Source organism: Scardinius erythrophthalmus (assembly GCF_964197995.2).
Source record: "Scardinius erythrophthalmus genome assembly, chromosome: 3".
In the NCBI taxonomy this organism is placed as follows: Eukaryota; Metazoa; Chordata; class Actinopteri; order Cypriniformes; family Leuciscidae; genus Scardinius; species Scardinius erythrophthalmus.
Window position 1 is genome coordinate 5,447,507 of NC_138223.1, and position 72,089 is coordinate 5,519,595.

The following is a 72,089-nucleotide window of genomic DNA, read 5'->3' on the forward strand; positions in this document are numbered from 1 at the left end:
AAAAGTTTTACAGTATTGCTTAGAGTGAACAAAATATCCATGAAACACACAAGAGCATTCTGAACAAAAAAACAACAGCAAAAAAAAACATAAAATTACTGTATCTGATCTCTGCGATCTTCAGGGTTAGGCCACATGTTTTCATCAAGATCACATCTGATATCATCCAAGGCGATGCACCTGGGATAAAACTGCTTGGTATGTCGGATCCACCCTTGGAGCCAGCATCCATGACTTCAAGGAGGGACATCTGCTCATGTGGCTGATGGTTATAAACCTTCCACCTCCACATTACATTTTGTCCAGGTCAACGCCTTTTGGCCAGATTGAATCCTGCCTCATCTATGTATATGAATTCATGAGGGGCCTGTTGGCCTCCAATTCCATAATTCTCAAAACAAAGTCTATGTAAATCATGTCATTTACTGTATACTATACTGTACTGTGTAGGTTACCTACTTGCAAAGTGCAAAGCTTATAGAACTGGACATTGAATTGAATATACTACACTATACCTGGACATATTGTCGTTGTAGCTCCTTGACTCTCTCACTGATATATTGTTTTTGAACTGATATCATTGCAGAAGCAGAGGATTTTATAAACTTTCATATTGTGAAATATTACTGTAGTACAATTTGAAATAACTGATTTCTGTTTAAAAATATGTATGTCATGTAATAAATTGTGTAAAATGTTATTTATTCCTGTGATGAAAAGCTGAATTTTCAGCATCATTACTCCAGAAAGAAAAGCTTGTTTCTTCATGACATTGTTCAAAAGCAACACATTTTGCTAGCAATCAAAATCACATTTTGCTAAAATCATGAAATTTACAAAAATGGTAAAAGTTTCATGTAAATGGTAAATAAATAAATGCAGTCCATACTGTATCTAAGGTTTGGAATATTGTTTTTACTATTGTGGGATGTTGTGTGTTAACATTTGTAAATACTACAAAAACAATCCATCATTTTGTTGGGAGGTATAGCTTGTCTGTTAAGACAATGTAAGCATTGTGGAAATGTGTTCACTGACTGCATATTGTGTGAAAACGACAAGAAATGTGTGAATGGTATGGCCACAAAAGACCGATGCTGTGCTAATTGTGTTTAGAGTTTTGAAAATGTGACAACTGATTGGACAAACGCTTGTTAGCGACTGAAAAAAACTGTAAATGATGTACAATATTGGGTGACACAACAAATCCATGATGCTATATTCAAAAAGACAAAATCAATTAGCATGCATTGAAAGACCACCTGGTGTTGTCTTTACTCGTGATGTCAATATTGATCATGGGAATGTTGCGTAAATGGTCACAACGTAGCAGAATCAAGAGACGTTGTGCAATGCAAACCAGATATAACTGAAAGAAGAAATGCAATTAGAAAATCCGATAAAGATGCCAGTATGCCGGACACATATCAGAGGTTTGTTCTGAAGATTAAAGTGTGTTGTAGTGGAGTGGAATTATGGGTAGCTGCATGTGGGTCAGTCAGGTTTATTGGTTCGCCATGATTCATTCTTTGGGGTAGCAGCTGTTGTTGATGATACTGCCATGCCGTGGGGAAAGAACAATTTGTGTCCCGGGTACAGAAAGGACACCAGTCGTCTGATCAATGGACGATTGGCCAGACTCTTCAATTCTCATAGCAGATGTCAAATTGTTGCTGCGCTTTTGGTCCGGCCTGCGTGACATCAAAAGGCCACATTGTGAGATTTACCACTTTTTTATGGCTTTATTACTCCTTTGATTAGTATAATGGTTTTGTAAATAAAAGTTGCATATACAGTAGTTGGAAAGTGTATCAACTTTAGGAAGCTGTGGAGTTACAGATGTCTGTCTGTCTGTCTGTCTATCTATCTGTATCTGTCTGTCGTTCGTTCAGTTGTTCTGTCTGTTGTTCGTTCTGTCTGTCTGTCTGTCGTTCTCTCTGATGTTCTGTCAGTCTTTTTGTCTGTCTGTTCTTCTGTCTGTTTGTCCTTCTGTCTGTCGTTTTGTCTGTCTGTCTGTCTGTCTGTCTGTCTGTCTGTCTGTCTGTCTGTCTGTCATCCTACAATGTTCCTCTGAACTTTTGGTTTGCGGTGGATTTGAATCTCCACTTACAAGTTTGCTTTAGTTAAGTTAACTAGTCTAATTTTCTCCAAAGTTGGCTTTAGATAATCTGAACAAACATTGGTGCAGTTTTTTTTTAATGTTTTTCTTTTTTTCAAATTAACAGTACAGTGAATTCAACTATTTGGGACACTGCCACCTTTTGATTTATGACATATTTTCTAGTTGTTTTTCATTACTAGATATGGATTTAATGACTTTGCCGGGAAATCACTATTTTATATTTCCCTGATATTTCCAGGGGGTTTTTGTTGCAATGGGAACCTCATACTGGTCCAAAAATCCCAAAATTTGCAGTTTATGCTTCTAACGTTTGAAAAAGTTGTGGCTTTGGGTGAAATCAGTGGTTTTCTCACATTGTGAGATTCACCATAAATGTGCGGTGTAATCACTTTTGATTAGCCTATAATTATGTGACTACATGGCCCCCTAATATAATTTTCTTATGGAAAATAATTGTTCTCTTAAATTAATATTACTGGTCAGCTTTGCCTATAGCATAACACTAACTCAGGGCCTTTTCAGATAATTGAGTAGAGAGTTTATGCAGTTGTATTAAAACCTAATGTAATTTGCATGCCATGTTAAACTCAAACTTTTTTTTTTTTTTTTACTTCCGCTGTCTTCTATTTTGATGTGGAGTTGGCTAGTAGTTGTATTTACAGGCTATTAAATATTTTTAGGCTATTTAAAACAAACTGAAGCTCTTGTATTGAAGTACTGTGACATCAGTATCCCAAAAAAATAAAAATCTTGAACTGTATGAAATTGCCCGGTCTGAATAGGTCAGATCAGCCTAAGGTTGAGTGCAGCTGCATCATTCCGGGCAGGAACAATGACGGCTGTGAAAAGTGCTTTTTGGTGTCTGTGAGATAAAGATTCTGATGCTCTTGAAAGCCAAACAAGCGTCTGTCCAAGAACAACTGATCTTAAAAAAAAAAAAAAAAGAATCTGCTAAGAGTAAGCAAGTTTTGTGCAACTTTTTTTTCTCCAGTGAAGAATTCCCTTCTTGAGAGAAAATTGTCTCGTTTTCTTGTCTGTACTAGCTGAAGATTTATCTTGTGAGCTCTGTAATACCAGCACAGTCCCACTCTCCCTTTTCTTTGAAGTACAAAGGACGGTAAAATCACCGACGTGTGAGTGAGAGAGAGACACAAAGAGAAAGAAGACATTTAAAGAGTGAACAAACCCTTTATCTAGGTAAGATGTTTCCTTCTCTTTGGTCAGCATGTTCTTACTCTAAACGTGTCAGGAATTGAAGTACGAGTCGAGTACAAGCCCTTTTTTCATAAGAACCTCTTGCCATTATTTCTCAGGGTGATGTCTGTAAAAGAACATTTGCATGAGTCATCCATGGGTGCATTCAAACAGAGATTACTTTGCTGGGATGAGAGTGTTGTGATGTGATTTTATGCATGTTGGCAACAGTCACTGTGATTTTGCCAAAAAAGTAATGTCCCTGACTACACAACATATATTTTTGACTGTGTAGTCCTAACCCCCTAAACCTACCCATTAATTTTCTAAGGCCCTGTTTACACTTGGTATTAAAGGTCCCGTTCTTCGTGATCCCATGTTTCAAACTTTAGTTAGTGTGTAATGTTGTTGTTAGAGTATAAATAATATCTGTAAAATTATAAAGCTCAAAGTTCAATGCCAAGCAAGATATTTTATTTAACAGAAGTCGCCTACATCGAACGGCCCGTTTGGACTACATCCCTCTACTTCCTTCTTTAATGACGTCAGTAGAACAGTTTTTTGACTAACCTCCGCCAACAGGAATGCTCCCTCAACTCTACCGAAATTCGTTTATGTACTTGCGCACTACATATAACTTACTGTGTTTACTCAGCTCTTACGATGATTTTCTGAAGTAAAACTGACGCTTCATCTTTTGTGTGATGTACAATAAACTTTATTAAACTCATCAGTATATGTTTGATCATCATTCAGACAGCAGACTTGTAGGCTATTAAATAATGGATACATACAAGCAGATGACAAATACGTTATAATAACAGTAATTAAACTACTAAACTATACCTGTTTCATCTCTATACAGCACTCTGACTCTGTAGGCATTATTGTCCGACTCGAAATGAACACCGTTACTGAGAGTTTTTATATATTATTATCATCATTCCGTGAGATGAAATTGTCCTGAGAGACTGAGTGCGAGCTCATGAAGCTCCGCCCCCTGGGCCATGCAGCAGCAGCTCATTTGCATTTAAAGGGCACACACTAAAACAGCGCGTTTTTCTGAGCCCCAAAAAATGACAATTTAAACATGCTGTAAAAAATGATCTGTTGGGTATTTTGAGCTGAAACTTCACATACACACTCTGGGGACATCAGAGACTTATTTTACATCTTGTGAAAAGGGGCATAATACGGGACCTTTAAGAGGCATTTTTGGTCAATCCGATTACAAGTAGACAATGCTAAATTCAGGTGTAAACGGGGTATAAAAGGTTTTTAGCTTGTCCACTTTCAACCACTTCCAAAGGTAGTCGAAACCGCATTCGACCATATTGCTTTCACAGTGTAAACATTCATGTGGTCGAATGTGTTCGAACAGCCATTAAAGACCGCCTACTGTTTAAACATCATGGGAAGGGCGCTAGCCAGACGGGATTTAAACTTTGTCAGCAGAAGACCCAAGTTTGGTTTGAAGAAGAAAAACATCCCAAGCACAATGTTCTCTCCCCATTCCTGATTTCTAACACACTCTCACAGTGTTCGGCTGGTCTTGTGGCTGTCAGAGCAGAAACTAAAGCTGCTGCTCTCTGTGTGTTTTTCCGTAATCTCATTTTGAGTTTGTATGTAAATTGTACAAGCTTATTTTGTCTATTAGTTCGAAAGACCTGAAAAAAACATACATTCACCCGCCCATAGACCCTGAGACCCCTCGAAGAAATCAGGACAGAAGTGGTTGAAAGTGGACAAAAGAGACAGATTAAACACCAGGTGTAAACGGGAATCTGTCTGCCTCGTCTACTTGTGATCCGATAGACCAAAACACTCCTAAACACAAGGGTAAAGCAGAAGAATCAATACATGAAAGGCATCAAAGATTTTCCAAGAAAAGATGTTGAAATCTGTTAGTTTTAATAAAAATCGTCCCCTCGGACTCAAAAGAGCCTGTAGATCTCAGTCTCCTTCTCTCCTTTCTTTTTCGTCCCTGGATTGACTCCAAAGGTTTCTCATTGACAGCAGTGAGGTTATTGGCTGCTTCAACATAGAAACGCCAAGGGGTTCCTTTGGCTTCTGCAGTGAGATGCTTCGATATACGATGCCTTGGGAGTGAAAACACTGATCTCATCTCATCCATGCGGTCTGCTCACTTAGTGCTTCCCTTCGTGTCGTTTCCAGCATTCACTTGCCCGCACCGCATGACACAAACAACCAATCATTTTTAGTGATCTGACTCGGACACCTCCAGGTCGCCTCGTTCACATGCTTACAAGCGTCACACATTCCTCCCTTTTAGTCTTCGTGCAGAATCAATTGTTCTCGATTAGCGTCCGCTGGAGTGGATAATGAATTAAATCAAATTGGATTCTGCATATCTTGTTGATTCAAGAGGAGCATTCGATCTCAGCGTGAGACGATTAAGAATGCCACATAGCAACAGAAGAAACAATCTCTTTGCCCAAATCCAGGGCAAAGTTATCACGGAAAAAGCTTCCTTCGAAGTTATTCGGCAAAGATAAATATCGTCTTGAAGATTGTGGTGAATTAAAAGAGCTGACGGCTTGCACACTGTAGTGCCATATGGCAAAGCGTCGCTTGAGTGAACTCGCCCCGTCTAGTCTCGAGAGAACAGTCGAGTGCAGTCTGTCTAGCCGTGGGCCTCCGGAATATGAGAGAGAGAATATGTGGGTGATCCAGCAAATTGATTCATTAGCAAAGAAAATCAACCCATAAAACAAACAGTACATATGTGTACATCTCCTGACCCAATTCAGATGTTTTCTTTCCATGTGGCACAGATCGGTTATGACCCACGAACGTGTAAGGAGGGAAAATAGGCACATGGATTCCAATAGTCACAGATCTGTTTCGGCCTCATTCATAAGTGGAAATAAATCTGATATTCATCAAATGCGTGCATTTACGTCTGCCATGTAAGCGGACATATCGGATATTCCCGTCAATGCTTTGTTGAAAAAGCAATGGTAGCGAATGATGTCAACTCCGGTGGACACTAACCCCGATCACATGACTCAATGGTGCAATGGAGGACGAAGGCTCCACCCAATGTTTTGCTGACCTTTAAAGATGGTGCAAAAAATAAAATCTTGAATTATCATTTCATCCGTGTCCAATGCAAATTGTGCTGTTTTTACTTCCTTTTGAGTCTAAGCTTCTCTAAGTCAGTAAGTCTACCTTGGTTTGCTTCACCAATTGGATAGTGTAAATGCAGATATCGGATATGGGTCACTTTTAAAAAAAGGTTATATTGGATATGGTCAACAAATCGGAATTGGGCATCAAGACCTAGTGTAAATGCAGCCATTGTGAAGACGCTCATGTGGTCTAATGCGTTCGAACAACCACAAAAGACCCTCTGCTTAATGACCTAATACATAGGCATTATGGGAAGAGTGCTAGTCAGATGGGATTCAAACTTTGTTGGCTGGAAACCCAAGTTTTGTTTGAAGACAAAAAAATGTACAATGTTCTCTCACCATTCCTGATTTCTAACACACTCACCGTGCCACACCACATCTGGTACATGTGGATTTAACGCTTACCTTACTCGTCTACTTGTGATCCCAGGTGTAAACCGGGCCTATGTGTAAGAAGTAGCTAGATTCATGTGGGTGACATATGTGGCATAATATTTTTGACATTCCAAATCTGTATTTTTATTTATTAAATGCTTTACAGATGAAAGGCTTCTGTATTCATTTCAAATTGTGTGTGTTTTTTTTCCCCCTGTATTGCTTTGAGGATACAAAAGCATGTTTACCTCTCAATGAATACATTCTAGCCATAAATACTTAATAGAAATGATTTCTTTTTCACTGTAGCACTCTTTGTAATCATGTGTAAGCAAGTGTATGGGCTGCCGGACCAAATCGGCAAGAATGTGACTGAGAAGGATTTGTGATGCCTTTTTGGCTCTGAAAACCCAGGCTTAGGAAGGATTTTCAAGGTCTTCATGGACAAGTAACAAAGCGGAAGGTCCACCCAGTCCTAAACATGTTTAACAGAATAAACAGCTATGGCACATTTAGCTGTTCTGAATTTCTAGTTTTGTAATGTCTTTGTCATATTGTGCAATATTCATTGCTGCACATTAATAATAATCATTTTACACAAACATTTGAGGTCGTTAAGATTTGTAAACATTGTTCAAGTCTCTTCTGCTCTCCAAGGCTGCATTTATTTGTTTAAAAATACAGTGAATATATATATATAAATGTCATTTATTCCTGTGATGCCAAACTGAATTTTCAGCATAATTAAGTCTTCAGTGTCACATGATCCTTCCAAAATCATAATAATATGCTGATTTGATGCTCAAGAAACATTTCCTATTATAATCAATATTTAAAACAGTTGTGCTGCTTAATATTTTTGTAGAAGCATTGATACATTAAAGAAATCTGAATTCTTTGATGAATAGGCATATATTTCAAAATAACAGCATTTAAATGGAAATCTTTTGCCACATTATTGTCACTTGAATGTGTCCTTGCTGAATTAAAGTATTATTTTCTTCATGGTCTTCATTTTTGTGGACTTTTGTGGACAGCTAAGAACACAGATGGGTTTATTTTGTTTGTTTTTTTTTTTTGTTTTTTTTTCATATATCAGCATGATTTTCCTCTACCGATAATTTCTTCCCAATCATTCCCTAATTATATAAACACATTTAGAAACCTTCCACCTCAAAAATTGCCTATTATTAGCATTCATCCCTCTTAAAAGGGTCCAGGTGACTTTCCATATTGTAATGTAAATGGAAGAATGTCATGCTAATCTTGTCCCGCGGTGAGTCTATGGTAGCATCTGTTCACAACAAGGAAGGTGTATGATGATGCATGAAATGGACAACCACATGTTGCTATAGCATAGGCCAGTGCTTATAACCAAGACTGATACCCTCATATCTGTATGGAGAGAAAATTGCTGGGAAACTGAAGGTAGAAGACTTTGTTGACAAATGAAGAAAAATGACACCCTGAGCAACATCAAAATAAGTGTTTTGTTCTTTGTAATCCTCGTCTGGGCCAGCACCAGTCTTTTCATTGATTGTCATCAGCGTAGAGGGGGGTTTTGAGGCAGGCTATCATTTTTGTTATTGTTAATTAGTTTTTCTCAGTTTCTGTGTTGTCAAAAGAAAATTGTCTGGATGGCATCACTCAATTTAATCAATGGTACACAGTTTAGTCCCTAGGTACCAGACAAAAAGTTTTTCAGTTGTTAAAAAACACTGAAACGTAATGTTTTGTGTGCAACGTTGTTAGCAAATTTCCACCATTACAAAAATCAGACTTTCTTTAACACAGTGATATGATTTGAAATTGTACATCATAGAAAGGAGATTGCTCATCGATGAGCAAACAATGAGATTAGCATTTTCTGAAGATTAAACGCGTCCTGTCTCTAAAGGTACGTTTACACAACAGCAATGTACTAAAACTGGAAAAGTTTTTTGCTTTGCATTTTTGAAAAGTTTCGTGTACAGACGACAGCGTTCCTCTCAGGCCAGTAGTTGGCCATGTCACTTTGTAAAGAAACACTACATGCATACAGACTGAACATATAATATGCATTTGCATGGGATCATCATTTTCACAAATTGTAGTTTAGAGAGACGATAACGGTATCGTTTTTAAAAACTTGCATTTTGAAACCCGTTTCCAAAAGTTTGTGTTTTAAGGCCTCCAAAACATTGTTGTCATGTAAATAAATGGCCAAAACGCATAAAAAGTGTACCCGTTTTAGTTGAAAATGCTGTGTAAACGCCCACAAAAGAAAACCAGCTGAGTGCCGTTTGGTTGCACTGCATAAAGAATCACTTTTATCACTGCATGGTGAACTAGATGAACAGGATGAGAATCTTTACCTGCATAGACATTAACTATCTACCGGCAATAAATCTTAACTTAGCATCTGTGTTTATGTTGCATGCGTGGAAGAGGCATAGACGGGCTGGAGGCGACAACAAAAGAAGACTTCCCATCAGATTCAAAATGGAAGATCGGCGGGCTAAGTAGAGAATGGGGATTGGAAATGTAATGGTCTTGTCGTTTGACTTTGCCCCCCGGCCAATATAGAGCCATCTATCCATCTCTCTTCAGAGGACGAATGATCTACGGGTGAAAGCAGCTGCTGCGGTTTCATCAGTGTGACACAATAAACAGTATTGTAGTAGTGCTAGATCAAGTGAACACAGCAGTTGAGCAAGACTTATGAGTGTTGGGTAATTTAGAATCAATGGAAGAAACTGTTGTGCTGAGTCACATGAGCATCGTCTCGACCAGTGCCCTCACAGCGGTGCTCTTATTTGAGACTGATTCCTCCCGTGAAGGATTCAAATGTTTCAGCTGTAGATTTATCCAGTGCCTGTGACCAAACTCACATATATCATTCCATGCCACTTTGTGAGCAAGGACATAAAAAAAATTGTTATGGGGAAAACAAAATGGAATGTTCATTTTATGAATGTTCACAATAATTTGAAGTAACCACATCTGTCAAGTTTAAAAGTAGTCTAAATATAAAAATCATTTTGAGTCTCCTTAAGCTTCATTAGATGTGTTACATGTATACCATTATATTTGTTAATATTTTGAATGAGCATTCATAGATTGTTTTATTCATTTTAATTTTAGTTTTAGAAATTTTCATTTTATATTCATTTTTTATATTTCTATTTAGCTTTAACTTTTTTTTTATTTTAGCTTTAGCAGTTTTAGTCATTTAGCACTTTATTTCAGCTCATTTTATTTCAACATTTCTATTTTTTTATTGACACACACACACACACACACATTTTATTTCACTTTTATTTCAATTAAAGAAATGTATTTTAATAGTTTTAGTTTTAGTAAACAGTAACAAAACTGATTTGTATGAGGAACAGACAACAAATGAAGTCAGTAATCTCGTTTTTCGATGAAAATCTCACTTTCCGTAGCAGCTCTGAAATCTCAGTCTCCATTGCACGTATTTAAGCGTTCCACGTTTGGCATCAACGAACGCCACCATTGTTTAATCTGGCATGAATGCAGAACTTTGTCATCAGTGATTATTATATGGGTCTCTGGAGTACTCGATTTTACATTTACATTTACATTTAGTCATTCAGCAGATGCTCTTGTCCAAAGCGACTTACAAATTAGGACTAAATTAAGCGAGTCATCGTGAAGAGGCAAAAAACAAAATACAAAGTTCAGGCATTGTTCAGAGTAGCATAAGCCCGATAAGCGATGATATAGAGGAAAAGGAAAGGTGTTTTTTATTTAATTTATTTAATTAATTAATTTATTTTTTATTTTATTTATTTTTTTGTTAAGTGCTCACAGAAGAGAAGGGTTTTCAGTTGTCTTTTGAATGTTGTCAGGGATTCTGCATTCCGGATGAGGGTGGGGAGAGCATTCCACCAGCATGGAACCGTGAATGAGAATGTTCTGGAAAGTGATTTTGTGGCTCTCTGTGATGGAACCACAAGACGTCGTTCGTTGACCGATCGTAGGCTTCTGATAGGGATGTAGACTATCATGTAGTTCTCCATCAGCCATACCAAAAGCTGTATATCAGTCCGCTTATCCAGGTAACTTTCTTGTATCTCATATCATCTCTCTCTCTCTCTCTCTCTCTCTCTAAATGCAACTCAGGCATCGTCTCAGATATCAAATGTAGTGCAATTATAGCCTAAATATTATAGGCTACTATAGAAATATAGCATAGTATCTAAAAAATACTAAAATAACAGTGTTGTAAAGGCCTATTTTTTCTTTTAAAAAGTTTAAATAATACACTGGAATTTGATTTTTTTATTCGTTTATTTTAGTTTGTATAACTCTCCACAGTTGGAAGATTGGCATTTAGATGAACTATTCCTTTAGCAAAGCAATCCACAGAGTTCAAGTCAATTCCTTTTAGTATGGTTTCCACTTTGTATGCGGAATAAGAGTATCATTGACAGTTCAAATGAATAATTCATCCTTTATTTGCCGCCGCAGCAATATGCTAAATGCTTGCAGTTTTTTTTCTTCATAATCTTTTGCTACTTTTTTGTCAACTCCTACTCAGCCATCATTCAGAAACAGGAAATAAAAAGGGAGGAAAGCGATGTGCCAGAAACTCGCCAATGGAACATCTGGGTGTCTGTGAATGCTGGTATACGCTTTCTCTTGTCCCTCGAGCCGGAAAATGAAAGACGGCATGCAGGGGGGTTGACAGGTAAAGTGATTGCCCCCTGCTGAGAGGTTGGCAGCATCACTCTCTGCACTTCTCCCCGTTCTCGTTCTTTTCCTTGAGCCTCGCTCTTCTCCAGAGTGGCCCCTCGCTGGGCCCCAAAACATGCAGAATGAGAGATACAAACAAACACAAAGAAGAACCAGTGGGAGGGGCTTATTTCTGTTGGCAGAATGGCTCTGTGAGCGCTTTAAATGACCATTCAACAGGTCATTACTGTAAAGAAAACGATCTTGGACACCACAGATGATGTTGTTTATGATGTGCTTGGCAGATGCAGCAATGGCATTTAATATTTTCTCACTCTGTTTTTCTTCTTCTCCAGCTGGTGGGCAGAGAAAGGAAAAGCACTTAAATGTTGGATTCATCCCAGGATGTTTGACACTTTTTATAAATGCACTGACACAGTCAGACCTCTCTTTATGTGACACCTCTATCATTTTGAATGGCAAATCTAAATATGGAGGGTTGCAGTATTCAATGGCTGACAGAGAACATTCTCTTTGGCTTGCTAAAAGCTCAATGCATCTGACAGCTGGAGAGGAAAGAGAAAAAGCTTCACTGGTACTTCAAACATAGGTGGAAAATAATGGCCTCCAAAATATTTTGGATTATCCACTCAGTTCGAATCCAAAATAGGGCCTAAAACTGCTCTGGCTTGATTAAAGGTGCCTATGAAAAGTAAGAGCCATACTTAAAAATATATGAGCCATGAGTTATATGGAATTGTATTTTCAAAGGCCTTTTCTACTGTATTAAAGACATCAATCTTATTTAAGTTTCATGAAAGGGAGGGACAACCGAGGGCTGACTTGCTACGCCACTGATGTTCAACAATTTTTTTGTATATCAGGTACAAGAAAAAAATCACCTGATGGCTTACTGGCCCTCAAAATATGACATCATGGTAGGCTAGATGTTCTTTTCAAAATGTTCTCCTCTGGGGGATTTATACAGAATCCACCTACAGACAGATGATGATTCAAACAGGTGAAACATGAATCACCACTAACGCCTATTAAAGTATACCAGCCAACAACAAAAAAAAAAAAGCGGGTTACTCTTTAAACAACAAACAATAAACCAATATAAACTCTTTAAGATCCGCAAAGAGATCTCCAGCCGCAAATGGGGCCACATTGCTGCAATTACGACTGTACATCAAGACAGCTTATGAACCCTAGGTAATGACTCAGGCACTTATCTGCTGTCTCCTAGTCTCCTAATACATTGTTTATTGGCATACCACACAGCCCTAATTAAACACAAGAGCTCCTCTGGTGAGTTAAGGGAGAAAAAAAAGTGAGAGAAGCATCAGAGCTTCGAACGGTAATTAACTTAAAAACAGAGGCTTTATAAGAGACTGGTTTAATGAAGTGTCGTTCCTTTAAAGAAACAAAACTGTTTGCTAACATTCAGGGTTCATGTTATGCTATGGCACTTTTAATTGGTACTGACATGTGTGATAGGGAAACAAAGGTTGTAAGAAAAGGAACTGACCCAAGAGTGACATTAAAGCTGAGAGAGTAAGAGCAATTATTTGATTCATGTTTCTTTTTGTTACTTTGAGGTGAAAGCAAGCCAAACTGAGCTGTCAAATGTCAGCATTTGCTTCCCTTGTATGAAAATTGTTGGTAATGATGTTGGTGAAATAACCAGGCCTGACACAAACAGAACACTTTGCTTTTGCGAAAAGTCAGAATGCAGTCATGAATGTGTATATGGATCTCACTGATGATAATAATAAGGAATGTTTTTTGAGCAGCAAGTCAGCAAATTACAATGGATCATGTGACAGTGGACACTGGAGCCTTGTCATCATAAGAATGCATTTCATTTCTATTTTAAATTGCAATAATATTTCACAATATTACTGTTTGATTGGATTTTTGATCAAATAAATGTAGTCTTGGTGAACATAAGAGATTTCTTTCAAATATAGATTCCAAAACCTATTCTGTGCTTACAGAGTCAGCTGCCTTTTAAGGTGAGGGGGATGTGGAATGCTGAACAGTGGAGTGTAATGGAGTTTGACATTAGACATAACACACTAGCATAGGAAAATAGTGCATTTGAATTAGATTGATCTATATGGTTGCCAGTACTTGTTGGTATCAAAGGAAATATATTTATATTCATAATTTCTTTTGCTTCGGCCTACGATGCTTTAGAATGCTTTTCAGAAAGGCAGCTTTGATAGGTTTCTGAACAAAGTGCCATCGTGCAGCAGTCACTGTCAGTGAGAAATGGATGGCGAACAATTTGTTGCACAAGGAAATCCCCCTTGAGCGGCAGGACAATATGAGACGCATGTTAACACAGAGGTCTCATTAGAAGGATTCTCAAACACGCTGGACATCCATCATACAGAAGAGCAGGAAGGACAGACAATTCACTCATTTCCAGAACAGAAGCTTGGTAAATAAAGTGCAAGACTTGGCTATTGATTCCTATGTCTTTCTTTTATCATACAGCAGTGTTGGTCCTCTGGGTGCCAGAAGTTTGATGGTTGTTGTAAAGCCATAATTGGTCAGTATGTGGCATTTGTCCTATTATTCTTTCAGCACGGGTTCAATAATTTTTAAACACGCGGTGTGGCACAAATGTGTTTCATTCCAGTCAAATGTTGATCGATAAGTCAGTGTTGTCTAAGAAAGCACCATTACTGTGCATATGTATGCCTTTGGGGTGTGTGTAACACTGATTGGAAATCCTGGATGGATGGTGGTCATCTCAGAGTGTCTAGATGAGGTTCCCACTGTTTGGGGAAGTAACATTTATAAAAGACATCTGTAATATCTCCATTATTTCGCCTAGACAGGAATGAAATGAAATGGTGCCCACTGCATTTTGGATTTTTCTCCTAGGAAAAGGCCAACCTCATTGGACATACATACATGCTTGCAAAACTCTAAACATGTACCTATACATACACTCTTAAAAGAAAATGTTTTTAGAACCTTAAAGAATGATTTCGGGGGCTTCATATACAGATCCTTTTAGTGGTTCCAATCACGGGATCATTTTGTTTAACAAAATAGCTGATAAACAAAACTCTTTATTACTAGAAAATGGATATAACCCATTTTAAACATAAAAGTATGATGCAATCATTTAATATTTCTCCTTGTAGAAAACCTTTTTGCCATAAAGAGTTCTTTAAAGGTGCAATGCGCAACATTTCATGTTAAAAATACCCGTTTTTCTAACCCATACATGCTTAAACAATTGCCTGATGAGCTAAATGAGCCCTTCTCTGATCACTGCGATTGCCTCTATAATCCTGTACAGTAAAATAAATAAGAGGGATTCGGGACGGAATTTGAGACTGGGCGTGACGTCATGCGCGTTCACGCTCACCTGGTAATGTCTGGCAGGTTTGTGTATTCGCCGCCATTCTCCGTATCAGCGAAGACAACTCGAGCGACAAAACTTTAGTCAACTCTCGACAAAAGTAGAAGATGGATTCAAAGAGACCGTGTGGTCCATGACCGTGCACACCTCTGGTTGCAGTTTCGCTTGTCGCCAGAGGGGGGCATAGTTCTGCAAAAACTCAGAGACTTGCGCATGCACCTTTAAAGGGCACCTATTATGCAAAATTCTTTTTTACATGGTGTTTGAACATAAATGTGTGTTGGCAGTGTGTGAGCAAAACCACCCTAGAATGATAAAAATCCACCCAGTGTTTTTTTTACAATCTCAATAAATCATAAGCACTGTCTCAGAATGAGCTGTTCTCAGATTCGGCGCAATGTGACGTAGAATTGCACAGGCCCCTCCCACAACTGTTGAGTGACACTTCAGTTTGAGCCTAGACCCGCCCTGAGTGAGCTGGACACAGAGTCCGCCGTTGTTCGACGCTTGAGCAGCTGTAGACAAGAATGTTTCCTAAGCGATTGAGGTGTGTGGTTGATGGACTAGGAATGAACATAGCAGTCTTCATTTACTCCCGTTGCTGTACTGTTTGTGATCCAGCTTACACTCTCCGGAGCAACAGGGCCTAACGTGACTGGGCACGGAAGAAATGAAAGTGCAAGCGCGCTCTTTATGACAGCTCTTCGAGGCGTTTTACGGATATAAGGTTTACCAGTTTATTTAGCACCCACTGAAAAGGTGTGTATATTTGTTTACTGTTAGTTGTAACGAGTGTTTTGTGTACTTCGCTGTGTATGTTGTTGATAATGAAAGGGAGAGAGAGAGAGAGAGAGAGAGAGAGAGAGAGAGAGTTTATGGATAAGACTTTAATGCGCACTTCTTATACTATGTTTATTCAGCTCTTACAGAGATTCTCTGGAGTAAAACTAACGCTCATCTTTTGTGTGATGTACAATAAACTTCACTGAACTCGTCAGTATATTTTGGTCATCATTCGGACGGGTTTTGCTACAGCAGGCTTGTATTAGTGGATAAAAGCTTATGACAAATAAGTTATAATCATAATTAAACTAAACTATACCTATGTCCATACAGCATATATTCTCTGGCTCTGTGGGCATTATTGTCTGACTCCGAGTCGAAATGAACAAGCAACTGAGAGTTTCTGTTCTGATATTATCAGATGAGATTGTCCTGACTGAAGCGCGAGGTCGTGAGGCTCCGCCCCCTGTGCGTGCAGCAGCAGTTAATTTGCATTTAAAGGGCACACACTAAAACAGCGCATTTTTTTGAGCCCCAAAAAAATACAATTTAAACATGCTGTAAAAAATGATCTTTTGGGTATTTTGAGCTAAAACTTCACATACATACCCTGGGGACATCAGAGACTTATTTTACATCTTGTGAAAAGAGTCATAGGTGCCCTTTGTCAAGAAAACTAGCGTTCTACATAGAACCCCATTGAATCTTATTTTATTTATTTTTTTCTAAGAGTGCACAGTTTTCAGCTGAAAGGAACACTAGAGGTAGCAAAACATCAGAAACTTTTGCATGATTCCTTGCACAATACTATGACCTCAAAACACTTTTACCATAAGGGCATAATTTGTAAACTTAAACATTTTGATGTTTGCATGATGCATATGTATGGCTTTTCTGACATTGTAAACTGGCTTGGTATCTGAACTGGTACAGCATTGCGATGCAAAGCGCTCGTCCCTTGAAACACGAATAAAGATAAAAGAGTTCAAAGGCTGGTAAATGCAAGCTAAACCAGCTTGGTTACTTATTTTGTTTACGTTTTATTTCACTTTTTCTGCTATCAGTTCAGTTTAGGGAAGGGAAGTGGTACATTATTTTCAGAAGTGATAAAGAATTAACTTTTTAGTGCCACTCAATGGATATTTCAATTGATGAAGTGCAATGATACTCACAACAACCAACATAATAAAATGTTGGCAGATGCACGTCCATCTGTTTTTGGATAAATTTTAACCTGATTTTGGCGCCACTCACAGGACACTCACTTTGAAACTTTTTCAAAACATGCAAGAAGCAACGTAATATCATTTTGCAGAAATGTCTCAGGCTCGTGGCTTGAAGAGTTTTAGAATGAGAAGAGATCGCAAAAGTGACAAATTGATCTCAATTTCAACTCTAACATTCTCACTGAATTCTTTCTAGCCCAAATGATCTGAACTGCTATTCACGTTCATTTCAGATTTGTGTAATTTGGAATTAGAAGAAACACCTAAGCGAAGGTTTTTAAACAAGGCTTTAATTCTCCTGAGCTATGGAACGGCCGTTTAACATAAGTGTGGCTGTATGACAAAAAAAAGACAATCACATAGACGCTTCAACATCTCCAGGCTGACATCCACTTCATCATCAGGTCACAAATGAACAGTTCACTTCTTACTAATCATTATGCAAAGTGAGAAACCTTAAAGGTCTATTGGGCCAGTGTTAGCCCCATTGGGCAGCATTTCGAATGAACACTCTTTAAGGTCGAGCTCCACTCTCGAGAGTGAAGTAATGCACACAAACAAGGAGAGGAAAGGTTGGTTCATTTGTTTAATAGATGTTAGTTCTTTACTGAAGCACAAGCGAGAATAATTTTCCTGCCATGTAGTGGATTTGTTGAGTCTCTTTCATATAATTTGAGCTTGTGAGCCATTTCTTTCACTGCTAACGTGATGTAGCTAAAGTGAGTTCATTTCGAAAATAAAAATGAAAAGCATCTGCTAAATGAGTGCTTACTTACTAGAGGACATCTGGCATATGATTTGGGGGAACCAGTCTCGTAAGAGAAATGCTGAAGAGCTCAACAGTAGGGTTCCCAAAGTAGAAATCTCTTAGTGAAATTGATTCTGTGCTACAAACCACAACAAGCCATAAGTACTATGTGAAGTATTAGACACAATCACATAACATGATACACCAATCAGCACAGCCGGTGTTGCCAGGGAAATTTTGAGACGGGTACTGCAGGAAGCAAGGCTGGGATAAGGTCGACATCCATCACACCTTTCATTCCAAACTTGAGTATTTTTATTGAGTTTTCTTTGGCAGCTGGCTCTTTTTTTTAATCCTTGATTGTTTGTTTGTTTGTTGTTTCCAGAATCCCTGTTGGCTTTTTTAAAGGTTCTATATGAACTGTCTCATTTTACTTGTCTGTTGAACCATACAGTAACACATTCAGTCGCAAGGTCCGCTCGAGACAAGATTGGTTGTCCAAACTATGTTGTTTGGTCAGTTTATATTTCTTACATGGTTACACTGAGAATCGTTTATTGTTGGAAATGTTTATTCCCTCTAGTTCATTTTAGAAGTCAAACACAGCTATATATACTGGATGTGCACGTAAATTTGTTCTGAGACACAAAGCCTTCAATTCTAAGCATTGCTTTACAATTCAAATGCGCTGTTTTCTTTTTGGCTGCTTCCTCCCTGCTGTGTTGATCTTGTGGGTGTCTTTCTATGTGTTTGACCTTTCTTTTGCTTGGACCCTTCATGAAATCACATACATTTTGCTGTGTGAAGCAGTAGAGGTTCAAAAGTAGACTATTTTTGAGAGGCTCCAAAGTAACAGGATTTAATCAGATGTAATGGATCACTTCCAATATGCCATTTCTCTCAAGCTGTACTAGCCTATAACTAGCTGAGAAATGTCTCTCTTGTTTAATTACATTTCTTGTCGTTTTGCAAAATAATGTTTGATTAAAGGTAGGGTAGGCGATTTTCTGAGCGGCTAGCAATAGCTAAGCTAACTTTGTTAGCTAGCTTTGAAAACATAAGATCCCACCCTCCATTCAGAGTGTCCCCAAAGCCATGCCTCCTTCAAAACACATGAACGCGTACAGCAGAGTTTGAAAAGCGTCACGAGACGAGAGATGGCGTTTAACCACCTCATGTCTCAAAGCACATAACATTACAATAATAATGAACATAAACAACTTAAAGAGCACTGACCTGTACCATCTAACTGCTGCAGTTTCATTTCAGCATTGATTGTGTTGCCATTGAAATGCATAAATTCAAATTTCTTTCAAATAACAGTAGTTATAGAGTGAACGCAGCATAATCTGGTTGTTTTGGTTCAGGTGTAACTGTAAAAAGTGGCTGCTATTTCGTTTGCAGTGCTCGGTGACTGACGTCTGTCTAACTCTGCATGAAACGCACTGATGGCGTGTGATGTCTGCACAAGCATGTGCGCAGGTATGGAAATACATATGTTGACAGCTTTACTATATTTTTACGGTAATATATTAATTATTTATTACCGGTATTAAGCAGCACAACCGAATAATAGATGTCTTGAGCACCAAATCAGTATATTAGAATGATGTCTGAAGGATCACTGTAAACTGAAATTACATTTAAAAAAAATACTTATATTACTGTATTTTACTGTTAATTAAACTTATTGAGTAAATGCAGCCTTGATGTTTGGCCTGAAAATTACAACCCGACCCAACCCGGCCCGTGGCTTTTAAAGCCCGGACCCGATGTCACCCGACACATCAACATGAATTATCTGCCGGAACCCGGCCCGTGGCCCGACGCGCATATTATCATTTCATCAGCACCTTGCATTTTGAGCATTGCACATAACCTGTAGAATTTCCATCAGAATCCAGCACCACTCCAAACACTTTCCAGACCTCTGATTTTCCCACTCCTGTAGTAGCGACGGTGAATTCACATGCGGCAAGTTTACTTTTCACCAACTCCATCTTCTTCTCCAGGCTAAAGGCGTGCACGCAGCGGCGTCAGGTCTGCCCTCGCCCCTCTCCATGATGCACGTTGCACGCAGCAGCCAGACTTTCTTTACAGTGAACGGCAGCGATGATAATAAATGTTTTTTTTTTTTTTTTCACTGAGCGGAAAAGATTAAGCCCGAGGTCCGACCCGAGTCATTTGCTTATATTTTCGACCCGAACCCGGCCCCGTCAGGTTTGTCGGGCCGACCCGACCCGTTGAGAACTCGACCTTGATGAACATAGGAAACTTCTTTCAAAAACCCTCGAATGGTAGTCCATTTCATGTTACTAGGTTTGGATATTGTTGGTTCTATGCTGGTCATGGTTATATTTTCGATTTTTTTTTTTTTTTTGCTTAATTTTGTACTCTAAACAGGTTTCTACTTGATGTCCAATGTAAAATTGGAATCCTATAAAACCAGCTGAGACCCAGTGATCTAAAACACTTCAGAGTCGTCCATCGGTGTATGTTTTCCAGATGGTCGCCCACCTAGCATGACTCCCAGTCATAGTAGAGGAAGTAGTGTGGCTTCTTATGAGAAAAAGGATTTGCTGCAAAAACTAGAAGAGATGAGGGAGATCAGGGAGGTGATGCTGAAAGAGAGAGTGATGTGTTGGCAAAGCTCTCTGCAACCCCCCCGTCTGGACGTGTGTGAGTGTGCGCATGCGCCGGCGACCTTCCTACACACTCTTACAAGTCTCTTCCTATCTTTTTATCTCTCTCTCTCTCTCTCTCTCGTTCTGTCTGAGGCAGGGATGTGCTCTACCAATCTGTCTCTCGCATTCACATTTCCTCCCTCTCCATCACAGACTCTTCCCTTCTATCAGCGGTGTCTATCTATCTCCACATCATGCAACAATGACAATCCCGTACTAATTAGCTCTCTGCTAGCGTTTGTCATGTTTAGGTGAGCGAACATGAGTGACGGCAAAGTCAGCAAAGTTGTGTGGCGCCGAGTCGAGATGGAAGCCCCCGGCCGCCAGCTTGTCCATTCTTCCCCACAGCCGAGAATGTAAAAGGAATCTCAAACCCGTGGAATTTTTCTTCTTCCCGTTATTAACGGGTGGCTTGTGTGATGAATGTCGGTGGGGAGAAACTGACAGTTCACCTGTAGCCCGCACTCGGCCGGCATTAGGCATTAAAGCACAGGACTGCACACACAAAAAAAAATACACAGGCACGCTCTTCTGATGAATAATGATTGACTGCCTCTGAAAGATCTGCGTCAGTTGTAGCTGCAGCTTTCTGAACTGTGCCGCAGGCAATTACTTTGTTTTATATAAAAAATAAAAAAAGAGGAGGAGGATAAGGAGGTAGAGAGGAGAGAGAGCTCGGAAAAGATCACAGTGCCATCTAGTGGACGCTGCCAGAGGAAGAGGTTGTTGTTTACAGAAAAGGTAATTAAATTACCCCATTAACTCAGCTTGAGTTTTTCAGGGGGAAAAAAAGCTGTGTGTGGGAGGTAACTGAAGCAAAGTTAGCTATAAAACACGTCTATATTCGTATACTGCAAGCAGGCAGGTAACTACTTTATTTCACAATTTATCAGGGCAGAAGTTGTTCCACTGAGACGCACAATCTTTCAAAGGTTAATGATGGAGACCCTTGACTATATATCCAAAAGGCCAGAGTCAAAACGCACCTTATCTTTAACCTCTTCAAAGCAAGCTCCTATCATGCAATAAATGCATCAATCCTCATGTCATTTTCCAGTTTGTTCTATATTAGCATTGTAGAAAATGTCACGACATTGCAGATTTTATGTGGAAATCAATCAGGGATCCCTTTATGGATTCCCCTACGGCTGTTTTTTAAATCGTTCATCCTAGTGTTGGCTGGAATGACGAGGGCTAAAAATATCCCGCTTTAAGTTTAGTGGCCAACAAAGCAAGGTAGGAAATCTACTTTGCACCACGATCAATAGGTACGGGTTTCCTGTCAAGTGCGTCGGCAACCTCTTTAGTCATTCAGGCCTTTTCAAGCGGCTCCCGAGTTCACACTGGAATCTTTGTGTCCCGCCAATTTCTAATTTCACAATGTTTTGGTTGGAGGATTAGCCATGGAGCACTACTTCTTTGGAGTCGGACAAAGGGGGCTCAGGGAGGAAAAAAAAACGCGGAAATCTGTTTCCATAAGGGAAAGGTTTTGAAAAATGCAATTTATTCCCTTTTGCTTTGAGGTCTGATTTATTTCATATCACGGTCTAAGCCGCAAACCATAGAACTTACCTGACCGGTTGAGAGAAGGTGAATTGGAAAAGCTTATCTCCGAGGTGCACTTACTCAAGGGTTGGGGTGTTTTTAAGGCAGATTATGGCATTTGCCAAATATGAATACGAGATGAGTAGTTGTGCAGGAGTCAGCACATATAAGTCAGGGGTTTCATATTAGCAAATGTGCAGCTGGGAGCTGAAGAAAACAGGTATTATGCTCATGGACTCCCAGCATGTTCACAGGCCTCCCACCACGCAGGAGCATTAAGCATCAAGCATCCCTACGCAAATATACTATTGAGGTGCCATGATACAATGAAGGTATCGGATGTTAATCCTGTGGTCATATACAGCACAGCGCTGAATGATTGTTGTATTCATATGGGGGAATCTCACAAAAACCTGTCACATTTCACCCCAAACTTCATGGTAAAGAAAGTAATTAAACATTTTACATTTTTGAAATACTTTTACTTAGCAAGGGCACATTAAATTGATCAAAAGTGACAGTAAAAACCTTTACGTTAAATATGTTTTTTCAAATTATATTTATTCAACGTTATATTTTATACATATTAATTTGCTCTTCTGTTATAAATATTTTATCAATGTATTTTTTTGTCATTCAACATTTTTTAAATACTTAAAAAATAGCAAGGGTGCATTAAATTGCTCAAAAGTAACAGTAAAGACTTTCACATTTTTACAAAAGAAAAATCCACTTCAAATTAATAAAAGAATCCTGAAAAAAAAAATGTATCACAGTTTCCAAATAAAATGATATATATATATATATATATATATATATATATATATATATATATATATATATATATATATATATATATATATATATATTAGGGCTGTCAAATTTAGCGCGTTAATAACGCGTTAACGCAAAATCATATTAACGGCACTAATTTTTTTAACGGACGATTAACGCAGCGCGTATTTTCTGTTTGACCCGTGACCCAAAACCTAGTTGGAGAAATGCAGATACACAGTGTTGGCAACTTAGCCACATTGCAGACCCCTTTAGCGATTTTTTTTCCCTTCAACAAAGCGCCCAAACCTTATTTAGTTTCTGAGAATATACCGGTACCGCCGGTACTGCTCTCCCAGCACGCGCGCGCGCCTCTCTCTCTCTCGCTCTCTCTCTCTCTCTCTCTCTCTGCGTCTCACGCGGAGGAGCAGCGCTTTAATTCAGTTAAACACAGATATTATGTTGCTTCTCTAATTTTACAATTATAGCCGAAATCAGAGCACGGATATTGTCTTTAGCTTATGTGTATTTGATTTCACCAGACGACGGCTCGATTATCAGAATTTTTGTGCAGATTAACGTCTTGGAAGGGAGAGCTGGTTATGTTTATTTGGTCGCGTTTCAGTCACCATTTCAAATTCATTCCGTTGTTTGACAACAGAAACAGTAAAATATACGTTTTATTGAGAATGTATTGAGAATTTAGCTTCATCAAAATGGGAACAGAGAGAGACAAACTACAATGTAATAATAAATGCTAAATGTACATTTTTGCATTTTCAGAAGAGCTGCCCTGTCATGCAAAAATCTAAACATGTTTGTGTTAGTAAATTGCTCAGTGCAAAGAAAGAGAAGTAATGGGAACCTGGTATTTCTTTTTTCTTTCTACATGTGTCTAATAGACATGAACAAGTTCTTTGAAAAACATCTATGACCTTTGAAACATGTCTCGTCTTCATGCTATATTGACTATGGTTTCAATAATAAACATACATTTGCATAAAGCATCTATATTTATCAATGCCCACGTTGATTAGAGTATTACAAACTTGAAAAGTATTAATTTAAGGTATATTTAGAACAAATAAAAAATGTGCGATTAAATGTGATTAATCGCGAGTTAACTCATGACAACCATGCGATTAATCGCGATTAAAAATTTTAATCGATTGACAGCCCTAATATATATATATATATATATATTATCTTTAACCTCTTCAAAGCAAGCTCCTATCATGCAATAGATGCATCAATCCTCATGTCATTTTCCAGTTTTTATATTTATATATAATTTGATAATAAGAAGAAATGTTTCATGAGCAGAGCACATCTTGAAATGTGGCTCGGAAATGTTTTTTTTGTGAAATTCATCCTCATATTTTAGTGTTTAAGGCATTATAGAGGAAACTATTGAATTGCCATGGTACATATCTAGAAAACATTGCAGTATAAGATACTTTTCTGTAAGTGAATGCAAACAGGGCAAGCCAACTGCTGCATTTAATTCCCAAATGCACAAGGTTTCCCGTCTTAGCTGTTATTTCCAACCTGTGAGCAGCCTTCTGGCAACTAGTGACTTCCACACCAGACATAGATCAGCACTCATTCTGATGCTGTTTTCATACTGTTCATACAAAAGAGCTGCTAGGTTGTTAGAGATAAGTAAATGATTTGAATTTAGGATTTGCATAATTATTTATTAAAATACAAACGTTAATGTGTTGCATGAAGAAGGTGGCAATACTTTGATGAATAGACATCGCATTAGCATTGACACCAGACAGTCGCTATCAGTGTTCATCTATTTCCTTCACAGTCACGTCCTGGGGGGGTGTGAAAGATTTGTCATCTTTATAAAGCATCAGATATGAAAATCTAGGCAGACATAATCTAATAAAAGTCGTGCCACTTTGAAAGCACATTTTTCGTATACATCTTGATTTTCATGGCTTTGGTACTTTTCATTCAGTTTGTGTTGTGCTGGTGTTTTCTCAATAGATTTGGTCTGAGAAGAATGCTGAACCCAAGCAGAAGTCAAAAGAAATGAATGGACCTCTAGCTTGTGAAATATTCATGCACAATATACCCCCAACACTCCTCTAGCATTTTCAGGGGGCAAAACAATGTTCCTCGGTCTCTACTTCATGGCACAGGCCTTAAAGGAACAGTTCACTTCTAAAAATGAAAATGTTGTTATCATTTTCTTGTCACCCTGATTATGTTTTATTGTATTTCTTCTTGGTCACATAACACTTCCGACTTTTACCTTTTTGGAGGAAAACAAAAAACAAACAAAACATATGCTCATATTATTAATAAAATAAAGAAAATAATTCAGGTTTGACATTCCAAATGATGACTGAATCGCTTTAAGGTGACCTGTCCCTTTAATAGCCTTTTCAGGGCCAAACTAAATGAAGGTTATTGCACACAAACACACAACATTTTTATCCGTACAATGTCTTAGTACACAGAAAGTGAATGTAAGGTCTATAGAGAGCCAAAACAATCCATCGAGGAGGCAGTCAAGGAGTCCGGCTCATTCTTTCTGCTGTCTACAGGGAGTTGAAAGGGATGAGCAAGTAGAAATCACCAGCCGTTCTTTGCATAATTCAAGCACCCTGCAAAAATAATAATAATAATAATAATAATAATAATTAATGATCTCATCAGAGTGCTATTGTGTACACTAACTGTGTAAAATATGCCCAAGCAATTCGTCTGCAACTGAAATGTGAGTGCTTATTGTAACATGACACTGGTAATTAAAGGTTTGTGTGACAGTACATTGTAGAACAATGCTCACTTCCACAGCTAGTGGGTACGAACAACAGCACAATCCTAATAGCCAGCTTACGTTGCCTAGATACAGTTGCTGTAATTGTCACAGATGCATGGTTTTACTGAAAGCTAATTATGTTTTGTTTTTGTTTGGCGTTTCTTTTCTTTTTTAAAACTGCAATGCATTTGCCACCCCCAAACTTCACGTTTTCCCTGACACCTTTGCCACCCACATACACAAACGCGTTGGATTCGTTTTTGCACAAACCGGACTGATTAAAATGAGAGATATTATTTGGAACTGGTGGATCGTGATCTAAAAATGGGTCACGGGTCTTTAAAGGTCGTGGCCGGCATGGGAAAAGCAATGGCAAATAGAAATAAAAATCTGAAACTAACCATAGTTAAGACAACAGAATAAAAATATACACTTTTAAGAGGGAGAAAACTCTTTCCATCCACTCATTCCATTAAACAACATTCCTGTCGCTTTGTAAGAGTTACTAAAGATTTACTTTAAGCAACTAAATACGCTTTGACATTAATTTAATACTTAGCGAAATTACGCAGATGTAAACAAATCTAATTATGTCTCTCAAAGGCTGTGTATCTTGTCAAACTTTATTTTAATTTGTACTTTAGAGCAAATTCACTTTGCCACCATTGATTAGTCCATGTTTAAGGTCTGTAAATCACTTGTAGTGTTGTTTATGCATTAACAAAATTAATGATTTCCTATTCAGCCTAGTCATGTGTATAATTTTGCATTTTAATTGTTAGCAGGGGTGTCAGGCAGGGGTAATAGTGGAACTGAGTAACAGGGGCCCGACTGAGTAACCCACCCCTTGGTTCTGTGACCACGGCCCAACATTTGGTGCTCAGTAAGATGTTTCCTTTTGAAGAAAGGATGCAATAAATTGATCAAAAGTGTGTGTTTTATATAAAGTCTATGTGTGTGTGTGTGTGTGTGTGTGTGTGTGTGTGTGTGTGTGTGTGTGTGTGTACTGTAGAGAGAGAGAGAGAGAGAGAGAGAGAGAGAGAGAGAGAGAGAGAGAGAGAGATAATACATTAAAATTAAAAATAGTCATTTTAACACAATATCACTTTTTACTATATTTTTTATCATAAATGTAGCCTTTGTGAGCCCTATAGACTTTCTAAAAGCATTAAAAATATTTTTAAATGGTAGTACAATATAATAAAATCAAACATTTTTAACATATTTATACTAAGGATAAAATTTACTAAACAACTTTGGGACTGTGTTGAGTCAAATCAAATGCTTATGGATATTGAGAGTGTGAGTGACACAATTAAGGATTGACGGGGGTCTAAAATATATTATTTGCACGTCAGCACCAACGTGTTTAAAATTCTAATTTGTTATAATTCATTAGACATCTAATTGGTTATGCTGTGGGTGTCTGCATAAACAATTATACAGCAAACATCAGCAAAGCCGAGTTCTATAGATCATTAATCTACTCGAGCGAGGTTCTGTCACGGTGGTTTAAAGCATTTATGTGTGCGAGCGTCTTCACTTCCTTGACGCATCACAGACAGTCCTGAATCTGCTCACATCTGAACACCAGAAAAGAGTTCTCAACGCTGAAGACAAACTTGTTTCTGAAATTCCCAAGCTCCGGTGCTCGTCGTCCTATTCTAGCCCTCTTATCTCCGGGGAACTTGGCAGCAGAGCCGACTCCTCTTCCTTTGTAAGGGATTTGTGGCAAGTGGATAATTGACTGATCGAGAAAACACTCGAAGGAAACCAATTAATGGCATTCTCCGCCGTGGCATTGCCACTGCCTTGATTTACAGCGGAGTTTATTATCCCAGCCAATGCATTAATTATTAATGTATACCCCAGCACGACTCTGAGGGGTTTTAGTAAGAGGTATTTAGTTTTGTTCTGTTTCGGGTTGTCAGGAACACCTGCTTTGGGGGTTTCACTGGTGCATTCACAATTATTATTTATATGGAACTATTTGTTGTTGTAGGCTCAGTTTTAATCAGCTACTTTTAGTTGTAAAATAGAATATATATTTAATTTTGTACTAAAAAAATAAAATAAACAGCATGTTTGGCGATAACGGCCTTTAGCCTTTAGTCATTAGCAATGTTCTCTTGGCAATTATTTCAAAGTATTTTTTTTCTTTCTTTTTTATTAGAGCCTTATTTATCTTCAGATGTCTTGAATGGTTGTGCTGTTTTATAAGTTTTTTTTTTTCATGCTTAATGAGAAAAACCTTTTGTATTCATATATTTGTATTTTATTTATTATAAAATGTAATTATTTTCAAATATTTTTTTTATGTATTATAATTTGTAGAACTATTTGTATCATTTTTGTCACGTTACATGATGACAAGATTTCATCCAAACCTTTTTCTTTCTTTTTTCCCCACGATATTTCTGTAAAAAGCAGTCCAAACACTATTAACACCATTTATTCTTGCCTGTCGTTCACCATGTTTGTTTACTCTAAAGTCACGTTTGACCGTGAGACATGTTGCTAGATTTCCCATGTTCACAGTCGGGACTCTGATTGTTTTTGAACGGAATCTGAGTGTGGTGTGCTGTCTTGTTCACATCAAGTTTTTAAAAATCTTTTCAAAGCCTTAGACTACATGAGTTCTTAAATCTTAAAGGGGTGGTATAATGCCCTTTTCACAAGATGTAAAATAAGTCTCTGATGTCCCCAGGGTGTGTATGTGAAGTTTTAGCTCAAAATACCCCACAGATATTTTTATAGAGCATGTTAAAATTGTCACTTTTTGAGGGTGAACAAAAACGCACCGTTTTGTATCTGTTTCTTTAAATGCAAATGAGCTGCTGCTCCTGCCACAGAGGGCGGAGCTTCAAGAGCTTGTGTCCTTTTACCTCACACAGACATGCACTGAAAATTTCCAAAACTTTTAGCCTTTTATGTTCAAACCAGAGTCAGACAGTGATGGAGAGACTCAAGAAGAAGTGACAACATGTAGAATGCAACAGGGCATTTCCGAATGGTTAGTTGATGAATTTATACATACATATTCTGTCTTGATAATCTATAAATCGTGTTCCTGGGGCGGGGTTTATTTAAATTCTAGGGTTGGTGATGTCACTAACTCGGAAGGGAATGCTGTGTAGTCCCTACCAGCCGTTTGTTGTAGTCCTTAAAAAGTCATTTCTTTAAAAGCAAATATCTCCATTTGCTTTCACCTTTGAGCATTGTAACTTTGCAGATGTTGTTTATGCTCAAACAGCAACATTACACACTAACTATAATTATAAGACATTATAAAAGCAGTCATGTTGTTGCCACATTTCGTCCATCGGACCCGTACAGCTGTTTGTTGTTTCGCTTCTCCATTTCAAAAGTTTGACCTTGAGGCTTAAGATTTGATCTGTAAAGGCCTCACATTTCCAGATCATCTGGGCCGAACATCGAAACCGACCAATGCCCTGGATGCTATTTTTTCTCGGAATGTCGGGAGGGGTAAATCGGGCAAAAATCGGCCTGAAACTCCTGTAGTCTGAGCCCGGCATTAAGCCTTGTGCACACCGGGAAGATTATTATGTACGCTTATCGCCGACATTTAACGCCTTGTGACTAAACAAAGGGCGCCAATGTGAGTATGCACACCGACGAGCAAAATGGCAGGCGTAAAAGCGTAATAAAAAATAAAAACTAGCCTTTGGTTAGTTTTTTTGGTTTGACGCACCGCATTAAAAACTGGCCGACCAATGAGATTGGCGCTTTTGTTCACGTGCCTGGAGCTGCTGAAGTTACAGTACTTGGTGGTGCTCTAGCACGAAACGGTCTTGCTGAGCACACATTGATAAAAGAAGACGAAGACAGAAGCTGCTGCTAATAAATATCCATGTTCTGTTAGCAAAAATGTGTGAATGGTTTTGGCAAGCTTGTAAATACTGGCTCTTTTCTTCTTATGTGTGACAAGCGAGTGTCAGAAGTGTAAAGTTGCGCGGGCCACTTTGTGTACCGGAGCATTTCTGTTTTTCAGTAAGCGCCATCTACTGTCAGGGAGTGAATTTGCACATTCACTCGGCACATCGCTTGGGTTTGAACATAAAGAAGCGTTGAAAAACATCTCGAAAAACGCTGGCAATAAGCGCGCGGGATAATCGTCCCGGTGTGCACGAGGCTTAAGTGTGGACCAGAGATTTAGCGTGTGGGTGCGATATTTAGCTTGCTAAATATCTCACAAGCATCGGCGACGAATCGGCGCTTCTCTCAGATCGTGTCTATGATAATACATACTATGTGATTGTCACTTACAGTACATGAACGTGCAATGATTTGACTCGATTTCCCGGTTTCGGGCATTTGTCTGTGATTTCCACAAAGCTGTCAGCGAATGAAAATCGGGGCTAAAATCTAAACCTCGCGTTATTAAAGAGCTCGATAGGTTTTTGAACAGAACTGCAGAGTAGTGCTAGTCTGACAAATCATTATAGACATTAAAGATGATATCACTATGTAAAAGTGCTTTAAAATGTTCTACTAACATCTAGATCAGCAAGTACGATATTATAAAATGAAAATGTCTCATTGACAGCCGTGTTCAATATCCAGCACGAATTTACTGCTGCATTGATTCAGTACAACGGCACCGACGAAGTGTTTTTGCCCACGGTGGGGGAGAACGGAGGAGAGGCTGACACAAAAGGACTTGATTAAAGAATAAACATTGAGGGTAATAATTAAGAAGCGTTAATGAGGCGTGCAGGTCTCATCGCCACTGCTCTTCCAGCCCTTCAGGGCCGGGACAGGCACTAGACAAGAGATTCCTAATTACATGACACAACTGCTTTCCTGACAACAGCCGTGATGACAGTAACTCCAATGAGACACCAAAGAGTGGAGCAAACTCAGCCTTCAGTGGCACCAATGGATTAGTTGTCAGCCACTGGGAGCAATTACTAGTGTTTTAAAAGACAATTAAGTACCAGATTTTTACATTTCAGAGGAAAATATGAGTGTTTTTTTTTTTTTTTTTGCCTGTGTAAAACATGATTGTTGTGTATGTGGCTGGCTGTTAGGGCATTCTGAGTGTTTTCAGTGCGTTGCTATGCGGTTGCTAGGGTCTTCTCTGTAAATCAAAAGAGCCTATGCTCAAATCTCTATGATATTCTAGTTCACTTATAAGTAAACCCTACTTTAACTGAAGTCCATGGGATTTTTGCAAGTCTGATCAAGTATAAAAGTATTAGCATACATGTATTTTTATTTTATTTTTTATTTTATTTTTTGGCTGTGGCATGCAGGCAGCATTAGTGAAAATAAAAATCCAATCAGTCCATCCATCCATCCATCCATCCAGACAGACAGACATACAGACATACATTAATAAATAAATTGATTTAAAAATAATTATAAATAAATATTAAATAAAATAACTAATTAAATGAATAATATGCTGAAATATGCTCCATTTAGATACAATATCATTTTAGTACATGCAAATTTATGCTAATTAACTATATGTGGTGCAAATTATGATTATGATTTATAATAATAATACTAATATTAATATAGATATAATTTATAATATGTTCCCCCATTTTGTAAAACCAATAAGCCTCTGAAAACCATTTTGCATTATATTGTTTTTACCAACTAAAAAATTAAAGTTTAACTGCAACTAATTTTTCTTATGTAATGTATATCTAAGTGAAACAATGTATTTAACAAGAAACAATCGGGCAGGTCTTAACTTTATCCATCATGAATTGATTGAATTATGAAATTTGGGCATTTTATACCAGAATGGAGAACTGAATGTGAGTTTGCCTTATATATAATGTCTATGAGGCTCTTTAGTTATTGGTTAAACCCATTCAGCCCTAGTCACATAGGCACTTATGCAGAGCAGATTATCACAATTTGATGAAAGATTACAAAGAAAAAAACTTCTTTCTTGGAAATAACATGCCGTGATGAATCATGCTCAATGCGTTGAACATGCATTGAGGAAAATAGAGATCTTTTCCCACTCAATTCAGAAACTCTGAATGCACATAAATCCTCCTAAAGTGATTTGTCGAGAACTGATCCTTCTTTAGACGAGTGTAACTGAACATGTTGTCACAACAGCCCCCGACAACTCTCGCTCCATAATCAAAGATCCGTCTGTCTGCTAACATGCCACCATATGTGAGGCACGGCGAAGACATTATTGCCTAAATGCAAAATTCAAAAGAGTAGAAGCAAAAGAAGGAGAACGCATAGACAGAAAATGTGAAGAAGAAGAAAAAAAAAACAGAAAAGAAATGAAGCAGGGAAATAAATAGAAGGAAGTTTTAGAATCGATCCAGGGAGCAAGAAAGACACAAAAGAGGCAGAGAATATTTATTATGCGATTGAAGGATGTCTGTAAAGCACGCTTTGGGAAAGTTTACAAGCCTGTGTCAATTTGTGAGACTCGTTAGAGCTGTTTGGAAAAGTTTAGCAAGTCATGTCAAAATCCCAAAATACTCTTAGCTGGGCTCATTGCTGGCATTTTGTTCCATTCGGGTTTTAGAAGAAAAGCAGCTTGAACACATGATGTTAACCAAAACATGAATATTATGGATGAAAACAGTGCACTGAACTTAAATTCAATATTACATATTTTTGTATATGTATGTGAGTTTCTGGTTAAAATTGGTTAAAAAGTCTAGACACCTAGCTATTACATTATTTGGTTGACCAAACAGATTTATTGGGTTTTTCAAGTTTGTGGGATTTGTAAGCGTACTTTTGACCCATACAATGTATTGTTGGATATTGCCACAAATATACCCGTGCGACATGTGACTGGTTTTGCGATCCAGGGCCACATATGACAGACTTGCACTGCACGTTGCACTTAACTGTATTTTCCTTTTTTGAAGTTATTCCAATCATATTTCAAGCACTTCAAATGGTGAACAGAGCACATCTGTGTCTCAGCTGAAAGAAATAATCCATTATTGATCTGCTTTAAAAATATCGGCCAAATTTTCTTATCAGGCCGATAACGATGACATTAAAAATGAACATATATCAGCCAATACCGATATGGTGGCCGAGATTTCGTGCATTTTACGACTTCCATCACATGTTAGTGGGCAGTGTAAAACGTTTAGCCTAAAAACATACTTTAAAGGGTTAGTTCACCCAAAAATGAAAACTCTGTCAGTAATTCCTCACCCTCATGTTGTTCCAACCCCGTAAGACTTTCGTTCATCTTCGGAACACAAATTAAGATATTTTTGATGAAATCTGAGAGCTGGATCACTCCTCCATAGGCTTATGGACACTATTACTTGCTGGCCCAGAAAATGTATTAAAGACATTGTTAATATAGTCCAAGTGACTCCAGTGGCTCAATCTTAAGTTTATAAAGCGACGAGAATACTTTTTGTGCGCAAAAACAAACAAAAATAACGACTTTATTCCACTTTTCATTTCCTTCTCTCTGGACCTCGAGTCTTTTCACGTAGTGTTTAAGCGTAGCGCGTCTGTGTTGTACGTCCTTTTACATTTTTGTTTGTTTTTGCGCACAAAAAATATTCTCGTCGCTTTATAAACTTAAGATTGAGCCACTGGAGTCACTTGGACTATATTAACAATGTCTTTAATACATTTTCTGGGCCAGCAAGTTATAGTGTCCATAAGCCTGTGGAGGAGTGATCCAGCTCTCAGATTTCATCAAAAATATCTTAATTTGTGTTCCGAAGATGAACGAAAGTCTTACGGGGTTGGGACAACATGAGGTTGAGTAATTACTGACAGAATTTTCATTTTTGGGTGAACTAACCCTTTAAATAGTAAAATCTAAATCAAATGCTAGAATGCACCAATGAGAGAGAGAGAGAGAGAGAGAGAGAGAGAGAGAGAGAGAGAGAGAGAGAGAGAGAGAGAGAGAGAGAGAGAGAGAGAGAGAGAGAGAGAGAGAGAGAGAGAGAGAGAGAGAGAGAGAGAGAGAGAGAGAGAGAGAGAGAGAGAGAGAGAGAGAGAGAGAGAGAGAGAGAGAGAGAGAGAGAGAGAGAGAGAGAGAGAGAGAGAGAGAGAGAGAGAGAGACTTTTGTAACACATGGTGTCTGGCGATAGAATCAGAGGGCTCACAGAGTCGCTCGGGTAGCTTTTGATGTCCTGTACTCGCTGGAGAGTGATACAAGGCTCAATTTCCACATTATCTCCTATCCGACACAGAAATCAAGCCTGCTCGACTTCACACGCCGCGTTTGAATGGGAACTAGGTCAGTGTTCTGTGATAGCCAACCCAGTCTCACGGCAGTTCGTGACATAGTCACGAAATTTAATCTATTGATTCGTGTTCGTGGACACGATTTTCCCTATTTTTTCGTGTCACTCAGCACGACTTTCAATCTAATGTATTTCAATGGGACGTATTTTTCGTGCCTGCACCACGTTTTTCTTTCGAGAGCACAGTATTGTTTTTTCTCAATTGTAATTCATTTTGCTAAGAGCTACATTACTCAATATTTAATCAAGAGATTTTAATCGTCGTTTTTATTGCTTTATATTCGGTTGGCTACTCAACATTAATCTATTTATTCGTGTCCAAGGGCACAAATATCCTTCTTTTTTTCGTGTCACCCAGCACGACATTCAATGTATTTCAATGGGACGTATTTTTCGTGCTTGCACGTCTTTCTTTCGGGAACACACAATTGTTTTTTCTCAAATGTTGGGCTATTCCTTTTGCAAACTTAAAGGGCTACATTACTCAACATTTAATCAGGAGATTTTAATCCTCGTTGTATTGTATTCGGTAGGCTACTCAACACGAATTTATTCGTGTCCATAGGCACGAATTTCCTTCCTTTTTTCGTGTCACTCAGCACGACTTTCAATCTAATGTATTTCAATTGGACGTATTTTTCGTGCTTGCACCACGTTTTTCTTTCGAGAGCACAGTATTGTTTTTTCTCAATTGTTATTATTTTGCAGACTTTAAGGGCTACATTACACAACATTTAATCAGGTGGTTTTAATCATCTCTGTATTGTATTCGGTAGGTTACTCAAAAACAAATTGATTCGTGTCTATGGGCACGAATTTCCTTCTTTTTTTCGTGTCACTCAGCACGACTTTCAATCTAATGTATTTCAATGGGGCGTATGCACCACGTCTTTCTTTCGAGAGCACACTATTGTTTTTTTCTCAAATGTTTGGCTATTCCTTTTGCAAACTTTAAGGGCTACATTACTCAACATTTAATCAGGAGATTTTAATCCTCGTTGTATTGTATTCGGTACGCTACTCAGCACAAATTGATTCGTGTCCATAGGCACGAATTTCCTTCCTTTTTTCGTGTCACTCAGCACGACTTTCAATCTAATGTATTTCAATGGGACATATTTTTCGTGCTTGCACCACGTTTTTCTTTCGAGAGCACAGTAGGCTATAGTTTTTTCTCAATTGTTATTAATTTTGCAGACTTTAAGGGCTACATTACACAACATTTAATCAGGTGATTTTAATTCTCGTTTTTATTACTTTATATTCGGTATAGGCTACTCAACATGAATCTATTGATTCGTGTCCCTAGGCACGAATTTCCTTCTTTTTTTCGTGTCACTCAGCACGACTTTCAATCTAATGTATTTCAAAGGGACGTATTTTTCGTGCCTGCACCACGTCTTTCTTTGCAACATGGTCTCACCCCTATTCGTCACATAGGCTCAGCATAGGCTATGCCGTTTGGTCATTTCCCCCTCACGTCCAAAGCCGACGTTGAGGGTACCCCCTATTCGTCACTTGACAACGGAGAGGGTCGTCCGATAGATTTGAGTGCAAATCACTCATCTTTGAATTTTGAACTTTTATTATTTTCCTAAACCTAACTCTTTTTCCTCTCTTTTTATATAATTTTGGGCTACATTAAAATTACATAATTACAAGACGGTATATTTTCTATTTGCTTAAAACATTCCTTCATTTAGGTGGGATATTTTATAATTTTCGATCACATATTGTGGTAATTTCCCCCTCACGTCCATAAGCCGACGTTGAGGGTAGCTAGCTGAAACCCTTTTCTAAATCGGTAATATCACGATTTTTCCTCTTTTTTATATTATTGTGGACTACATTAAAACGACATAATTGCAGGACTGCATATTTGCTGTAGGCTTAAAACATGCCTTAATTTATTGTGGGATATTTTATAATTGTCGATGTTATTTCAAATTGCAATGGCTTATAGTGAGCCTACTTTTCTTTTTTTTCTGCGCCCCAAAAAAGAAAAAAGAAAAAAAGAATAGCCTACTTTTATAGAACTTTCATCTCAATACTGTTTATGCAGTTGTAATAAATTAATTATATAGCCTACTGCAGAAATGTTTATATTACTTTATATGGACATATCCTTTCGCAAAGAGATGGATGTATTCTGGGAAGTGATATGTGTTTAAATGTAATGGCTACATACTCGTTTTTCCTTCACTTGGACATTTATGCTGACCCCTTTAAAATTGAGCACGGATATAAAATATTAAGACTGTACTTTTAATTATGATTGATATTTTGGCGCAATTTTGTGCAACACGTCACTGTGTGCGACCATCGCAGAAACCATTGCCCAGCGCGATTCCACCACGGTAAGTCGCTTACAACAGTCTAATAAGCAAGATGAATTCATAAGCATTATTTACACGTCCAAAATGAAGAAAATTACGAGTTAAAAAAAAAAAAAACATGTTCTAAGCCTAGATATATAGCTGTAGATGTATATATACAAAATAAAATTATGAGTAACGTTAGCCTATTTCCACATAAAAAAAACATGTTGTGATATATATATCATGTCCACATGATGTAGTCCACATATATTTTGGACGTGTAACTGCTTATTGAGAATTTATTGGGGGAATAGTAATTGGGGACATTTAGATGATGTGATTTTCTCTCGATCATCGTGGTTCACACTCAACGTCACTGTAATGTGTTAGTAATAACAATATTATCACTTGGTCTAACGTTATACTGCACATAACGCTGCCTTTATGGCGAACCCCAGGCACATGTTACGCGCCTTTAAAAAAAAATGTTAACTTACGCGACTTTTAACAGTAGCACAGGAAATAGAAACAACGTGAATCTGTATTTATTTATCCTAAGCATTTACAAGAAAATGGGAATCACTCACTATTAGGGTACACTTTTTAAATCTTATATCAACAACACTACATAATTAACATTTTCTGTTGTTCTCCATGCAGATCCTGTCAAACATATCACCTGTCGAACCTATCCGAACCTGATTTTCAAAACCCAAAGGCACTTTTAAGAGCCAACCTCTATCTCTTCATTATTTTCTATATCTTACATCCTCTCTTTCATCCTCAATCTTTATCTATCTCACAGTCTTTATCTATTGCTCTTTCTTTCCTCCCTGTCTGTCTTTGTCTAGCACTACTTGTCTGTCTTACCCATCTTTGTCAGTCTGTCTGTTTGTATCTGACTGTCTGTCTGTCTGTCTGTATCTGACTGTCTGTCTGTATCTGACTGTCTGTCTGTATCTGACTGCATTGCAATGGCCACCAAGCATAAACTTGATTCAAAGGATCCCCACTACCAAGAGGGGAGACGCATGGCTCTGGAGCTGAAACATGAACACATTCTAGCTGAAGCCAAGGTTAGAGTTTTTGTACACCTCAATCATTTTATAAAAACAAACATAAATTAAAGTAAAACGTGATGAGGAATATGTAAGAATGATGAGTGCAGAAGATTTTATACAGGTATATTGCATGATGCATCCTGCCATGTTCTGTGACGTGTTAATAAGGGAATATAATAATAATAATAGTAGTATATGCAGTTCCATCCCTCTGAGTTACAGAGACTTGGAGAATCTATTCCAAGGCTCATTTAAGCTGTTCAACACCTTACTAACACACTATGTTGTGTTTTCCTTTCACAAGTTACCTGCCTTTTGGTTACCGTACTTTTATCAACATCAGTCTTACAAGAAATATTCACTCCAATACACAGAGAGCAGCTGATGAGAGGAAACGTGTACGAGACCCTCCACACACCTCTAAAAGGGACTCTGTAGGACGTGGTAAGCCGAGGGGGAGGCGAGGAGGGCGACGCCATGCCTCCGCTACAGGTTATATCTGAATTATTTGACATTTGTAGGAGGAATTTACAATGATAATGTTGGACCAACTCAAATTAGAACACTGTAATTGTTTATTGAGAGTTTAAGATATTCAAATAACTAAAAAAACATTAGTGACACTATTGTAGAAGACACTACCAAGTACTTAACAAAAATATGTCTGATTTCATAAATTGTTTAGTATATAGTTTGAAAAGAAGAACAAGAATAGAGTGTGATAGCCTAACTTGTTCTTATTCTTCTATGTGCTGTTTTACAGCCACATACCCCACGGTTGAGGGCTCCCTGTCATCCAGTGTGGAGGTTCCACTTACTGCAATCTCAACAAAACTAAATCCTCAAGGGGAATTTGGTAATTCACAGTGATTAATTTAAGCTTGCACAGTATAAAAAAAGTGTTCATTCTAATACTGATCAGTTGACTTTTAATTGTTCCTTATCTAAATTATCCCTTACCGCTTTATTTTTGGATTTTCTTTACAGAAAAAAATATGGAGAGGCTCTCTGATATTTTGGCGTCATGTCCTTCTGCTGCTCAGCCTCAAAGTAGCTCTGCATCATCATGGTCTTTTCGGCAGCAGAAAGCCTCTGAGCGCTGGAAAGAAGCAAGACCATACCACCTAAAATGCCTTATTTCAATAGAGGCTGTTGGTCATCCCCTGTGTTGCCTTTGCAACGAGCCTGCTGTTATTAGGTTGGTTTTCATTAATATCAAACTTCAATTACCCAGGGTAGGTTTGCAGAGTGCCCTGCTTTATAGGCTAAGATGCATGTCTTTTGGGATGGGAGAAGACTTAGATACCCAGATGAAAAACACATTAATGAGAAAAGTACATCTAGGACCTTCTTGCTGTGAGGTGACAGTGCTAAACACTGAGGCACTATGCAATCCTATACAATAAAATCAAACCTAGTAAAAGGTAAATAGCTTAAATAGAGTGTACAGTACTTTATATGAGTTATTCATATAACATATAATAATGTATTATATTATAATATTAATTTTATATATATAATTTTCTCCTTAGGTGCAGGGAGTGTCTTCCTGAGGAGTGGTTCTGTGGGGACTGTGATGTATTGCATCACAAAAAACATCCACTCCACAACAGGGAATGCATGATTCGTGGTTTTTTTGAAGCCATTCCTCCGACCACATGCATCATTAAAGGGGAGGATGGATATTGCACCCATGAGCAAGGTACGTTCTCACGAAAGCTTTAATTTTGCTGTTCAATGTGTGTCTGCAGACAGTTACAGATAATCTAAATGATTGGTTTTCCTTCTTTTTGCCAGCTTGCATTTTGCCAACTGTGAAGGTGCCAGACTGCTCCTGTGGAGGCACAAACTTCACTGTGTTACCAGGCAAACCAGTGATTTTAATTACCATCAATGGTAAAAAAAATAAAATAAAAATATATATATATATATATATTGTAGATGTGATGTTTTTCACACTATTGTGCTGTGGCATTGTGCTTACAATTGCAGAAGTGACAGAAATATGGAATAGCACATGGTAATGTTATTAACTGAAACAAAGACAGATGTTTTTTTTTTTTTTTTTGTCCTAGCATCTTTCCAGCATGATGTCCAATCAACACAGCAGTGTGGAATTTAGTGAATTTGAAAATATAAATGTGGGATTATAGGAACTTGCGCAATGTCTCTTAACCATTCACAATGTGCATAATGAACTAAGTGTTGTAAAATTAAGTATGTGGTAAATGTGTATTATATTTTTAATTATTTTTTTTTGTTCCAAGGGCGTTTTGACTTGCATCAGCCATTGTATGAATGTCAAACATGCCAGCAGCAGTGGACCCCTGACTTTAAAGACCTCCTAAGAAGTGGATATTGGCCAGCCTCCGTCACCAATTCCACACTTTATACACTGGACCTCTTGAGCTCCTTTCAGGAACTCAAGATCATCTCTCCGGGATTCTCCAGACAAGCCTTCGCAAAGCTGCTGGAACATCGCACTAAGTGTGGAGGAAGAGTAAGTGTAAATGTTATTACCATTTTATAAAAAAAATTCCATAAGCAGACAATATCAAAATACTATTTCATTCTATATATTTTCCAGTCTGGATCTATCAACGGCGATGCACTGCAGCGTAGCTTCTTAGAGCTTTCGTATGCATCATTTGAGGAAGACCAGCTCTGCTGTAGTGCTCCTTTCACCTGCCCAGCCTGCACACCAGAAATGTTGGCTGTTTCAGCAGATGGAAACAGAAAGCTATATCGCTTTCGCCGAAACGGAAGGTGATCTTTCTTCCAGTCTTTTTATTGATTTATTTTCTTACTTCATATATTTCATGAATGGATTTTCTATTTTTCTTTCTTCCTCAGCTCTGATGATCCTGGCTTTTTTGAGGGGCTCTTTGTGGCTGAAGACAGCGCGGTGTCTAGATTTGTCGACACCATACAGAAAGCAGTGAAAAATGCAAGTTGACAAAATAGTTGTTACAATAATAAACGTAACCCCCACTTCAATTACTCCTGCATATCAATTACAAAATCAAAATGCCATATATTGAATGACACCATTGCTTTTATTTGATTTGTCGTGTTTGTTTTGTGTTTCATAGACACAGGGAAGAGGCACATGTGGGGACTCCCAGTGGACAGCAGCGAGGGAAACTTCAAGGAGGGCTTCAAAATTGGATGAAGAGGGGATGGAGGTTGCTGTGTGTCGCCATGGGTTCCTTTTGAAAGCCCTTAATATGTACAGGGGGGAGATATTTGCCTACCCTCTGTACCTTCAGAAGGAGCTCATGCCAGCCAAGGCACAATTCTTCGCAATGGACGTGGCATGCAAATACTGGCCATACCTGGAGAAAGTTGCTAGTGTCCTTCCTGCTCTTCAGGAACTGACCACTATGAAACCCTTTCTCAGTGTAATGCATGCTCGAGCCCATGCTACTAAGTGTGAGGTGTGTATAATATTTTGGCATCTTATGTACATTTGTAATATTTACAAGCACATTAATAATATTAAATATAAGTTAAGCTACACTATGTTATCTTGTGTTTTTGCATAACCATTTCTTGCATGGAATGTAATGCCCTTTGATGCAAATTGTGGTTTGTGATATTGGGCTATATAAATAAAATTAAATTGAATTTCTTCCACCCTTTACTAACAGATTAATTGGAGTGGCAGGAACCAGGAAGGAGCAGGGACTACCGCTGGTGAGGAGGTGGAGCAAGTGAACAGCTACCTCTCACGTTGTGCCCTGACGACCAAATATATGTCCAAAGCAGGTGACCGGAGTTTGCAATATTCTTGTAAAAAATTTTTAGATTGATCATCATAACCTCATTATTTGCTTTCAACAGCACGGGTGGACATGCTTACGTTGCATGCAATGGGGTGGAACGAGAAAAAAAATATCTCTTTACATCAGGCACTTTCCACAAGATATGTGAAGGTAAGTCTCATATTAATTGTTTTGTGTGTCCTTTTGTTGTGTTTACTTGGCCTGTTGTTAATCAAGTTTTAATCCTTATTATTGTATAACACTGTTCATCAGACTTGTCAGAGACTCCATGATGAGACTGCAAGGCTAGCTGACCTAAAAACAGAGCTAGATTGCACAGATGAAGTGGTGTCACAGTGGCTATCTGATGTAAAGGAATGGGCAGCTGGTGGTAAGCATGACCAGATAAAAGAAACAACAAACATCCCTTTCTACAATCTAAATTTTATGTTTGATATTAAAGAGCAGCAAAAAATAGTAGGTTGATCATCATCTAATGTGATGCCACATTTATGATGTCAGGTTTATTAGTATATTCCAGTTTCCTGCAGGAAGTGCACATACAAAGTTTAAATAAGTTTGATTAAAAGGTTTTACATGAAATTCAAGCAGAGAAACGGTTCTGTGTTGTTTTAACAGTGAATTTGCTTTCGTTATATCTTCTACAGAGACACCTGATACATCTCGTGCCAGTCAAGGCACCACACACAGAGGACTTCAGCAGTCAATTGAGGGGCTCTACCTTAGTGTGAGGCACCGGAAGCGAACCCTCTACCGTCAGAATGGTATAACTATATAATATAATATAATAGGTTGATAAGTTCAGGCTACTGTATGCATCCTACTCCACCAACATGGAATTAGCAAATAAGTGTAGTAGCACAGTTCAGCTCAATCGTTGAATTCTGTTCTTTAAATGACCAGTCTGTAGGATTTAGTGGTAGGAATTAGTGGCATCTATCAGTGAGGTTTGACGATTGCAACCAGCTTCCCTCACCTCTATCTTTCCAAGCTACGGTAGCCGACGAGAAAATGTGAGAGGTACTATCTAGTGTTTGTTTGTCCGTTGTGGGCTACTGTAGGAACATGGAGGTGCAACATAGAGGCCTCCGTGGAAGGGGAACGTATTTAGATAAAAAACTGCCAATTCTAAATTAATTAATGCACAATTATTATTTTCAGGCAATCATGAAAATCATGCAAATAGATTCCCCCCTAAATGTTACACCTTGGACAATTTGTTTCCCATGTCAGTCTACATTATAATTTTCACATACTGTATTTCATTATGTTTTCAATAACTGCAGCTTTGCTTTTCAATTTTTTGGTGCTATAATTTTTTTATTGTTGAAGAGTTCTGTCAAAAACCTCTGCCTCTGTACTTCATGTCTTTCTAGACAGCAGCAAGTTTCGCCATCGCCTTCGAAGGAAGCTGGCAGAAGACAAAAAACTCCTTCTTCAGGAGATACAGAAATACAATGATCTTGTACTAGAATCGGCAACAAACATTGACGTAGCTGTGGTGGAGCATTCCCTAACTGGAGAGAGTACTGTGTCTCAAATATGGCCGTGGGAGGTTCATGGCAGTGGTATGTCTGTTTGTAGATGCTTCACAGGAATTTATTTACAGTTCTGCTTTATAGAGTATACTGAACTAAGGCATGCATGTTACATATTGAGTGTTGTAATATTAATTTAGTTTAATGGTGTATTTTCAGTTTTCTTATGTATCGATTTGATTAAAAAAAAGTCAATGTTTGCAGTGATTATGCAAGATTGTCTCATGGATACATGTAACTGTTATTGATTCTTAGCAAATATTTCGATCAAGAAACGAGTGCACGACCAAGTGATGTTAACAAGGCGACTGCATGAGGAAACAAGCGTTTTGGTGTTGGAGATGGCACAACACTGCACGTGGTTGCAGAGCCTGGCAATGGTTCTCAAGAACAAGTTGGCTGAGGAGGGTAAGTTTAATTAAAACCCTGTCCATCTAATGTGTTTAAAAAAAACATACAAAAAAACACATCAGTCACAGAACTTGGATGGAGTAGAACGGTTATGGCTCTCTTTGCCGTGGTCCTTTGGGATATACATAAAATGGGGATTACAATTGTTACTGTAGCTATGGTAACAAGTCAGTAAGGTTGTAAAGATTGATGCTTGAAAGATGTGCAGATATGTTGTATTATGGCTGTTACTTGAAAGCGTAAATGAACAAAAGAATTTTGACCATTGTAATTTGTGTCCTGATATGTTACATGGGGTTAGCATAACATCAAGATTAATCTTATTATTATTTCCTCCAGTCAACATAGAAAACCTTGATGGTCAGGAACTAACACAATGTGTTACTTCAGCATAACTGTAGTGAAGAAGAAAACTGTTAACTTAAAACAGCTATCAGACATGGGCACAAAACGCTTATATGCTGCTTTGGGCCTCCCTCCATAAAGTCATCTCAGTGAGCCGTCATGTTGCCTCAAGTCGTTTTATACAGAAGCTAGCCTGGTCCCATGTCAGCGATACACATAAAAATGGCAACCATCCTGCTATGTAGATTTTAATAGGTTAGTTCTTTGGCCTTATTGAATAATCTTAACATAGTTTGTCTTTAATGTAATCTCTTTTGTATTTTGAGACGTAGACAAGGGAAATGAGGGACTTTGCTGTCTCTTAAGAAGAAGACTGTCAGAGGTGTCAGAAAGGTTCCAAGTGGTCCTCCAACAGTATAAGACTGCCTTAGGTCCTGAGGCCTCTGTCCTTCTACATGTTGAAGAGGAAGATCAAAGTGGCCTCAGTAGTCCAGACACCAGTGAGGATGAAGAGGAAAACACAATTTAGGTCATTTATTTATTTATTAATATGTATGTTTGTTAGTTTTTGGAATAACCCCCTAATACTGTTATTCTTAGTAATTTATTTGTGTATTTTATTTATGCTAAAACAGCTGAAATTCAGCCTCTTATTATTGTTTTCTGTATTTCCCCAGATGGAAGCTGAACGAAGGACTGTGTTGAAGGAAATGGACTTGCCCTATATCTGTGTATTATTAGTATGCTGATTTACCTCATCAAAATCTGTGTGCATTATATCTTGTTGAAAATTCAAACTGTAGGTGCGTCCCAATTCGCATACTATCCATCCTAAATAGCATTCGAAAATAGAATTAGTACGTCCCAAATCGTTGAAATGAGTGTTCCAAATATACCCGGATGGTCTACTATTTCCGGTCAGAATCCGAAGTGCAGATCGATGCACACTATAACGGCTAATATTGCCCACAACCCATCGCGCGTTGGACGAGGATTCGGTTAGAACTACAAACACGAGTGAAAAGTGTTAAAAAACTACAGACATGGAGGACGCGTGAATCCAGCGGTTATGTAGAGAGGTTTAGATAAAGGGGTTAGAGTGATTAATTATCAGTATCTAACCTGACGAAAATGTATTTATTCAGTGTTGTCTACATTATATTGCATCTGCAGATGCATTGTGGACTTTTGTAAAGATACGTTTTAGCCATTAACTTTTACATCATTATATTCAAATTGCAAACACATGAGGAGAGTCTCCGCATGAAAGACCCACGACTGGCAGATCAACGTGCAACTACATTTCTCTCCGAAACGGTAGAAAATAAAATTAGATTGAATGGAGAATTTTAACAAGATGATTGACAGGGCAGTTAACGGTGACATGATGCACGCGACAGATCTGTCCATTAAGATGACAAAGTAGTATGTCCCAAAGCTAGTATGTCCTAAATTTAGTAAGCACATTGCACAGTTCAATGAAGATGCACAAACCTACCAGTATAGGTGCACCAATCTTAGCCAAAAATGTCAACTTAGCATGTATGATATTACCAGATGTAATTACTGGGCTCACATGATATTTGGGTAGTGTATTCATACTCTTTTAAGAGAGACTCCCCTTGATTGTGGTGACCCTGTGACCTTTCCTTTTGCACCAACATCAGGCCAAACTTTTGACTTGCATACAACAAATGTTATGAACCAATTTTTGTATTTTGCTGAGCAATGAATCATGTCATTTTTGTTGACCTCATGACATTCCCTGTAGCACAACCATTAGACCAGAATGTAAAATTTGACATTGTATTTGATATTGTCTAATTGTGCAGATTGCCATGAAATCTTGTAAGCACATGATGACTTTGGTGACCTCATGACCATTCCTTTATCATCACATTTAGGCCATGATGTAAAAACTCATTCTTGATTACTTGCATTTCTCCACATTTACTTATTCTGCGGTGCAGCAGCAGTGTCTGTGTCTGTCTATGTCATTTTTTTTTTCAGAGGCTGCCTATGGATCGCTATTTGATTGAGTGTATTATACTGTAGGATATAACTGTTGTGTAATTTTATATTACTGCACAGATGCATTATAGTATGTAACAGAAAAATACACTGTTTTTTTGTTATGATTATTCTTTATTGTATATTATTACAGATGACTTGATTCTCTTTTCTGCTGGAGCTTTTCAAGTGAACTTAACCTCACAGTCCAGTGTTTTTTAAATACAGCCTTATGGCTTGTTTGACAAATATGCATTTGGTGTATTTTCAGTAGTATTGTTGTAAAAGACAAGAAATAAAGTATTTCCAAAGATGAGCATTTTATGTTTTTTTCTTTTTCATCCATTATTATTGAAAAATAAGATTTTATATTTTTATGGTTGATAAAAGTCAATAGCTGGAGAAAAAAAACATCACGTATTTATATGTGGAATTTTTTTTAATTTAACATCACACTGCATTATTAATTCATTACTTTAATGCATGTCTTTTTACTTATTTTCAAACCAACCTGGCTTGTAATTAAACAAGATCGATCTAGTATAATAAGTAATGTGTATCTAAGGTGTGTTAAGGCATGTTACAGTTTTACTCGATTGCTGAAACACTAACCCTAACCCTAAAATTTCAAAACCATAACACCATTCATCAAAAAGCACACCCTTTTCCCCAAACTATAAACACTATTCCCCAGTTTTGACACATGAGTAAGATTTCTTGAACTTTCACTGCAAAACTTTACACACATATCCCTTCATTTATCATTGCCGTACACAATGTTGTAATTTAGAAAGCACTAGCATTCAGCACAGCTTCAGCTCAATTAGCACACAATCACCCAGGAGGAAACACAAAGAGTCAAAACTGGTCACACAGCAATCGAGAACCTTCAATATATCGATGAAAGGGATAAGATGAGAGGGGGAGGAGAAGGGGGAGGGCAAAAAGACAAGCAGTCTCAGATGAGATTTGTGCCTTTTTAGTTGACCATGTTCTTGTCCATGGTAGGCTATGACTAAGGAGGCTGGGCGACGAGTACAGCCAAACTTGAGAGTCACTTCACCGTCGCTTCCATTACAGTTTTTCTCAATTGTTTACACACAAATACTGGTACTTGAGACACAATGAGCACAACATGTAACGCATTCACGAACCCCCTGAACCAATTCTGCGAAACTACAAGGACAATTCCTGCTTTACACTCAAATTGCAGTTCTAAAACCATTTTCAAAACACTACACACAATTCTCTGCTTATGGCACAATTTTCATGCAGAAAATCTCTTGTTTTCACAAGGAACACACTGCCATTCAAATATGCACACTGACTCTTCATATGGGCAAACACCCGTCACACAGTTTTACAATTAACAATCAGAGCTTTAGCATAAAAGAGCAACAGGTCAGCTCTTCAATGGGGCAATGGATGCCAACATTTTTTACTGTAAATGTACACAGGCAATTCTTCTGTTGTTTTGTATGTAGACAACTCTATGTACAACTTTTTAATTGGTTGGGATGTACACTGTGTACATTGTTTTTGTGGGAACAATAAAATGTATTTGTTACCGTGTATTTGTGTGTTCTGAGTATAAAAACAATATTCTCAGATATTTTACAACATTTATGTATGTACTGTCTGTAGTAAGTGTAACACTGAACAAGAAAATACCTAAGTCATTATGATGGATGGAGAAGAAGTGTTTTCCATTCATCATAGTGTTTTACACTGAACACATCAGTGTTCAACTGGTTCTTATAAATGTCTATTCATATGATGGTTTGTGTGTGTCATTTGAAAACAAAATACCATTTTGAGAAGAAATAACATTGTTTTGAATGTAAAGTTTCATTTTGCAGGAGAATTGAGGGGTTTTGCCCATTGTGTGTGTGTTTTTTGATTTGTGTGTAGAGTTCTGAGAATATGAGGCATGCTTTCAGAAAATGTGTGTAAACAATCAAGAAAAACTGTATCAGAAACTTCAGGGAGGAAAAAAGGTACAGTAGGGGTCAGACTGCTCTCTACTGTAACTTTTGAGTGCTGTACTCTGTGCTGTGACTACACATACTGTACATGTATGGTGGCTGTTGCACTATACTACTTTAATGAAAAGAAATGCATCAAATTGCCTCACATACAGATATATGCTTCCATTTTATAAAAAGGATGCATTATCAGTGCTTCTAATTTTGTAGGACACGATGGATTGGAAGAAGTCTGCCTGCACATTTCATTTCATGCGTCCCAGGGGATTTTACCCCCAATGACTGGTTAGGACCAAAGATGGGATGCTGGAGCAGAATCATCTTTATTGGTGTTATTTGGTGTATTGTTTTGTATTAAGGAATGAAAAAAAAAAAATTTTTGTTGTGTTTGAATTTTTGAATTTTTGAATTTTTGTTGTGTTCATCATGTGAAAACGTTTTTGAAGGAGAGAACCACAACCAACATCGCTTGCGTATTACCGCATTAGTTTTTGTAGTATTGGTTTGCATGTAGCCTATCTCACCAGTGTGTATTGTAGAGTGTGTTTGTTTTTGAGATTCTACATGGCTCCTAAAAAAACTACAGTTTGTGTATATAGTGATAGTAATGATCAAAATAAAAAAAAATCGCTAGGATCTCAGGTCATTAAGTATATTTAACTGATATTGTAGTTGTAGGACAACCATCAGGGCCATCTCCAATGTACGCTATTTATAAACTACAATTCCCACAAGAGACGCGCCATAGAACTTCTTACAAAGTGTACAAATCAGCCACCATACTTGTAGTTCTTCTGGTTTCCCGACCAGGGTTATAAAAATGTGTCTTTACTATTATATATATCAAGAAACATACATTATATAGCCAAAACATACATTATGCTGCATTTAGATGATCAGGGTGAAACAAAATCGCCAGGATTTAACATCTGTGGTTTTAGCTGGTAGGCTATAGGCTGTAGCCTACAGTAGAAATGAATTCGAGTTTGTCGGCGGGAGTTTAGTCCTTCAAAGAGCGACCTTTAATTTTTTATTATTATTATTTAATTATGGCCTCCACGTGTTTGTTTTGCCCCCTGCCCTGATGAATGTAATAAACTGCTGTGTATAAATATGTCAGCATTAGGAGACAAAATGTGCGATATACTGTCCAGATCAAGACCTTCACAATAAATCAATATTTGTCTTTTAACTAGTGACAAAAACTGTTCTATTCTAGAAGCTAAAATCATGGTGATCCATGTATCTTTATAATTAAATCAGTGTGTGTGTGTGTGTGTGAGAGAGAGAGAGAGAGAGAGAGAGAGAGAGAGAGAGAGAGAGAGAGAGAGAGAGAGAGAGAGAGAGATCACGTGTGTGAGAGAGATCAAAGTGTGACAGATGGAACTGGTACTTCAGCCAACAAGCGGCTCCGCACAGTTCTATGCTTTATCTTTTGAAATATATAAAACCATTTATTTTATTTGGATTAAATATGCATGTTTTTTTCATCAGATTTACCAATTGTTATAATTTGTTTGTGCTGGTCAATTATGAACAATAGATAAAACTGAACTGCAAGCAAAAACTTGGGGCCGAGGGGTCACTGTTTCAAATATTTGAGGGGCTCCTCCCCAAACAAATGTAACCTCACTCCAATTTTTTTATAAAACTTGAAGGCCCTGATTAAATTATATATAGGCTACATTTTCATTTAAAAAGAATCCACTTGTAAAGTTAAACAAATTCCACATATAAATATACTCAATGAAGGTTGTTTCTTTTGTCTCAACCACATCATCATATTGTTTTGAATTTGATGTATGGAAAAGTAAAAACAAAAATTATCATCTTTTGCAAGTGTTATCATAGTGTATTTGTGGTCTTTCACAAAAATATAAGTGAAAATACACCAAATGCTTATGTATTGCTTTATTACTCACAAGAGGCTTAAAGGGTGATCAAACAAATTTATTGACAAGGTGCATGACAAGTAGAAACTATATAGTCTTTGGCAATTGGAACACATCGAAACATCGTTCTTTTAAAGGTGTACTGTAGAGAAATGCATGATATGAAGAGGGATATCCCCTACATGGAGCCGACACTGGTGGTGGTGAAGGGGTGAGTAGCAATGCTGAGATCTGGATGAATGTGGAGCTCTTCTCCTGATGAGCACAGCGGAGGGACCTATGACACGATTGGCTCAAGAGGGTTGAGAAGAAAATACATTTGGTTTAAGACGTAAAACGCCCAGTCAGCTGATGAGTTTGGAGTAGAAGAGAGTGAGAGAGAATGTAAAAGATATAAAGTAATGAGTGAGTATAAAGAAGGTCAGTCTTATTTGTTGAACTTCATATTTAAGCTTCATGTCAAACAAGCCATAAGGCTGTATTTCTTAACAGTGCACAGTGAGGTTAAGTGAACTTTGAAAAGCACAGACAACAGAACATGAAATCAAGTTACGCGTCAACTGTAATAAAATAAAAGTGCAATGTATAATCATGAAATATGAAAACATGCTTTTGAATAACATCTGAAGAAGAAAATTCAGTTGGATTAAGTACATTTCTAGTACAGCCCTCTCGAGATTAAACTCCAGGTCACATTCTTGGAGATTTTCACCTTTTCATTACTACAGAAAGATGAGATACGACTTCAAATGCAAAACAGAAACAATTGAATAAATACGCTGAAACCAAAATGGAGTTCAAAACATACATTTTATTTATTTTCATTATTTCGGAGAGAATCCTTTGGCTGCCAGGACTGGGCCCACTGCTCACCACTAAAAACAGAAGGGAATTTTTAGGGAATAACAGTTTAATTTTCCATCTATGAAGGACCACCACCTTCATGCATGCATTAATGGTGGTGGTCCTTCATAGATGGAAAATGAAACTGTTATAGTTCTGTAATGATGTGTGCTTTACACTTGTTATAATGCTTGTTTAATCTGAAACAGAACGGATTAATAGAAAAAGTATTGTAGCCAACCCCCCTATCTCTAATTCATAAAGCAGAAGAACAGAGAAATACTTACCATACTGGACAGGGCTCCCAGTCAACCAACATTTCTGCTTTGCCCTATCAAGAAAAATAAATAAATAATTCCATTCTTAGCATAAGGCTATTATGTCTGGTTATAGGCACTGAGTTTCATTGATACAATGGGTCATTATTTTCAGTAGACACTCCTTTCTAAACTGTAATTCAAAAAAGACCAAACACATAAAAAGCATCTACCTAACAATTATGGTATGTATACTGTAATATGTATTTGCCAACTCACAAGGAAGTTTCTAAATCCTATATTGCACTCTGCATACTGCCTACACTCTGCAGTTCCTTTATGACTGTCTAACCTTTCTCACTCTTTCTCTTACTACACTCCTGATGGGGAAAGCCTCTAGGCGAGTGTGGTAGGAGCAATCTGTGAACAAAAACACGTTTCAAATACTTATTAGTTAGTTTAGGAACAAAATAAACACAACTATGAAGACTTACAACTATGAATCACTTTGTGATTTTCTAGGCTGATATGGCTAGGAACTATACTCTCATTCCTGCGTAATAATCAAGAAACTTTGCTGCCGTACCATGAGTCCAGCAGACGTAATGATATGACGCAGCGCCTGAAAATAGTCCCCAGCTCGGTAGACTAGGGTCGACCATTTTCAGGCGCTGCTACATATTACTGTATTTTGACTGTACAACTATGGGGGAGTTGTAAAATGAGCCTATTTCCAAAAAAAGTGGAGTATCCCTTTAAGTAGGGAGCAGACTTGCAAGGATGACAACAAGTGATGTTTATCACTAATCAAAACATGTACCATGGAACCAAATCACTAATTTCCAATGTGGTATGCTTGCTTGAATAACCATACTACTGCTAAGCCACAGCTCACAACTGAGAATACTCCACTGCTGCTGCTTCTACTACTACAATGCATTTTGGTCAAATTAGACTAATTAAGCCTGTTGGATTTTATAGGTTGTCAATTGTACTAATCTCACTATTACTATTATGTACTACTATTATTATTATTATTATTATTATTACTATTCTATATCTATTATGAATAATCATGGTTATGTGTGCTACGCTGGACTAGCTGGACTGGTCAAGACATTTACATATTGTTGCCCTGTTGCGGGTCGCTAAGTCGCTTTGGATAAAAGCTTTTGCTAAATGATTAAATAAATAAATAAAATTTTGACTAATTGTCTGTTTTAAGTAGTTAAAAAAAAGCAATGGAACTATAGCAAATAAACCGGGGTAAAAGTTGCAATGTATAGCAAAGTATCAATCATTGCATTTACATGCAATGCACTTACTCTTTTGTGACCTTTTCCTTTCCGGCATATGCCTTGGTCCCCCTGTGAGAAAAAACAAAAAACAAAAAAACACATTTACATTAATTAGACAAAATGCACTTTGTAATGTCTTTTCAACATAAATATGTGTCCCTGACTCCCTGGTGTGTCTAGAGAGTAGAGACCCCTGAAATATGGAAAAAGACCATCCTCTATTTCAGTTAATGTGTCTGCAAACACGCTGTTTATATTTGGCTCCACATTTTACATGACATGCAGGCTGAGGCTCATTAGAATAGTAATCATAGTAGGCTTATAGAATACTCCATCTAAAACGACTCGTTTCAGACAGGGTCTGCATAAAGGACCAGTTCAAGATAAATAAGGATTTTTTTTTAAGGATAATGCAAAGCTACTCTAGTGGACTATCAGAACAAAAATATAGAACTGGAAATTAGCATAATAGGTCCCCTTTAAATTCTATTTGCGTAATTCATTTATTTACTTAAAGGGTTAGTTCACCCAAATATGAAAATTCTGTCAGTAATTACTCACCCTCATGTTGTTCTTCCAACCCCGTAAGACCTTCGTTCATCTTCGGATCACAAATTAAGATATTTTTGATTAAATCTGAGAGCTGGATCACATTTCCATAGGCTACTAAGGGATTGAAACTTGCTGGCCCAGAAAATGTATTAAAGAGATTGTTAATATAGTCCAAGTGACTCCAGTTGCTCAATCTTAAAGGAGTCATAACCTGTAATTTTCACTTTTCCACGAGAATCAATGTATGTTATGATTGCCTAACGATTATACACTGGCCGGGAAGCCGATATTTAAAAGTGAAGCGTTTGTTTACCCCAGGATTCATCAACCAGCAAGCGTGCACGCGCACTCAAATACGAGATTTTAATTTCAGCCCCGACTTGACGTCATGACGGGGCAGGATATACCATATATGGACACCGCAGACCTATGCCGCGGGAAGCCTGCCCTGCCCCTTACCCCCTCATATTCAATTCAGTCGCGAAAGATGCAGAAACGTAGTGCACACGTGAGTTGCTCTGTTGTTGACTGCCAGAATCAACATGTAAATGTGTTTTCTCTACCAAGAACGGACCTAGCTATCAGGGACCAGTGGATTAAATTCATTTTTAATGACGCGGTTCCTACAACCCTTCCCACTGGCTTAACGTTTGGTGTCTGTGCTAACTAAACATTTTACGCCGGAATCCTTCACAAATTTGGGGCAATATCAGGCGAAGTTGGCATCGAAGCTCGGGAAAAAGGGGCCATTTTCAACAATCAGAGACTTGCCTGCAATTGAAACGGTAAAGGCCCGTTCACACCAAGCACGATAACTATAAAGATAACGATAAAGATAACTATATATGTGTCCACACCAGCGACCGATAACGGACTTTTTATTCTAAGCACGCGCGCGCCCGGATGATCCAGATCCATTTTAAATGCGCGAGACCTTTAAATTAGAATGGATTCTGATTGGCTGTCAGTGTTTTATCGTTCGACAGCTGGAAAAAAATCGTTCTGAAAGTGATCCCTATGATATCGTTCCTCATATCTTTATCGTTATAGTTGTGGTGTGAACTCTGTTATTCTTTAATATGGAGAACGATTTTTAGAATTATATCTTTATCGTTATCTTTATAGTTATCATCCTTGGTGTGAACGGGCCTTAAGACTGTGTTTTTATTGCTCTACTGTGTGTAACAAACAGCAGCTAACTGCTAATGTGGCTATTGTATGCTAGCGGGAGTATTAGCTTCGAGGTAAACATGAATGTTGGAACAACATGAGGGAGAGTAATTACTGACAGAATTTTCATTTTTGGGTGAACTAACCCTTTAAGAGAATCTGCTTGACTAATGAGCTATGGTAACAGTTATCAGAACCACCAATAATTACCCAACAAACATTATTTACATACCTGACTTTTTCTTTTTGCGACTTGCAACTGTGCCCCTGGCTGACCCTGTGAAGACAGCAATGGGTTTGGAGAAAGAAAATTACTCATATACCAAATAAATCTTTAACTTATTATTTAAAATACTGAAAGACCACAACGTCGCACAAGTGTGGCAGTACATGTATTAATAGGTGTAAAGTACATGTAGTCTTATTGCGATTGAATTAAGGTTGCTCCATTTACTCCACGTGTTTCACTTTCTCGCTTATGTCCATCCTGTTTGTGATAATCCTAATTTGTTTCAACAAGAGCTGATCCTTCGCTGACTTGATCAAGGAACGCAAGGGGTGGGAAAATGGTGGTGTGGTTGTGAGCATGAAATGTGCTCATCAAATTTCATAGCAATCTGATAAATTGAGATATGTTGCCTTCAAGTTTAGTGTGCATGGGACACTGACATTCCCAATTATTTTGAATATTCAAATTATCCTAATATCTTTAATCTTTAATTTTGGCCAAGTAATTTCAGCATTCGATTAGTAGCATTTTTTTTTACTTTTAGATTTATAATAGACTCACAAAATTCCTTCCAAAAGCCCTAGTACAGAATCGGATAGACCATCTAATTATGTAATATCAGATCAACTTTTCTAGCAGATTATCCATGGAAAATGAGAACCTTGTGAGTTTTAATTTATCAACCAGCAAAAAAGTTATAGCATGGTGTGTTTGAGTTCATTTCCCCTACTTGACATCATGCATCCTGCATTGTGACTATTTCACATGCACACATTGCAATGTCGATGCTGAAAAGAGCCCTAACCTGCATCAAGCTCTATGGGGGAAATAAACTGGAAGTCAAGTAAATTCAAGGTAACCCATTGGTCAAACACTTTAGGCCTTTACAAATATAAACTGTAACTCTTTAAATTTGTTCTAATTACCTTGCCCCTCCATTGGGCTCGTCTGCTCCACCTGCCCCTCCACAGGGCTCGTCTGCTCCACCTGCCCCTCCACAGGGCTCGTCTGCTCCACCTGCCCCTCCACAGGGCTCGTCTGCTCCACCTGCCCCTCCACAGGGCTCGTCTGCTCCACCTGCCCCTCCACGGGGCTCGTCTGCTCCACCTGCCCCTCCACGGGGCTCGCCTGCTCCACCTGCCCCTCCACGGGGCTCGCCTGCTCCACCTGCCCCTCCACGGGGCTCGCCTGCTCCACCTGCCCCTCCACGGGGCTCGCCTGCTCCACCTGCCCCTCCACGGGGCTCGCCTGCTCCACCTGCCCCTCCACGGGGCTCGCCTGATCCACCTGCCCCTCCACGGGGCTCGCCTGCTCACCTTCTTCCGGTTGCTTGTTCTCCAATGGGTCACAGGGTGTGAGATGCAGCGTAATCAGCTGATCATCATTGCCACTGGAATCCTGGGTCCAACCTGTGCAAGTTAAACAAGTGTTGTGTTTTGCTTATTTAAAACATAGAGGTTAACCATAAGCTTGATCTGTACCTGTTTTAAGTTTTAATCTGTTTGAATCATATAGGCCTAGTCCAAATTTTGCCCAACCAGATTTGAAGGCACTTTTGATTGCAGGAGAACTATTGAGTGTCAACTGGATGTATTAGATATCTGCAATATATTTGATTGATTTCCAATGACTATAACCAATACAATATATCTTTAAGTCGGGAAAATAAAACCCAAACTGCTCATAATATCTATTCAAAAAATGACAAGTATAATGTTTGTTTACAGTCTGGGTTATGCCTCAAAGTTAGTAGCAGTGTAAGTTTTTGGTGTATCCAGCCAACATTTGATTGTTTTCTTTTTCTTTGTGTTATTTCTGGTAATGCTCTACATTTTAGCGCCGTCCTTGATATTGTTTTATTGAATATATATATATATATATATATATATATATATATATATATATATATATATATATATATATATATATATATATATATATATATATATATATATATATATATATATATATATATATATATTATCATTTAATTCATTGACCCAGTAACCAAAACGTGTCTTTGCGAATTTCATGTGTTCAATTAGTATGTCCAGATTTTTGTGATTTACAAAAAATTAAGCTCAATGTTAAATCTCCTTTAAGATAATAAAATCTTTTGCGCTCTCAACACAAATTGTGAACTGTGACTTTAAGATACAGTGCATGCATCTCACCTTCACAAAGGTATTCATAAAATGAACCTATCTTCTGAAGGTAGTCCTGGGCATAGGCGGAGAGGGTGCAGCGAGGGGTTAATATTTCACACTTCATTTCTTTTTTTTTGGTCTCCTTTCCAAGAAGCAGAACTGGCTTGTATCCAATGGCATGGAGTTTCTCAAGCTGCAATGACAACATTGTGTATTTTTGCTGTTTAATGAAATAGAAAAACAACATAAAAAATAACTAGGAATATTAATTATTAAGAAAATATAACATTATTAATGACAGCATCCAGGTTACTGCCATTCAGGATTTTTAACCTAATAGTGAGTTTTGCTTTTGTAAAACCAAGTATGTGCAAACAGGAAGGCTCATACAGTAGAAGCAAAAAAAACAAATATATATAGAAAATAAGGTTAAAATATAACTTTTTGTAATATTAGGAGCTTGGGTTTTGCACCTACGTTGATAAGATTATGTAGCCATTGTGCAACTGGACAATGACAATCTAAAGATTTATTTTAAAAAGGCAGAACCTTAGTGATAACATGACCAAATGGGTGAATGCTGCACATATTTACAGTAGACACGTGCACATTGTTGTTTTGAGTAGTACAGTATAGTTCATTTGTTATTTCTCATCCACTCGATAAGAAAGTTTGATTATTATATTGCAATTCTGTCACAATACATGCCTGTATTTGTTATGAACTCAAGAATTCCTGAGTATCAATTATATTTGCTGTGTGTTCAAATTTTGCTCTGGTAGATCATTAAGGTCTGTGATGTGTTATGGTGAAGATGTGTTTACTTTAGGGTATTAGCCTACCACTAAAATAAAAACTAAAAATCACAATTACATCTACCTTCAAATTTGATAGTTAAATTGTACTTTTAAATTAGTTCTGATGACACAGGGAGGACAAAGTATCATTAGAAAAAAATAATTTAACTTTATCTATATTGGCAAAAAATACTGTCTTTCTGACCTTGCGCTGGCATGCTCACTTAATAACAAATGGTACCACTGAATGTACTTCCTAGATGATCTGGAAAGTTTAATGTCATGTATGAAATTGTACGTACCAGGATATTGGCTTCATCCTTGATGGATGCAATGTTGTGGTTTTTCTTACGACCAACCACCCATTCATCTCGCTTCTCATCAAACCTCTGAAGCTTCTTCTTGAGGCGCTGCTTCTGAGGTTGCTCCTTTTTACAGTGTGAACAGACCTTTTGTGCACAAAATAAAATGCCCTGACAAAAAGGGCAGTTCTTTTTTGTAGACCCCCCCGGCATTATAACAGTCAGATACAGACAGACAGACAGACAGACAGACAGACAAAGATGGATAAGAGACAAGTAGACAAAGACAGACAGAGAGAAAAGAACGAGCAATAGATAAAGACTGTGAGATAGATGGAGAGAGAAATATAGATATTGAGAACAGAGAGAATGTGAGATATAGAAAATAAAGAAGAGATTGAGGTTGGCTCTTAAAAGTGCCTTTGGGTTTTGAAATCAGGTGTGGCTATAGGTTCGGACAGGTGATGTGTTTGACAGGATCTGCATGGAGAACAACAGAAAATGTTGATTATGTAGTGTTTATGTACCCTATTAATGACCCTAATAGTGAGTGATTCCCATTTTCTTATAAATACTTAAAATAAATAAATACAGATTCACGTTGCTCCTATTTCCTGTGCGCGTAATTTTTTTTTAAAGGCGCGCGCGCGTAACATGTGCCTGGGGTTCGACATCCCAGATTAAAAGGCAGCGTTATGTGCAGTATAAGTTTAGACCAAGTGATAATATTGTTATTACTGACACATTACAGTGACACTGTGGGTGAACCACGATGATCGAGAGAAAATTACATATTTTAGATAACTAACGTTAGAGTTAGCATGTTGAAGTTGGCTATCCATTTAGCAAGCCTAATTTCACAGGATTTTTTTCTGATAATGAGCAAACCTTGGACGGGCTTTAATTCGTTGCCCTAACGTGTAAATCATGTGAATCTAATATGGCAAATGCATCAATTATTTATAGCAAAACGTGATCGTTACGTACGAATGAGCCTAGCAACTTACCTGGAAAGTGGTTTGAGCGCAATGAGAAATCACTGAAGAAATCACCCAATTACAGGGCGGGCTGGCTCCGTCTCCATAGCAACGGAAGCTGATGATCATGGGTAATACTGGAAACAAATAAAACTGATGGCCATAACACATAGTATTGTTGAATTATCAAGCACACTTTCGCGTGTGTGTTGAAAAAAGATGAGGATATCATTAAAAGAGAATCGGTGGCGGGTCCTCAGTTTTATCTGTCGTCATCCATAGTAACGGTCGATAAGGCTCGTGGGAAATGTAGTTACTGTTAGATTTGACACGCCAAACCGATGGAAAACCGGTATTTTTCAGCAAAGAAACAGGAATATTTAGAAGCAATAGCCGTAACTCAACTTTGCACTCGCATTCAGGAATAATATACATATTTTTTTAATGTAAGGAAGCACTGACGATGGTTTACAATGTTGAGTAGCCTACCGATTATAATTTAAAAAGCAATAAAACAAGGATTAAAATCTCCTGATTAAATGATGGGCAAAGTAGCCCCTAAAGTTTTCTAAATGAATCACAAAAAAAAATAAAAATAACAATACTGTGTTTTGAAAGAAAAACGTGGTGCAGGCACGAAAAAGACGTCCCATTGAAATACATTAGATTGAAAGTCGTGCTGAGTGACACGAAAAAAGGAAGGAAATTCGTGCCCATGGACACGAATCAATTTGTGTTGAGTAGCCTATACCGAATATAAAGTAATAAAAACGAGGATTGAAATCACCTGATTAAATGTTGAGTAATGTAGCCCTTAAAGTCTGCAAAATTAATAACAATTGAGAAAAAACAATAGCCTACCGTGCTCTCGAAAAAAAACGTGGTGCAGGCACGAAAAATACGTCCCATTGAAATACATTAGATTGAAAGTCGTGCTGAGTGACACGAAAAAAAGAAGGAAATTCGTGCCTATGAACACGAATCAATAGATTCATGTTGAGTAGCCTATACCGAATATAAAGCAATAAAAACGAGGATTAAAATCACCTGATTAAATGTTGTGTAATGTAGCCCTTAAAGTCTGCAAAATTAATAACAATTGAGAAAAAACAATACGGTGCTCTCGAAAAAAAAACGTGGTGCAGGCACGAAAAATACGTCCCATTGAAATACATTGGATTGAAAGTCGTGCTGAATGACACGAAAAAAAGAAGAAAATTTGAGCCCATGGACACTAATAAATAGATTCATGTTGAGTAGCCTATACCGAATATAAAGCAATAAAAACAAGGATTAAAATCTCCTGATTAAATGTTGTGTAATGTAGCCCTTAAAGTTGGCAAAATGAATACCAATTGAGAAAAAACAACTCTCGAAAGAAAAACGTGGTGCAAGCACGAAAAATACGCCCCATTGAAATACATTAGATTGAAAGTCGTGCTGAGTGACACGAAAAAAATGAAATGCCTTTGGACACGAATAAATTCGTGTTGAGTAGCCTACCGAATAGGCTACAATACAACGAGGATTAAAATCTCCTGATTAAATGTTGAGCAATGTAGCCCTTAAATTTTGCAAAAGGAATAGCCAAACATTTGAGAAAAAAAATAGTGTGTTCTCGAAAGAAAGACGTGCAAGCACGAAAAATACGTCCCATTGAAATACATTGAATGTCGTGCTGAGTGACACGAAAAAAATAAGGATATTTGTGCCCTTGGACACGAATAAATAGATTAATGTTGAGTAGCCTACCGAATATAAAGCAATAAAAACGAGGATTAAAATCTATTGATTAAATATTGAGTAATGTAGCTCTTAAAGTTTGCAAAATGAATAACAATTGAGAAAAAAAACAATACTGTGCTCTCGAAAGAAAAACGTGGTGCAGGCACGAAAAATACGTCCCATTGAAATACATTAGATTGAAAGTCGTGCTGAGTGACACGAAAAAATGGGGAAAATCGTGTCCACGAACACGAATCAATAGATTAAATTTCGTGACTATGTCACGAACTGCCGTGAGACTGGGTTGTTTATTACAGACCCGTTGTGGCTCGGGTCTTGTTTTAGTGTTTGTGAGTTTTGTGATCTCATTGCTATGTATGGAAATTATTAGCCTAGGCCTGGCCTGCTTGCTTTCAGCAGATGAGAATCAACATGGGGTGAAGAACACAAAGCCTAAGTACGAAATACAGTCTATAATTCATAGAGGAAGATCTGCAGGGTCACTGAGCTTTTAAAATCACTTCTAGAACATACAGCTTGATTCAACTACATTCAACAAAACAGACAGTCGTTGTCACTTTATGAACGTTTGGAACGTTTAAATAAAATGTATTGTACAGTTCCTTAAATTATCTTAATTAGTTGATGTGCTTCTTCTCTGTACAATGAAACCATATAATCCTGTTGATGTATCATTTTATTTGCGTAAAAGAGAAAATGCTCGGGTTGGTACAACATATCTTCTAGATAAGTGATCTGAAAATGTCCATAAAAAGTCAAAATCATGTTGGCCACACACTGGACAAAACTCAGTTCTAGCATCCATTCATGACCTCTTCGATAAAAGACTAAATGTTTCCATTAAGAGTTTATTGAAATTGTGAGGTGCGAGAGTAGAGGCAGCCGGTTTTATGGTTTGAAGGCTCCACCCCAGGTTCAGCAAAGTGAGTGCCAGTGTAAAGCCTGGTTAATTGTTTTTGACCTTTACAGAATTTTTTTCTCATGTTGAAAAAATAACTAATTGCTCCAAAGAGTAAGGCAGTATCGAACTCATGGAAGAACATATAGCAAACGCCAAAACTACTAGCTGAACATTTTTTAGGCGAAAAAACACCACTTGTGCTGAATAGTCATTGTGCTTAATGCTTTACTTTATTGATTTTGCATTGGATTGTGAATTGGATTTGATATGACTTGGATAAATTGTGGCCATAAAAAAAAAGGAAAAGAAAAAAGTTGTGAACCTAGTGCCTTTAAAGTGTGAATGCGCGTGTGGGTGTGCATGGAAGTCTGTACGAGTGGGGGTGAGTAAAAGGTGTGCTCCAAAAAAATGACAGATGCAGAAACTTTATCAGTGACATTATTCAATTTTTCCGTCAAAGAAATTAGAAACTCTAAATGGCAAAAGACTGACGGCATGAGCTCGTGAAAGGCCATGGAAAAGTTAATGGTTTTTGTATTCCACAGCTGATATATATATATATATATATATATATATATATATATATATATATATATATATATATATATATATATATATATATATTTTTTTTTTTTTTTTTTTCAGGAGTGTAGATACAAATGCTTTACAAAGAAGAAACACACGTCACTTTTCTATTGCTACTTTCTGTAGTTCTGAACGCGGTGTCAAGTTTTGTTCGAATAGGCCAACATGCACATGTAGCCTAAACGAAAATTGGATTGGATTAATTCGGATTGAATCAGTGTATGAATTAGAAATGACAATGTATAACTGAATTAATACCATGGTCTATTTCGCCATATCCCGCAGTTATTTGTTTGACCTAATGTGATTAGCAATCGTTTAATGTAAAATAATAATAATATTAATAATAATAATAATAATAAAGCGTTTACCGTCATTCATTTAAAAACATAAATGTTTCCAACGACTCAAAACAACCACACATATATGGAAATTACCTGCTCAGATGGCACCTTTATATATATATATATATATATATATATATATATATATATATATATATTATTATTATTATTATTATTATTTTAACAGGTTGATTAACTATTGGTTAATAATTGATTATTAACTGAAACCCCTTTCAGGGCATCACTGTTTAACCTTTGGCCTAATGAACAACGGCCATGTTTGTAGTTCTTTTTATTTGTGTTTGTAGTACTGAACTAAATCCTCCTGCAAAATCTTCTAGAAATTCTTGCTTTGAAACAGAATTTGAACTTGTATCAAATTTGATGAAGTTTGCATCATTAACTCTTTTACTTTCCTGGCTGTGTTTCCCAAAACCATCGTAAGCCTATCATAGAACCATTGCCACCAATGGTCTCTACGATTAACTTAGCTCACAATGCTTTTGAGAAACGCAGCCCAGTTTATTATTGTGAAGCTGCTTTAAAAAACTTGCATGACAACTGTGAGGGGGGTGATTTTTTTCTACAACTTCTGCTAATTAATTGGAGATCAAATTATTGCTGGATTTCCACGACTCTCTGCCCCCCATTTATGTTTGTAATGTCGGAATTTGTGACAAATTGACAAACGATGCTTTTGGGAAAAACAACCTGATTTACTGTTTGGTCATGACATGAAAAAGTTTAAAAATTGTAAGCAATTCAGGAGTGCGTTTCCCATACAATGGCATTACTACTTAACCACTCTATGAAGCATCATTAGAGAGATTAACTCAGTAGTCATGATGCACATCAGTCATTTAAAACATGACTGTACGTCATATTACATCACGTAGAATGAAATTTGACAAGAAACTATGCTTCTAACCACAGGTTGAGAGTAGTAGTTCCAACCACACCACTTTGCATTAGTTCCAACCACACACAATGTCTCCTCTACTGACCATTTTGTTTGTCATAAATAAACATACAGTAATGCACATTCATAAGAAGTAAAACGTATAGTGATCTTAATTTAAAAGGGCTCTGTTAAACATACACATCACTGCATTGTGCATTTGTGCAAAGTATTTTTAATCTGATTGAGTTGTCATATTAAAATTTTTCAATTTATCATATTATTTTAGATATAGGCTATTAGGCTTTATATCAATTGAATAGCTAGATTGTTTGGGTGCATGTAAATGTAGTGACGTAGAATTGGCGCCATCCCAACAAAATTTCTAACTGGCATGAACTGTGTCTGTGCAATGCTGCATGAAGTCGAACACACCTAATTACTGGATATTTAAGCAGCGAGTTATATAGTTGTACAGGAAATGCACCCCAGGTTTCTTTCTTGTTGTATCCATGCAAGGATGCGACATGAATGTGACATTATTGTTTGCAAAGTAAACATTAATTGCGTCGGTACAGCTGTTCTTTCGACTAGTTCCACCTCATAGCGATGATTTAGATAGCTTCACTGCTCAAGCTACAAACATTTTTTACTGAACATTTTTTACAAACCCTATAATATGTAAAGTATTGTCAAATTCTGGCTGTAATGATGAGTGCATGATGATCAAAGAATATAACACAGTCTTTAATGAATAAATCCAAAAGGAACACATGGAGTATCTTCAGAAATTTAACACAACCATGAAAACTGAAATGACATGGAACACAGAACTAAGGAAACTAAGGACTTAAATACACAAGGAGTGGTAATGAACATAACTGTTACAGTAGCTCCCCCCTCCCGAAAATCTCTTCCTCCTGCCAATGATTGTCCAAACTGATGAGACAGAGAGGGAGGGCAGGGTCTCTGGAGGAGTACGAGGGGCTGATGAAGGGCAATAGACAAAAGGAGATGGTGGCGATGGCAGTGGGAGGAGACAAGAGCAGGAGGAGCCAGGCAGTGACCCAGAACACAGCCAAGACGAAGGCCCACAGTGGAGTCGAAAGAGGGAGAAGCCATGATGGAGATTTAGCAGGTTTAACCAGGAGACAGAGATAGAGCTGATGGAGGTGGCTGATGACCAAAAAGCTGATGGTACCAGGCAACAAACAAAGATGGATCAGGAGACTGAAGTGGACGCGATGAGCGTCTGAGGCGGTGCCAGAGGACTGAAGCGAAGCCAATGGAACTGAGGACCATGGTGGAGCTGGAGGGAAGGCAAGTTTGGCAGAGCTGAAGGGGTGGAAGGTAGTGTGACCAAGGCAGAGCCAAAGGGACAAAGGAGCCCGGTGAAGCCATCAGGTTAATGGTCTCAGGTGGAGCCGAGGGAGGGAGGAGCCAAAGAAGAGCCGACTGGTCGATGGGCCAAGGTGGAGTGGCAGGATTGGTGGCTGGAGGCAGAGCCAGGGGATTATCTTGCCAAGGCAAAGCTGGAGAGGAGGAGGAGCCGAGAGACTGAAGGGAGCCAGCGGAGGTGGGGCGCAGGAACTGGCTGTCATTGATAGAGGAGGTGGGAGAGGGAGGCTGGGTGGAATCACTGGAGACACAGGAGACTTGGAGCTGGGCAGGACCAGCGGAGACACAGAAGACTTGGAGCTGGGCAGGACCAGCGGAGACACAGGAGACTTGGAGCTGGGCAGGACCAGCGGAGACACAGAAGACTTGGAGCTGGGCAGGACCAGCGGAGACACAGGAGACTTGGAGCTGGGCAGGACCAGCGGAGACACAGGGGACTTGGAGCTGGGCAGGACCAGCGGAGACACAGGAGACTTGGAGCTGGGCAGGACCAGCGGAGACACAGAAGACTTGGAGCTGGGCAGGACCAGCGGAGACACAGGAGACTTGGAGCTGGGCAGGACCAGCGGAGACACAGAAGACTTGGAGCTGGGCAGGACCAGCGGAGACACAGGAGACTTGGAGCTGGGCAGGACCAGCGGAGACACAGAAGACTTGGAGCTGGGCAGGACCAGCGGAGACACAGGAGACTTGGAGCTGGGCAGGACCAGCGGAGACACAGGGGACTTGGAGCTGGGCAGGACCAGCGGAGACACAGGAGACTTGGAGCTGGGCAGGACCAGGTGCGACAGGAGACATATATAAATAGGAGACATAAATATCCTATAAATATCCAGAGGGAGTGTGGGCGTAGCTCGACTTCATGCCTTCGAACTCCACAGGCAAGCCCACTGGAACGCACTTTGTTGCTGACCCATGCACCTGGTCAGACTCTTCCCTGGGCTCGGGCTCCGGGGCAATGGTGGGCTTAATCTTTATCTCTGGCTCTTGGATCTCAACAGGCTTGGGCTCTCTGTCTGTGATCTCTGGTGTTTGCTCTGTGCTTTTGTGTGGGTCTGTGTTCTGTCACGTTCTGGTGGCTGTAATGAGTGCACAACAATCAGAGAATATAACAAACACAGTCTTTAATAAATAAATCCAAGAGGAACACTTAGGAGCTAAACTGGCAAACAGGAAACGCAAAACACCATAATAATAAAACATAACTAACAGAACATAACCATTACACGTATAATGGCTGCATCTTTTCTAATTTTGATTCAGTTTAATATGTAAACACAAATGCTTAAAATGATTTCACATCCATCAGTGATTCTTTTGCATTCTTCTACAGGGTGGGCCATTTATATGGATACACCGTAATAACATGGGAATGGTTGGTGATATTAAAGTCCTGTTTGTGGCACATTAGTATATGTGAGGGGGCAAATTCCTCAAGATGGGTGGTGACCATGGTGGCCATTTAGAAGTCGGCCATCTTGGATACAACTTTTGTTTTTTCAATAGGAAGAGGGCCATGTGACACATCAAACTTATTGGTAATGTCACAAGAAAAACAATGGTGTGCTTGGTTTCAACGTAACTTTATTCGTTCATGAGTTATTTACAAGTTTCTGACCACTTATAAAATGTGTTCAATGTGCTGCCCATTGTGTTGGATTGTCAATGCAACCCTGTTCTCCCACTCTTCACACACTGAACGGCCCCCAAGGTCTCCCGATCTGACCCCCTTAGACTTTTATCTTTTGGGTCATCTGAAGGCAATTGTCTATGGTGTGAAGATTCGAGATGTGCAGCACCTGAAACTACGGATACTGGATGCCTGTGCTGGCATTTCTCCTGCGGTGTTGCTATCAGTGTGTGAAGAGTGGGAGAACAGGGTTGCATTGACAATCCAACACAATGGGCAGCACATTGAACACATTTTATAAGTGGTCAGGAACTTGTAAATAACTCATGAACGAATAAAGTTACGTTGAAACCAAGCACACCATTGTTTTTCTTGTGACATTACCAATAAGTTTGATGTGTCACATGGCCCTCTTCCTATTGAAAAAAACAAAAGTTGTATCTAAGATGGCCGACTTCTAAATGGCCACCATGGTCACCACCCATCTTGAGGAGTTTGCCCCCTCACATATACTAATGTGCCACAAACAGGACTTTAATATCACCAACCATTCACATGTTATTACGGTGTATCCATATAAATGGCCCACCCTGTTTTTTGAATGAGTGAACTAGTCGATGAGTGGACTGTACTGCAAATATTTTGCAATGCGGAAGTAAACTATTTTCTTTGAATGTGTGAAACTTCTGATTCATTAGCCACTATAGGCAAATAACTAGAAGAATAATAAAAGTACAGTAAACAGTAAGACTATTTGCGCTACAAACCAGTGTGTTTATTGTCACAATTACATTATTTAGTTTGTTTTAGTTTCACTTTCTTGGACTTAGTTTATTTATCACCAGTTTTCTGTTTCCTTTGTTCCTAGTTTGTTATTGTCCTTGGTGTGAACAGGCCTTCATTTAGTAACTCTCTGACTGAACTCAGCAACTCCTGTCAGAGGACTATCAATTTCAGCTCAATAAAGCTTTGTACAGAAGTTTTTTTTTTTTTTTTTTTTTTTTTTTTGACAGAGAATCCACCTAACTATGTTAAAAGCTCAATACCTACTGTACAGAGAGGCTGTGTGATATCTTTTTTCCCACACAACCAAAATCAAGGCCACAAATATGCCTTTTTTATGTCAGGCATAGGGGCAGTGTATGGTTTTGACAGTTGTTCCTTTCAAGATTAATGAGCTTATGAGAACCTTGTGTCTTCATCTGAAGGCCACACTGGATATCTGTCAGTGTAACCAGTATACAATAACATAGCTGTGACTTTGGAATTTCAAAGAAAAAGTGAGTATTGATGTCACAGTTAAACAAGCTCAGATTCTACTCATTTTCTGTGTGTGTGAGAGAAAGAATTGGTAGCTTTCAGAGGTGGAAAATTCTAAAATAGTCATTTAGTTTCATTTCTATAGACAACCTACTGTATAAACAACCCTGGTTTAGAGTTCACATGTAGACAGAACTTGGGTTTAAACTTAAATGGGTTGGTAAATGGCAACATGGAAGCAACTACAATGACAATAATTTAAATGAAAATCCCAGTATCTCTCGGAATAGCGAGATACACATCAGCAACAAAAGGATTCACACTCATGAAAAGTTTAATTGAAGATTTTTCAAAAATATTAGAATGATTGGCTCTACACAAGGCTTAACTGCTAATTTACAAGAATAATCCACCATGAGAAAGTGCACACCTTATTAAATGCTTTAGAGTTGTACAGAATAAACAGGAGAACACTGTAGAAGTATTACTAATTTCTCAGTTATACGGAGCTAAAAGTTGGCCTGATTTTGACATATTGTGTGTGCAGAAATTCCCAGCTTACATTCTCAAGCTTCTGCCAGACATATATAAATACCATCCCTTATTTCTGCCCTTGTGTGGGTGCCAGCCGGCCCAAGCCATGGGTTTGTTTTGGGTGTTCAGCATGGTTCTTGCTTCCACATTTCACATAAAAGGGCTACTGACTTCCTGAAATACCCACAAACCTGTGCTGCAAGTCGTCTGTCATTTGGACAATTTGTTGAAAGCTGCATATGTTAAGCCCCATGTTCACATAATGCCAGCTTGTTTGTGCAGTCACACATGGATTCATCAAACTTTACTCTTGTGGAGGGAAATGCTGAATAAATGTAATATCATTTTTTGTAGAAAAATTATATACCTAATTTGCCAATACAAATATACATTTGTGCACTCTCTGTTTGACTCAGTTAAGCTCAAAATTTTAAATGATAAATCATGTTTGAATGAAAGTGCAGTTAAACCACTTTCATTCGACAAATGATTTATATATAAAATTTTAAATCTCTGGTTGAAATTGAATGAATGCTGTATTCTAGTGTGTAGTATTCATTTTATTAGAATTAATCACTTGCTTGTCTGTGAATGTATTTATTTAGATTAATATCTCACGCCATACTTATTTCATGTTTTTTTTAAAGACAGAATTTACTTACAAATTCTCTTCTTTTGTTCACAGTTCTTTTATGCTTTCTGAGGTAAAATATCGGCTGACAGTTAAAGAGGATGGTTGTGACAAGACGTTCCACATATGGCAAAACCTGCTGGTTTTCAACATGTTACTTTTGACGTTCTCTGTGAATTCATAAGTCAAAGATCTTGTTGAGAAAATAAATGATACAAATTCATCTACACAAGGGGATTTCCACCATTTGCAAGACAAATGACAAGGAACTATTCTTCAGAGGGCGGAGTGGGGGGAAAACTCTCTGCTGCAGGTAGCAGAACACGCTTCTTTTGAGTGAAGACAGAAAGAGCCAGAAGCCAGCCTGGGCTTGTCAGTTTGAACCCAATCTTTCGGTACAGTACCCCCTCTCATATATGCATGCATTTGCACTCACATTCGTGTTTTTGTTCTGCACTAAAACCAGTGAATTACATAAAATTGTTATTACATACAAATTTGCGATCTGTTTCGGTCTGATTCCTATTGAATATCAGACGCTATCAAGTCTGCTATTCGCATTATTCCCTCTCTTTTAAATATATATCTGGAACACAGTTACATTTAGTTAAGTTTGGGAAGGCAAGAGTTAACTTACAGAGTTAAGTTTGATGGTGCAACGCAAAAATATTTAGCAGTGGGTAACACTAAAAAGTCTATGACATGGATGACAAGACTGAGCCAGCATCTACTCCCCCCGTCATAGTCTTCTTTTAGTGATAAAGGATATTAGAATTTAAACTGTGATAGTCTCCAAAAGATCACAGAGCTTACACCATACATCATCCTTTCTCTTTAAGGAGAAGTGTAAGGTGAGCTTTGCTGGAAGATGACAGCACACTGCTGGTAATCTGGGTATCTATGAGTGACTTATAACAGCAGCCTCCAGTTACTCAGCAGAGCTGTGTGTATTATATCCTGGATATTATGCACTCATATGCTCCACCATCAATCAGCATTACAATAATATATAAAGTTTTTTTTTTTTAAATAAAAAAAGATTCTAAATTTAGTTAGGTGAACATGAAACTTGATATATTTTGTATATACTAGGCCAGTAGTTCTCTCTTTTTTTGACTCAAAGGCCCCCGTGTCCAACACAGTATTCAAGTATTCCGATATTTTTTTGCTCTAATTATGACACAACTTTTTCCCCCCGATATATTGCATTATTTAATGTGGTTACTTCATTTTAATACATTATCCCCCGGTTTAAGCCGAGTGCGACTTATAATAGTAATTTACGATTGTTGCTTGTCAGACTGTACAAACATGATCATCGCTGTATGTCACACTGTAAGATTTCAGTTGTCATTGATGTCAGACTGTACGGCAGTCAAGACAGACGCACGCAAGAAAACTTGCCCGGAGTTTTACATCATCAATCAATGATAGTCAGTGATGTGAGCTGCATTACACATGGGATTTAAATTGTGGCTACAAAGAAATCTCTAATGTTAATTTTGGTCATGGCTTGTTTTGAAAAATGAAGACAATTTGACAGTCGTCGTTGAAGTCACACTGCAGGACTGCGAGTCAAATCTTCTGACACTGCCAGAATTTCGTCGGAGGTAAAATTTGATTGCAACTGTCATTAATCGGCTGTTGGTGAACGTCAAACTAACGATCAAAGACTTTTAGCCTAGGATCAGAGGAATCTTTTGGGATTTGCAAAATTTGGCCAAAATCGCTGTGTGCACCTGGCTTTAAATAAGGCTTAAGTCTAGTCCCAGACTACTGTAAAAAAATGCTTTAAAAAAAACGGCCAAATTTTACAGTAACATTCTGTTTTCCATTAAAACAGCAGTATACCGAAGAAAAAAATGCATTCTGGGTGATATTTGTCCTTTTCGAGAAAGTAGCCTACAGGAATATACTGTGAATTAACAGCGCTCAAAGTCGACACTCAGTCAAGTCAAGTCATCTTCATTTATATAGCGCTTTTAACAATGTAGATTGTTTCAAAGCAGCTTTACAGAGATAAGCGTATAATTTAAGGTAACAAAGATTGTTTTGGCTTTATAGCGGTTCTTTAATAAAGTTATTTTCCAGCTAAAGTTAGTTTTGATTGATTCGCTTCCGTCGCAACGATCATTTGTTATTAAATTAGGGGCCGCTAAGACGACACCATTCTCTCTACACAAACTTTAAACGCGAACCTGTGAGAAACGCTGATGGCGCTCACATGCACATTAAGAATTGGTTCTATAGTTATGTGCGTTTGAATATATGTGCGCAGGTTTGTAATTCCCTACAAACCAAGCCTAAACAAAGTACTGGTCTGTCCTTATAAATTTTGATACAGAATTTTATTTTGTCACTTCGGGGTAGGTACGCGAAACGAATTTTCCCAACAACGCTTTATCTGTACTCGGTGGGCCATTTATATGGATACACCGTAATAACATGGGAATGGTTGGTGATATTAAAGTCCTGTTTGTGGCACATTAGTATATGTGAGGGGGCAAACTCCTCAAGATGGGTGGTGACCATGGTGGCCATTTAGAAGTCGGCCATCTTGGATACAACTTTTGTTTTTTCAATAGGAGGAGGGCCATGTGACACATCAAACTAATTGGTAATGTCACAAGAAAAACAATGGTGTGCTTGGTTTCAACGTAACTTTATTCGTTCATGAGTTATTTACAAGTTTCAGACCACTTATAAAATGTGTTCAATGTGCTGCCCATTGTGTTGGATTGTCAATGCAACCCTGTTCTCCCACTCTTCACACACTGAATGGCCCCCAAGGTCTCCCGATCTGATTAGACTTTTATCTTTGGGGTCATCTGAAGGCAATTGTCTATGGTGTGAAGATACGAGATGTGCAGCACCTGAAACTACGGATACTGGATGCCTGTGCTGGCATTTCTCCTGCGGTGTTGCTATCAGTGTGTGAAGAGTGGGAGAACAGGGTTGCATTGACAATCCAACACAATGGGCAGCACATTGAACACATTTTATAAGTGGTCAGAACCTTGTAAATAACTCATGAATGAATAAAGTTACGTTGAAACCAAGCACACCATTGTTTTTCTTGTGACATTACCAATAAGTTTGATGTGTCACATGGCCCTCTTCCTATTGAAAAAACAAAAGTTGTATCCAAGATGGCCGACTTCTAAATGGCCACCATGGTCACCACCCATCTTGAGGAGTTTGCCCCCTCACATATACTAATGTGCCACAAACAGGACTTTAATATCACCAACCATTCCCATATTATTACCGTGTATCCATATAAATGGCCCACCCTGTAGAGTGGTAAAGGGACCCTATATAGGGAGAGACTAGTTGGCACTTCAGCACTGCGTTGTCATCGGGTCCAGGCGAAGGTCTTTCGTCAGATCTGGATACAGGCTGCGGGAAAACCTCGGGATAAACAAAGACACTAAAATTAGCGTAGATACTTCTTATGATGTAACGAGTATATCAGGATTTATGGGAAGTGTTCCCGGTTCCGGCTGACCTAATCTATGCAGCCTAACATTGAATTATAGAAGTCTATAGTGTATTATGTGAATGCTAGGTCAAAGAGATGCGTCTTTAATCTAGCTTTGAACTGACAGAGTGTGTCTGCTTCCCGGACAATGTTAGGAAGACTGTTCCAAAGTTTTGGTGCTAAATAGGAAAAGGATCCAGCAGTCGATTTCGATATTCTATATTATCAACTGGCCGGAATTTTGAGATCACAATAGACGTGAAGGACTATAATGCGTTAAGAGCTCGCTTAAGTACTGCAGAGCTAAACCATTTAGTGCTTTGTAAGTAATCAGCAATATTTTAAAATGTATGTGATGTTTAATAGGGAGCCAATGCAGTGTTGACAGAACCGGGCTAATATGGTCATACTTCCTGGTTCTGGTAAGAACTCGAGCTGCTGCGTTTTGAACTAGCTGTAGTTTGTTTATTAAGCGTGCAGGGCAACCACCCAGTAGAGCATTACAATAATCTAGCCTTGAGGTCATGAACGCATGAAGGCATGAACTCAGAGGCTGTGTTCCAAATCACACCCTATACCCTCATTCACTATTCCCTACATTAGTTCACTAATATAGTCCACTTGACTGAGAGAACAATTTAAAAGTTAATTCAGTTAATTTTCTAAGTTAATTCAGACACTGATGAACACCTGCTGTTTACAAGCAGAATCACTGAAGGAAAAAGGAAAAAAAGAAAAAAAGGTGAAATCATCTGAAGATGAAATACATTAAATCTCTGAAGATCTAAGCAGAGGAGGATACAGCATCACCAGCTTCACTTATTACAAATCAGTTTGACTATTTCTGTCAGACATCTACAGAAGATCTTATTAAAAGGTGACAGAGGTTTAGATGTCATTTTATTTTCATTTGATGTTACCATGATGTTGATCAGTGATTGCTTTAGTTGGGCTCTTGACCCTTGACTTTGAACAATACCTGTGTCTTTAAAATAGATTTGCTATGGCAAAAAAAGCTGAAAGAAATCAGAATCAGATGACAATGGCTGTTTGTTAATGGTCACAATCATCAT

The 72,089-nt window shown here is 38.1% G+C and overlaps 2 protein-coding genes across 4 annotated transcripts; one reads left to right on the forward strand and one right to left on the reverse strand.

Annotated features, from left to right (window-relative positions):
- The first annotated feature begins 34,578 nt into the window (after positions 1-34,578).
- Positions 34,579-45,475, forward strand: LOC308688546 (uncharacterized protein). 2 transcript variants are annotated; one of them, XM_081361679.1, is made up of 18 exons: positions 34,579-37,085; positions 37,445-37,562; positions 37,834-37,926; positions 38,058-38,268; positions 38,603-38,772; positions 38,868-38,966; positions 39,338-39,570; positions 39,658-39,836; positions 39,924-40,017; positions 40,163-40,507; positions 40,721-40,838; positions 40,914-41,005; positions 41,108-41,225; positions 41,503-41,619; positions 42,232-42,423; positions 42,649-42,801; positions 43,476-43,678; positions 43,827-45,475. In XM_081361679.1, the coding sequence occupies exons 1-17, from the start codon at positions 36,984-36,986 to the stop codon at positions 43,676-43,678; spliced, it is 2,637 nt and encodes an 878-aa protein (XP_081217805.1). In that variant the 5' UTR covers positions 34,579-36,983; the 3' UTR covers positions 43,827-45,475. The 2 variants fall into 2 exon arrangements, with proteins under 2 accessions (XP_081217805.1, XP_081217806.1); XM_081361680.1 differs by having other exon boundaries at positions 43,482-43,678.
- Positions 45,476-49,722: 4,247 nt separating this feature from the next.
- On the reverse strand, positions 49,723-58,323 carry LOC308688841 (uncharacterized protein). 2 transcript variants are annotated; one of them, XM_081362247.1, is made up of 9 exons: positions 57,639-58,323; positions 56,632-57,111; positions 55,560-55,725; positions 54,312-54,794; positions 53,389-53,433; positions 51,462-51,503; positions 50,489-50,556; positions 50,167-50,210; positions 49,723-49,911 (listed from the first exon to the last, which is right to left on the reverse strand). In XM_081362247.1, the coding sequence occupies exons 2-9, from the start codon at positions 56,842-56,844 to the stop codon at positions 49,848-49,850; spliced, it is 1,125 nt and encodes a 374-aa protein (XP_081218373.1). In that variant the 5' UTR covers positions 56,845-57,111; positions 57,639-58,323; the 3' UTR covers positions 49,723-49,847. The 2 variants fall into 2 exon arrangements, with proteins under 2 accessions (XP_081218373.1, XP_081218374.1); XM_081362248.1 differs by lacking the exon at positions 50,489-50,556 and having other exon boundaries at positions 49,829-49,911.
- Positions 58,324-72,089: the final 13,766 nt, after the last annotated feature.

Excerpts from the sequence above, each read along its gene's own strand:
- LOC308688841 (XM_081362247.1), bottom strand. The coding sequence starts at position 56,844 with ATGCCGGGGGGGTCTACAAAAAAGAACTGCCCTTTTTGTCAGGGCATT. Across the intron at positions 55,726-56,631 it reads AGGATGAAGCCAATATCCTG|CTTGAGAAACTCCATGCCAT; the intron begins GTACGTACAATT and ends TTGTCATTGCAG. Across the intron at positions 49,912-50,166 it reads TGGGAGCCCTGTCCAGTATG|TGGTGAGCAGTGGGCCCAGT; the intron begins GTAAGTATTTCT and ends TTCTGTTTTTAG.
- LOC308688546 (XM_081361679.1), top strand. The coding sequence starts at position 36,984 with ATGGCCACCAAGCATAAACTTGATTCAAAGGATCCCCACTACCAAGAG. Across the intron at positions 38,269-38,602 it reads AACGAGCCTGCTGTTATTAG|GTGCAGGGAGTGTCTTCCTG; the intron begins GTTGGTTTTCAT and ends TTTTCTCCTTAG. Across the intron at positions 40,018-40,162 it reads TACAGAAAGCAGTGAAAAAT|ACACAGGGAAGAGGCACATG; the intron begins GCAAGTTGACAA and ends TGTGTTTCATAG.